General features: G+C 43.1%; 5 protein-coding genes and 1 pseudogene across 8 annotated transcripts in view; 3 read left to right on the top strand and 3 right to left on the bottom strand.

The window, feature by feature from the left end:
* Nucleotides 1-10,790: 10,790 nt before the first annotated feature.
* Nucleotides 10,791-11,726, bottom strand: LOC139168901 (olfactory receptor 5V1-like). Its single transcript, XM_070754669.1, has one exon. It carries the CDS (start codon nucleotides 11,724-11,726, stop codon nucleotides 10,791-10,793), a length of 936 nt encoding a protein of 311 aa, XP_070610770.1.
* A 7,080-nt stretch (nucleotides 11,727-18,806) lies between these two features.
* LOC139168902 (olfactory receptor 5V1-like) lies at nucleotides 18,807-19,742 on the top strand. Its single transcript, XM_070754670.1, has one exon. It carries the CDS (start codon nucleotides 18,807-18,809, stop codon nucleotides 19,740-19,742), a length of 936 nt encoding a protein of 311 aa, XP_070610771.1.
* Nucleotides 19,743-25,072: 5,330 nt separating this feature from the next.
* Nucleotides 25,073-29,265, bottom strand: LOC139169103 (tigger transposable element-derived protein 1-like). The gene is made up of 2 exons (XM_070754920.1): nucleotides 27,781-29,265; nucleotides 25,073-27,319 (listed from the first exon to the last, which is right to left on the bottom strand). Exons 1-2 carry the CDS (start codon nucleotides 27,983-27,985, stop codon nucleotides 26,649-26,651), a joined length of 876 nt encoding a protein of 291 aa, XP_070611021.1. The 5' UTR covers nucleotides 27,986-29,265; the 3' UTR covers nucleotides 25,073-26,648.
* LOC139168903 (olfactory receptor 5V1-like) lies at nucleotides 25,868-26,635 on the top strand (annotated as a pseudogene).
* Nucleotides 29,266-32,336: 3,071 nt separating the features above from the next.
* Nucleotides 32,337-44,268, bottom strand: LOC139168832 (C-type lectin galactose-binding isoform-like). Of its 3 annotated transcripts, none has more exons than XM_070754563.1 (8): nucleotides 44,210-44,268; nucleotides 41,965-42,050; nucleotides 41,518-41,591; nucleotides 40,302-40,416; nucleotides 39,197-39,306; nucleotides 35,305-35,451; nucleotides 34,105-34,216; nucleotides 32,337-32,612 (listed from the first exon to the last, which is right to left on the bottom strand). In XM_070754563.1, exons 2-8 carry the CDS (start codon nucleotides 42,020-42,022, stop codon nucleotides 32,542-32,544), a joined length of 687 nt encoding a protein of 228 aa, XP_070610664.1. In that variant the 5' UTR covers nucleotides 42,023-42,050; nucleotides 44,210-44,268; the 3' UTR covers nucleotides 32,337-32,541. The 3 variants fall into 3 exon arrangements, with proteins under 3 accessions (XP_070610664.1, XP_070610662.1, XP_070610663.1); XM_070754561.1 differs by having other exon boundaries at nucleotides 39,197-39,309; XM_070754562.1 differs by lacking the exon at nucleotides 44,210-44,268 and adding an exon at nucleotides 44,174-44,208 and having other exon boundaries at nucleotides 39,197-39,309.
* A 17,258-nt stretch (nucleotides 44,269-61,526) lies between these two features.
* The window catches only part of LOC139168835 (C-type lectin lectoxin-Thr1-like), a 12,248-nt gene continuing 2,788 nt past the window's right edge, over nucleotides 61,527-70,986 (top strand). The window contains exons 1-5 of one of the 2 annotated variants that reach the window (XM_070754573.1): nucleotides 61,527-61,614; nucleotides 63,572-63,657; nucleotides 64,080-64,174; nucleotides 66,102-66,216; nucleotides 69,697-69,803. In XM_070754573.1, the coding sequence (XP_070610674.1) occupies nucleotides 63,600-63,657; nucleotides 64,080-64,174; nucleotides 66,102-66,216; nucleotides 69,697-69,803 (375 nt within the window). In that variant the 5' untranslated portion in view covers nucleotides 61,527-61,614; nucleotides 63,572-63,599. The remainder of the gene's footprint in view (nucleotides 61,615-63,571; nucleotides 63,658-64,079; nucleotides 64,175-66,101; nucleotides 66,217-69,696; nucleotides 69,804-70,986) is intronic. The other variant, XM_070754574.1, reaches the window with a different exon arrangement.

Here is a 70,986-nt window from a genome sequence, read left to right on the forward strand (position 1 = left end):
AAAGGGAACAACCAATGTAATTCCTGTATAGACCATCATGTATCTTTTCTTTTTTTGTTATCTGACTGTATTATGTCATATTGTGATATATATGTTGTGCTTTTTAAAAAATGTTTTATAAATAAAATACTTTTTTTAAAAAAAAGCCCTACATGGGCTAAGTGGTCACACAATGACCTTTTCCTAAGGACATCAACCTGTCCGACAAATGAGGGTGAGCATGGTCCTAGTCCCTTCTCCCAAATATTGTCATCTAATGGAAACTAGGAAGTGTGCCTTCTTCACGGCAGCCCCTGCCCCATGGAATGCTCTTCCCCCTGACTTTCAACAGATTTCACCCTCTTAGCCCTCTGAAGACCTTTCCCCCCAAGGGCTGAGTTACGTTTGTCAAGGAGATAAAATTATTCAATTCTACAGATAATTCCGTTGTTTTGCAAAAGTGATCTCGATTATGTGTCTGAATACTCATCCATTTGGCAACTTCAAATTTCGATCAATAAATGCTCTGCCTTGTAGAAATAATGGATGCGAAGACTTGATTTCTTGGACAAAGCTTGACCGAGCCAGGAATCTCTCTGAGTGAACATCCTCATAGTTTGAAGGTCTGTGTCTAGACTTGCAAATTTATTATTTATTTATTTTTATTTATTTTATTTTATTTATTTATTTATTTATTTTGTCCAATACACAATAATACACAATGAAGGTTATAGAGGATATAGTAGAGAAGAAATACGAGGTATAGAAGAGACTATAGGACAGGGGACGGAAGGCACTCTAGTGCGCTTATGTATGCCCCTTACTGACCTCTTAGGAATCTGGAGAGGTCAACCGTGGATAGACTAAGGGTAAAGTGTTGGGGGGTAGGGGATGATACTATGGAGTGTATATATTCCTTGTGTATACAAATATAAAGTAGTAATTATCTACTTAACCTAGTTACAATGTGAATGGTTAATATGTGACACATAGTATACAAACAAAATCCTTTCAAGATATGTTTGATAAATAAACAGAACAGTATCTAGTTAATTTTTACCTTAGACAAACGTAAGAGTTTTAATTACATTAGGTAAACAGAAGCTTAAATGGATATTTACTTCCTTAAGCAAATCAAAGGGGTGGGTTTCCTTAACCAGCCACATAGGTTTGATCCTATCATATCCACAGAGGGCATCCCATACTTTTATAGACATGGATAGTAAACCTGCATTTTACTCTTTTCCCTAGACACACAAAGAGTAGAACAAATAAACTTTAGACTTAAATAAGTCAGAAGGACGAGGTGCTTTATTGACAAGATAGGTTTGCCATATCTTTGCAATAGTCGACATATTGGTAAGCGTAATCAGAATGTCAAGTACAAGCTAGGTGGCATTGATCTAGCAGATGACCCTCACTTTGTTAAGGACCTAGGTGTACTTATCTTTGACGATTTATGCTCCAAAGCTCACTGTAACAGCATTGCTAAACAAACATTAAAGAGTTGTAAACTTGATTTTGTAAAGCCTTTTTCTGGAAACATTATATTGGTAATTAGAACAGTTTTGCCCTCTTCCGTACAAAAAGGAATTCCTTCTGCTTCGAGGCTCAAAATTCTCAGTTAGCATTTATTAGAACGGTGTCATTTGTGGTCAGACCTAGATATTGCATACAGAATTATATGTAGTAATGTTTTACCTGTAAATGACCCTTTCTGTTTTAATCACAATAGTATGCATGTTTTAATCTCAATGTAAATTGTTCTAACCTTGACTATAAAAATACGATTTCTGTAATAAAGTGACCAAAGTCTGGAATGCCCTACCCAATTCAGTTGTCTCAGCTACAAATTTTCAATTTCAGTCACAAATTGATTTCTGTGGACATTACTTCATATTTAAGTTGTCTGTAGGGAGGCATGACCTTCTATCATCTCTTTCATTGTATGTTTATTCTCTTATTTTAAAAATTGTTTTTATTAAACAGTTTTAAAAAACATTAAATACAAACCACACATTCAAAAACAACATAAAATAATGTAATGTACAGTAATGTAATGTAACGTAACACTACACAACACAACATAACATAACATAATTCTGGTTTTAGTTTTACTTTTTATGCTATAATTTCTTATCCACCTTTGAATCTTTCTCCATCCCCCCCCCCTCTGGAACTTCCACCACATGTGGAAGTACGTCCCTTGATCATGTTTATTCTCTTATTCTTGTTCTCATTAGATATTTGACAAATTCCAATAAGTGCTTTGTGAACAGCATGTTGTCTGAGTTAATTTGCTTACATAATACTCTTTTTCCAGACATACATTACAGCTTACAAATACATTAAACTACCATCGAACACACAGAGCTTACAACATCGGTCACAGTGAATCAGCAGAAAGAACAGAGAGAGAGCAGAGAGAGAGAATCATGCTTTCTGGCTCCCTCTTATGGCAATTTTGCAACACTACCTCTTAAAGCTATAGTACTTTAATACAAAGAATCATTCATTGTTAGCTTGTTTATATGTTGCAAACCCAACTGTCTTGTACAGAATACGAACATTATCCCCTGAATGTAATACAAGAAAACTTTCCTGGGCCTGCTAAGAAGTCCCAGAGGAGCCAGCTTTTCCCCCAAGGATCTCTGCTGTCTTCCCTCCCAGCTCTGCTCCCTGAAGGATCCCAGGCAGGAATACTGCCAGGCCCTCATGCCAAGGCACAATCTCCCCCATGAGTACCACCTGCTGTGGATAATTCAGGCAGCTACCAGACTTGCTCTGTTCTAAGGATGGATGTCCACCCACCTCCCTTCTTTCTCTCTTGGCAGAGCGTTGGCTCTACGTTCATTGCATTGGAGGCCAACCCTGGGAGAACTTGGGGAGAAGATGATTCTGCTTCATCCACAACTGATCTTCTACAGGTGGGATAACCAGCAAAGGTGAGATGCTTTGTGATACATCAAGGATTCTCCTTCCATTTGGGATGGGGTGGTTTTGTAAGATTTGGATCCTGAGAGGGGAGATATCAGGGATGGAAGATTCAACCCAGGAAACTACATTTAGGGAATCTCAGAGGTGGCCAAGTCCTTCTCTTTGAAACTCATAAGATACTACAATTTGTAACAAACACCAATGTAGCATCTGCCCTCCTTGTTAGCTGTACCTGCTGCTTGGACCAGTGAGCTCTGTGGTTGAAAGTTAGGAGCCAGAAATGTACAGGTAGACATTCCCGCTTCTTTTGTTATGGGCAGAGAAGGAAACTACTGAGGAGATTCCAGGTTCAAGATAGTCAACAGACAGTATCTGCACGCAATATAAGTCAACTAACTAATAAAGGAGAATATTTGTAGGTCAGGATTAAAATGAAGAGTTTTCGACGATCTCGGAGTGTTGTTTTTTGCAGATGTTTCATGATTCAAATGAAATTAGTTGTTTAAGTTCAAACAAGCAGTTAAAGACCAGAAGATGTGGAGAGACCTGGACCATAGAATGCCCAAAAGTCAGACACGACTGACTGACTGAATATCATCATCAGCAGTTTGGGTAATGAAACATCTCCAAGAAAACAAGCAAGGTCAGTTGGCCTCAAAGGACTCTTCGTGTTGATATTTTTATTTATTTATTTGGGATGGTGGGCCTTGTAAGATTTGAAGCACTCACTGCTTCTGAAGGCAAGCTGTTCCACTGGTTGGTTGTCCTCACTGTTAGGAAATGTCTCCTTAATCCCAGATTGCCTCTTGATTAATTTCTATATTCTATTATGTAGTGAAGAAAACTGAATGCACTATTCCAAGTGTGGTCTTACCAAGGCACTATAAAGTGATATGAATCATCGAATCATAGAGTTGGAAGGGACCTCCAGGGTCATCGGGTCCAACCCCCTGCTCAATGCAGGATTCATTAAACCATCCCAGAAAGATGACTGTCCAGTCTCTGTTTGAAGACCTCCAGTGAAAGCGAGCCCACCACCCCCTGTGGCAAACTGTTCCACTGGTTTATCACCCTTACTGTCAGAAAGATTTTCTGATATCTCATCTAAATCTACTCCCTTGCAGTTTCATTCTATTGTTTCTAGTCCTTCCATGTGCTAATGAGAACAATGCTGATCCCTTCACATGATCTTGATTCTATCCCTCTGTTAATACAGCCTAAGATTTCATTGCCTTTTCTTGCTGGTGCAGCACAGGGTTGGTTCATCTTCAAGGGATTGTCCACTAGATACCTCTCACAGTTAATGTTATTGAGCCAGGTAATATATCTGGACTCTCTCAATTGTATTAATGTCTGATTATGCAGCGAGGGTTCCAGACAGGTGAGCTGTGTTCCAGAATTGTTCTAACAACTGTTTTGTATGCTCTGGTTAGCAGTGCAATATTGCCAGAGAAGAAGCTACATAAGATTAGATTAAAAACTCTTAGTGGGGTCTTTTGGCAATGTTGTTACAGTGGTCTCTAGCACTTAGGACATTGGCTATGAGTACTCCAAGGTTTTTGATAGTTTGAGGGTAATCTATAAGTTTGTTTCCTCCAAGTTTGTATTTTGTATTCTGATTCTTTTTGCCAATGTGTAAGTCAGCATTGGTTGGTTGAGATTTGATGTTGCCAGTGGTTTAACCATTCTGCTATACAGTCAAGGTCTTTTTGAAGGATAGTAGCATTGTTGGTGGTATTAAATATAACATCATCACAAAGATTGTTTATGCAGAATATAAAGAGTGTTGGTCCCAGAACACTACCTTGAGGGACACCACTGTTGACAGGAACAGGATTTGAAATGGCACTTCCTATGCTGACCATTTGTTGTCTGTTAGACAGGAACGCAGTTATCCAATCATGTAGTGGTCCAGAGATGCCATAGGATTTTAGTTTCAGAAGTAGTTTGTCATGTATTACTGAATCAAAGGCTTTACAAAAGTCAATGTAAATTGTTTCTATTGTTTTACCCTGATCAAGTTGAATGGTCGATATGTTTTTGCAGTGTAAGAGTTGCAGATTACAGGATAATTTTTTCCTGAAACCAAATTGCTTGTTGGAGAGTAGGTTATTAGTTTCTAAGTGGAGTTCCTACACCTCTGCATTCGTTTTTTCTTGCCTAAATCTAGAATCTGACTTTTCTCACCACTGAATTTCATTTTGTTAGATAGGGATCCTCATGGATTCCAACAACCAAACACAGAGGACAGAATTTATCTTCCTGCCATTCTCCAGACTTCGGAGCCACCAGGTCCAACTTTTCTTGGCGTTCCTGGCTGCCTATTTGGTCACCCTGCTGGGCAACTTCATGATCATCACCCTGGTTCTCCTGGATTCCCGTCTCCATACTCCCATGTACTTCTTCCTCAGCCAGCTCTCCTGCTTGGATATCTGCCTTTCTTCTGTGGTGGTGACAAAGATTCTGGTGAACTTCCTTCTGCAACATCACACCATCTCCTACGACCAATGCCTGGCACAAGCCTTTTTCCTGATTGGCTTTGCGGGCTGTGAGCCAGCATTACTGGCGGTCATGGCCTATGACCGCTATGCTGCCATCTGCCAACCTTTGCACTATGCCCACCTGATGAGGAACAAGTTGTGCGTCCAGCTGTCTGTGGCCATCTGGCTCTGGGGCTTCCTGGATTCAGCTATCCACATTGCTCTGGTCTCCAAGTTGGAATTTTGTGGGAACAGCAATGTTCTTCACATCTTTTGTGATGTTCCTCCATTACTGAAAATTGCCTGCAGTGATACCTGGGTCAACGAATTGACCAATCACATCACCAGCGTCTTTGTTGGCCTCGGTCCCTTCCTCTTCATCATCTTGTCTTATATTTTTATTTTGATCTCTATTTTGAAGATTCGTTCTAACACTGGCAGGCACAAAGCCTTCTCTACTTGTGCATCACACATTGCTGTGGTAACCCTCTGCGTTGGAAATGGATACTTGAACTACAACCAGCCCAGTACTGGCTACTCCATAGAAACTGAGACTCTAATCTCCACCTCGTTTTGCATCGTCACCCCCATGCTGAACCCTTTGATCTACAGCCTCCGCAACAAGGAGGTGAAGGGGGCCCTGAGGAAGGTTTTTCTCAGGTGTTGGAAGAGAGCATAATACTTTCTCAATGTTGATGTTGCTTCCATGAGGAAAACAAAACTTTTGCTGTTGTTGTAAGGACATGAGAAGTTGGACTTTGAATCCTAATGAAAAATCAGTGGTTCCAGCATTTTTTGTTCCACCTGGCCAATTTAGTTGGCTAAGGAACCTGTAAGCCTCTTTTCTTTTAAGGACAATAATACGTGTGCTTTAAACTCAATGTAAATTGTTCTAAACTTGACTGCAAAAATACAATTTCTGTAATAAAGTGGTCAAAGTCTGCAATGCCCACCTGAATCAGTTGAAACAGTTTTAAAAAATACAAACCACACATTCAAAAACAACATAAGGTAAGGTACCATAAAATCATACATCACAATGTACTACCCTGTTGGCGACTACTTCACCTTTAACAACAACAAAACAAGAGCATGCAATAGATACAAGCTAAATGTAAATCGCTCCAAACTAGACTGCAGAAAATACGATTTCAGCAATAGAGGGGTCAATGCCTGGAATTCACTACCGGACTCTGTTGTTTCTTCCCCCAACCCCAAAATCTTCAACCTTACATTATCTACAATCGACCTCTCCCCTTTTGTAAGAGGTCTGTAAGGAGCGTGCATAAGTGCACCATTGTGCCTTCCGTTCCTGTCCTAATATCTTTTTATCTTTTCTATCTCTACTTTATACTTATATTATGTTAAACATACTACAATACAATACTATATTTGTATGACTAAGTAAGTAAGTAAGTAAGTAAGTAAGTAAGTAAGTAAGTAAGTAAGTAAGTAAGTAAGTAAATAAAATGACATGACATGACATAACATAACATAATTCCGGTTTTAGTTCTACTTTTTGTTCTATAATTTCCTCTATCCACTTTTGAATCTTTCTCCAATATTTTCCCCCCTCTGGGCATGTCCACCATATGTGATTGTACATCCCTGATCATGTTTATTCTCTTATTCTTTTTTTTTAAAAAAATATTCTTATTTTTGTTTGACAAATTCCAATAAGTGCTTTGTGAACAGTAGGTTGTCTGGGTTAATTTGCTTACATAATACTATTTTTCGCTGCCTGAAAGCGATCCCTTGTTCCGGCCCCTCGAGGTCAACCCGTGGTAGTGGTGCTAGGCGAACTCCGGACCCTGGGCTCAGGCTGCTGCTGCTTAACGCCAGGTTGATCATGAATAAAACTGCCCTCTTCCAGGACTTACTCCTGGATGAGGAGGCCAACCTGTCATTTGTGACCAAGACCTGGCTGGGTCCCGAGGGAGGTGTTCCTCTCTGAGATGTGCCCAGCCAGGTTTCAGGTATGGCACTAGCCGCAACCTCAGGAAACAGGGGAGGAGTGGCTATTACAACCTGCGCAGACTTGCTGCACCCGAGATAGTCAGCTGTGAGTCCCTCCTTGTGAAGTTGGACCTAGGGGTTCAGGTGAGCTTGTTGCTCCCAGCTGCATGTCAACAGCCCTGCCTGCACTACTCAAGGAGGTAGCCAGGTTGGTGGCCAAATTCCCCAGACTGATAGTCTTGAGGGATCTCAATGTACCGTCACTTGGTGAATCCTCTGGATTGGCACAGGAGTTCATGGCTTCCATGGCAACCATGGACCTGACTCAGGTAATACAGGGCCTGACTCATGAGGGGGGGGGCATACACCTGACATAATATTTCTCTTGGGGCAGTTGAGTAATGATCTGAATTTAAGGAGCTTAGATATTTTGCCTTTGTCATGGTCAGACCATTTTCTGCTGTGGCTTGGTTTTAGGGCTCCAATCCTTCCTTGCAGGGAGGTGAAACCAGTTAGATGGTCCCGACCCAGATGCCTAATGGACCCAGAGGGCTTTCAGAAGACGCTTGGGGATTTAATGAATTCACTTACACAGAATTCGGCAGAGTCTCTGGTAATGGTCTGGAATACATCTGCAACGGGAGCGCCTTAGCGACCTCTCTGTGGCAGTAGACCCAGTAGCTCTCCTTGGTTCTCCGAGAAACTCCGGGGGATGAAACACCAGAAGAGACATCTAGAGGAGCATTGGAGGGCCAGTAAATCTAGATCTGACCAAACACAGTTAAGTTCTTACATTAAGACTTATCAAATGACAATCAAGGCAGCAAAATCTTCACATATTGCCGCCTTGATTGCATCCAAAGAATCCTGCCCAATTGCCCTGTTTAAGGTGACTTTCTCCCTCCTTAACATGGGGGTGGGGGTGGAGGAACCCTTACAGGGCAGAGCTGAGGACTTTAATAAGTTTTTTGTGGATAAAGTCACTCAGATCCGGACGGACCTGGACTCTAACTGGGCAGTTTCAACAGAGGTCACAGGGACCCGTGTTATTCTGGTTGTGTGAGAAGAGTTTGAACTGGTGACACCCGATGAATTGGACAAAGCCATGGGAGCTCAACTAATCCCAATTATAGTCTCCTACTGTCAGCCAGAGCAGGATGGCAATGCTCAACAGCCCCAGGCCTACGGCAAAGATGTGTTTTCAAAGCCTTACGAAAGACCAGAAGAATATCTGGGGGGAGGGGGAGTTAATTCCAAAAGTCCAGAGCTGCCACAGAGAAGGCCCTTCCCCTGGACCCTGCCAGGGGAGAGAAAGAGGCTGATTCTGTAAACCACTTAGAGAGGGCTGCAAAGCCTTGTGAAGCAGTATATAAGTCTACATGCTAGTCCTAAGTGGAAAGGAAGGAAGGAAGGAAATGGATGGAAGGAAGGAGGAGGGAGGGAGTAGAAGGAAGGAAGGAAGGAAGAAGAAGGAGGGGGGAGGAGGGAGGGAGGGAGGGAGAGGAAGGAAGGAAGGAAGGTAGGAAAGGATGGAAGAAAGGATGAGGGAGGGAGTGAAAGGAAGGAAGGAAGGAAGAGGGAGGGAGGGAGTGGAAGGAAGGAAGGAAGGAAGGAAAGAAGGAAGGAAGGAAGGAAGGAAGGAAGGAAGGAAGGAAGGAAGGAAGGAAGGAAGCCAGCAAGCCAGCCAGCCAGCCAGCAAGCAAGCTGTGAGGGCACACTGGTTAGAATGCAGCATTGCAGGCTTACTCTGCTGACTGCCAGCAGTTCGATCCTGACCAGTTCAAGGGTGACTCAACCTTCCATCCTTCCGATGTTGCTCAAATGAGGAGCCAGATTACTGGGGGCAAGAGGTGGACCCTGTGAACTGCTTGGAGAGGGCTGCACAGCACTGTGTAGTAGCATATAAGACTAAGTGCAGTTGCTTTTCCGATGAGAGTTAACAAAAGATTGGACTGAACAAAGATTGTGAAAGGATCACAGGAAATCATCACACAAGGATTTCAGACATTACAGACATATCTATACACTATTTATGCCTTTTTATTTATTTATTTATTTATTTGAAATATTTACATAAGCCACCCCCCATCTTCTAACCAACTCTGGGAAGCAGCCGATCAGATGTTAAGAAAACTGTATTAAAACTATAAAACTAAACATATTCAATTTTTAAAAGCAATAAGACCTGGGCCCAGTCAAATATCTGATGTTCAATGATGCCATTTTTTTTCTCCGCTCTTGTGGAAAAAACATCTCCAAAGCTTTATGGAAGGAGAAGCAGCTGATGGACCTGGAGTTTGGGAGCAGGGGTGCGGGGGAGGGGGAGAGAAATCTTTATAAAATGAAATCCATTGTTCAGGAAAGTAAAATTTTCCACTTAGGCAAGAAAAACCAACTGTATAGATACATATCAGAGGAGACCTGGTTTAACATTAGTAAGTGCAAGAGGGGTCTTCTCGTCTTGGTGAACAAATGTGAGTCATCAGTGTAGAATATATACATGTATATATATGAAGAATGGTTGCAGGAACTGGTCCTGGCTAGTTTGATGAAAAGAAGGACCAGGGGAGACACAAGAACAGCCTTCCAATATCTCAGGGGCTGCCACAAAGAAGAAGGAGTCAAGCTATTCTCCAAAGCACCAGAGGGTAGAACAAGAAGCGATGGGTGGAAACTAATCACAGAGTGAAGCAACCAAGAACTCAGGAGAAATTTCATGACAGTTAGAACAATTAACCAGAGGATCAGCTTGCCTCCAGAAGTTGTGGATGCTGCAACACTGGAAGTGTTTAAGAAGATGCTGGATAACCATCTGCCTGATGTAGTGTAGGGTTTCCTGCCTAAGCAGGGGGTTGGACTAGAAGACCTCCAAGGTCCCCTCCAACTCTGTTATTCTGTTCTGTTCACATCTAAGTTGGGAATTCACATCTACGGAGAGGGCGGCATACAAATCTAATTAATAATAATAATAATAATAATAATAATAATAATAATAATAATTATTATTATTATTATTATTATGTCATTCTTGCCTTCTACCATGTCCATATTTCATTCCCACATTGGCCCTTTGACTGTCCAAATGCCTTATTCTTCATCTGAATACTATTTGAGAGCTTCTCTTGGCTCTGGGGCAGTGGAATATAGGCTAGGAGGTATTGCATTTAAGTGTGGTTTGCTTGACAAACTATATTGGCTGGGTAGGACACACAATGCTGGAGTCATGGAGTTTTCATTAAGTTGCAATGTCCAATGTAATTTTTAGATCTATTGGATTTATTTCTCATGTTCTTACAATAACTGCCAAAGGTTTTTTTACTTACCGAAGTGAATTACAGATGACTTTTGAGAAAGCACTTCTACTCCAGTTTATGCACAATATTTATAATTGGTAAACAGAAAAACACATGGCAATCCCCCCCCCCCCTCAAATGAATGCTATGCACCCTTCAGGCATATGAGGACTTTCTTTATGGCTCCTTTCACCTCCTTGTTGCGGAGGCTGTAGATCAAAGGGTTCAGCATGGGGGTGATGATGCAAAATGATGTGGAGATGAAGGTGTCCACCTCAAGAGAATAGCCAGCACTGGGCTGGTTGTAGTTCACAAAGGCATTTCCAAGACAGACCAATACAACAGCAATGTGTGATGCGCAAGTAGAGAAGGCTTTGCGCCTGCCAGTGTTGGAGTGAATCCGTAGAATGGAGGTCAAAATGTAGAAATAGGACAGGATGATGAAGAGGAAGGGACCGATGCCCACAAAGATACTGGTGATGTGAATGGTCAGTTCGTTGATCCAGGTATCACTGCAGGCAATTTTCAGTAATGGGGGAACATCACAAAAGATGTGAGGAACATTGTTGTTTCCACAAAACTCCAACCTGGAAGCCAGAGAGGTGTAGATGGTTGAGTTCAGGAAGCCCCAGAGCCAAATGGCTACAGACAACTGGACACACAACTTGCCCCTCATCAGGTGGGCATAGTGCAAAGGTTGGCAGATGGCTGCAAAACGGTCATAGGCCATGACAGCCAGCAGTATTGGCTCACAGCCCGCAAAGCCAACCAGGAAGAAGGCTTGTGCCAGGCATTGGTCGTAGGAGATGGTGTGATAATGCCGAAGGAAGTTCACCAGGATCCTGGGCACCACCACAGTACAAAGGCAGGCATCCAAGCAGGAGAGCTGGCTGAGGAAGAAGTACATGGGGGGGTGGAGACGGGAATCCAGGAGAATTAAGGTGATGATCATGAGGTTGCTCATCAGAGTGGCTATATAGGCAGCCAGGAACACCAGGAAAAGGTGGGTTTCGTAGCTCAGCAGGTTGGAGAAACCGAGGAAGATGAATTCTGTGACTCGTGTTTGGTTTTGTGCATTCATGAAGAAAAAAATATTGTGCAGCTGAGAAGAGAGAAAAAAGAAGGTGGAGACACAGAGTCAATGGTTCTAGGACAAAGCATGGAAGGACTAAGAGAAAGGTATATCCTTAGTTCTCTCTGACCGTGGTTGTTTCCTTGCAGGATGTTTTATGACCCAAAGTAAGCATGGTGACATCAACAGTGCTAGATATATCCCACCACCAGCTCTGATGAGGTTACCTAGTTTGGGTCATGAAACATCTACCAGGAAACAACCAAGGTCAGAAAGCACCAATGTCAACACTGGGATACATATATTCTCTCCTAGCTTTTACCCCAGGAGATGTTTTGTCCACTCAATGTCCACAACTGGAGCAGCAGTTCAACCTAAGAAAAATGGGAGAGGCTGGATTGGTAGCAATTGCAAACGGTGGTCAAATATGAGTCTTAAGCAGAAGGAGGACTCGGTCACCTCTATGACACCCCAGGTGGAGATTCCCGATCCCTCCTTCCTAGCACCCAGAATCTCCTTACATTGTCACCTCACCATCAGTGGAAGGAGAATCCTTGATGGTCCCCAAAGCATCTCACCTTGGCTGGTTATCCCACCTGCAGAAGACCACACAGAGCTGAAACAGGCTCATCTTCTCTCTGAGTTGGGCCCAGATGCAACGAAGGAAGAGCCAACAATCTGTGAAGAGAGCAGGAAGGGAGGCGTTTGGGAGTTCATCCTTAGAACAGAGCAAGCCTCGTAGTTCCTTGCATTATCCGTGGTCGGTGGTCCCTGTGGGGCCAATTATGACTTTGTCGTGTGGATCTTGGAATATTCCTGCCTGGGATCCTGCAAGGAATAGAGCAGAGAGAAGAGACTCTCAGGGGACAAACCGACTCCTCTGGGACTTGTTAGAAGACACAGCACCGTTTTCTTGCATTAGAGATGGAGGGAAATGGAGAGGAAAAAACAGAAGAATCATTTCCGGATCGGAACTTGTAATCAATGGTCTCATTTTTAGCTTTTAGCTGGCGCTCTAGAAACAATTCCAAAAGAGGGTTTTTTAAAAGAATAGAATGGAACGGAATGGAATGGAATAGAATAGGATAGGATAGGATAAGATAGAACAGAACAGAACAGAACAGAATAGAATAGAATAGAATAGAATAGAATAGAATAGAAAATATAATTCTTTACTGGCCAAGTGTGATTGGACACACAAGGAACTTGTCTTGCAGATGCTCTCAGTGTACATGAAAGAAAAGAGACATTTGTCAAGAGTCATGAGATACAGCACTTAATGATGGTCATAGGCAGGGGTGGGGCTGCTGCCCAGATAGGGCGGGGGGAACACAGCGGGGTAGCAAAAATGGAGCTCCTCCCTAGAGCCCCCCAATTTGCACTGAAAGATGAAAGAAAATGCAGGGCATCTTGTATAAGTCATGCCCACAGTGTGGTAGTAAAACCTTTGGTAGCCCTTCACTGGTCATAGGGGTCAAATAAGCAATGAGGAAACAATCAATATTTAAAAAAACTTAAGGATATAAGCAATAAGTTACAGTCATACAGTCATAAGTAGGAGGGAATAGGTGATAGGAATGATGGGAAAAAAACTACTAGTAGTAGTAGTGCAGACTTAGTAAATAGTTTGACAGTGTGGAGGGAATTTTTTGTTTAGCAGAGTGATGGCGTTTGGGAAAAAACTGTTCTTGTGTCTAGTTGTCTTGGTGTGCAGGGCTCTGTAGTGACATTCTTATTTCTTCAGTTTTGGAAGTTACAGTGGTGCTGATTGATTGATTGATGAATTGATTGAGTCTGTTTGAGAACTGCCCACCTCCCTCACAGAGGAAATGTCAACGATCCCATGAAAAAAACAACTCCTGAGATATTTTGTGGGTTTTTTTCCCCAAGAGTATAACTTTACTGACGATTCCATGTGGTTAGAGAAGTTTTTTAAAAAAAAGCCGATTCTAACATTTCCCCATGAAAACAGCAGAGATAAATTTCCCCTTTGTCCCCCTGGACCTCCCACTGTCCATCGTCCACCAATCATTTGCCTTCACTTTGTTTTGGAAACCATTTGACTTCACAGTCAAAGGACCTTGTAGTGCAGGGGTCCCCAAACTTGGCAACTTTAAGACTTGTGGACTTCAAACCCCAGAATTCTCAAGCCTGCAGAATTTGTAGAACTGAAATCCACAAGTCTTAAAGTTGCCAAATTTAAACACCTGTGTTGTTGTGTCTCAGGTTTTCAGCCAGTGGACATGTATTACTCATCCCCCCCCTATGTTCCAATGTCTTCTCTCCTCCTCCATGTAAAAATTTAAAAGGCTTCTAGAGTTGTTAACCTGATCCTACGTAGCTTCTGCTCTGGAAATCTCACACTACTCACCAGAGCCTACAAAACTTTTGCCAGACCCATCCTTGAATACAGTTCATCTGTCTGGAACCCATACCACATCTCGGACATTAACACCCTCGAAAACGTCCAACGATACTTCACCAGAAGAGCCCTGCACTCCTCCTCTTGAAACAGAAGACCCTACGAAATCAGACTAACAATCATTGGTCTTGAAAGCTTAGAACTACGACGCCTAAAACACTATTTAAGTATTGCCCACAAGATCATATGCTGCAAGGTCCTACCAATCAATGACTACTTCAGCTTCAAACACAACAACACAAGAGCATGCAACAGATTCAAACTTAATGTTAACCGCTCCAAACTTGACTGTAAAAAATATGACTTTAACAATCGAGTTGTCGAAGCGTGAAACTCATTACCGGACTCAATAGTTTCAACCCCTAACCCCCAACATTTCTCCCTTAGACTATCCACGATTGACCTCTCCAGGTTCCTAAGAGGCCAGTAAGGGGCGTACATAAGTGCACTAGAGTGCCTTTTGTCTCATGTCCAATGGTCTTTCCTTTATCTCATATATCATATATATTTTCTTCCTTTCATATATGTTCTCCTCTATTTTTACATATTATCTTTATATATATTACTTCATGTCTATTCTCCTCCATATGTATTGTGTATTGGACAAATGAATAAATAAAAAATAAAAATAAATAAATAAATGTAAACATTTTCAAAAGCAACAGATTTTTAAATCCATTGGCAGTAGGGCGCAATTTCAGGGTGTGCTTATCTGGGCCCCCCTAAGCAAGGCTGCAGAGCCACATTTTAAGCCTTTCTGCAATTCCAGGACAATGGGGCCCAACCACATATCTAGGGGCAGAATATACCACAAGGTGGGGGCAACCACAGAGAAGCCTGTCTTGCTGGGCCCCACCATCAGTATTGCTTTGCACATCACATACGATATACATTCCTCAAAAAAATTAAGGGAACACTTAAACAACAGAATATAACTCCAAGTAAATCAAACTTCTATGAAATCAAACTGTCCACTTAGGAAGCAACACCCACTGGATGTTTTTGAAGTCAGTTCTAGAGCACCAGCTGAAAGCAAATGAGACCACTGATTTCAAGTTCAAATCTGGAAATTATTCTTCTACTTTTTCCTCCCCGTCTCTCTCTATCTGTTAAGGAGTGGGCAGAATGACCCTTGAGTTATCAAGGACATTTACAGAGGAAATGTGGGATTCCAGCAGATATCCGTGTGCCGCCCCGAGTCTTCGGAGAGGGGCGGCATACAAATCTAATAAATTATTATTATTAATAATTATTATTATCCAGGAGGTATGAGTAATTTATTTAGAGCCTGAGTGGCGCAGCAGGTAGAGTGCTGTACTGCAGGCCACTGAAGCTGACTGTAGATCTGTAGGTCAGCAGTTCAAATCTCTTCCCCGGCTCAAGGTTGACTCAGCCTTCTATCCTTCTAAGGTGGGTCAAATGAGGACCTGGATAGTGGGGGCCATAGGCTGGCTCTGTTAAAAAGTGCTATTGCTAACATGTTGTAAGCCGCCCTGAGTCTAAGGAGAAGGACGGCATAAAAATTGAATAAATAAATAAATAAAATAAATATGATACATTAAAGTGTATAGAATATTGTTTAATTTAGAAATAGCACAGTCAAGTTAAACAGTCCGGTCATTCACATTCAAATTAGTCAATATCTCTCAATACAATAATAATATTACAAGCCTGTCTTTGTGTTATGTATCAGACATACATTACAGCTTACAAATACATTAAACTACCATTGAACACAGAGAACTTACTACATCAGTCACAGTGAATCAGCAGAAAGAACAGACAGAGCAGAGACAATCGGGCTTTCTGGCTCCCTCTTATGGCAGTTTTGTAACACTACCTTTTAAAGCTATTGTACTTCAATACAAACAAGCATTCATTTTTAGCTTGTTTATATATTGCAAACCCAACTATCTTGTACAGAGTACTAACATTATCCCTGAATGTGATACAAGAAAACTTTCCTGGACCTGCTAAGAAGTCCCAGAGAAGTCAGCTCTTTCCCCAAGGATCTCTGTTGTCTGCCCCCCCCAACACTACTCCCTAGAGGATCCCACGCAGGAATACTGCCAGGCCCTCATGCCAAGGCACAATCTGCCCCATGAGTACCACCTGCTGTGGATAATTCAAGCAATTACCAGACTTGCTCTGCTCTAAGGATGGACGTCCACACACCTCCCTTCCTTCTCTCTTGGCAGAGTGTTGACTCTACGTTCATTGCATTGGAGGCCAACCCTGGGAGAACTTGGGGAGAGGATAATTCTGCTTCATCCACAACTGATCTTCTTCAGGTGGGAAAACCAGCAAAGGTGAGCTGCTTTGTGGTCCATCAAGGATTCTCCTTCCATTTGGGATGGGATGGCTTTGTAAGATTTGGATCCTGAGAGGGGAGATATCAGGGATGGAAGATTTTACCCAGGAATCTACATTTAGGGAATCTCAGAGGTGGCCAAGTCCTTCTCTTTGAAACTCATAATAGACCACAATTTGTAACAAGCAGCCATCCAGCATCTGCCCTCCTTGTTAGCTGTACCTGCTGTTCCAAACATGGACTTTGATTTGACCAGACAGCTCCTTGGTTGAAAATTAGGAGCCAGAAATGTATCTTTTGTTATGGGTAGACAAAGAAACTACAGAGGATATTCCAGAATCAGCCTAGTCATCTGATAGTATTTGCATGCCTTACATGATCCATTGTGTAGATATTTGGGTGGTTCAGGGTAGGGGATTTGTAATGGATAGGGCATGTTTTTGGGATTGCTAAGTGTGTTGGGACTGGTCTTTGGGTGTCATGTGAATTTCATTGTATGGGTATACTGTGTATCTACATACAATGTTGATAAAGTATTTATTTATTTACAATCTAAGTCAACTAATTTTTATATATTGATATTGCTGATAAAGGAGAATATTTCTAGCTCAGGATTGAAATGAAGAGTTCTCGATGATCTCTGAGCTTTTCTTTTCTTTTTTCAGATGTTTTATGACTGGTTTAAGTTCAAACAAGCAGTTAAAGACCAAAAGATGTGGAGAGATCTGGACCACAGAATGCTCAAAAGTCAGACATATCCAAGGAAACAAGCAAACTCAGAGGGCACAAAGGACTCTTTCATATTGATATTATTTATTTATTTTATTTTATTAATTTAATTTATTTTGTTAAGCACATATTAGATAACAGATATAGGTATAAACATGGTTATTAATACATGAACTTGACACATAGAAACATAGAAGATTGGCAGCAGAAAAAGACCTCATGGTCCATCTAGTCTGCCCTTATACTAGCTCCTGTTTTTTATCTTAGGATGGATATATGTTTATCCCAGACATGTTTAATATTCAGTGACTGTGGATTTATCCACCACGTCTGCTGGAAGTTTGTTCCAAGGATCCACTACTCTTTCAGTAAAATAATATTTTCTCACGTTGCTTTTGATCTTTCCCCCAACTAACTTTAGATTGTGCCCCCTTGTTCTTGTGTTCACTTTCCTATTAAAAACACTTCCCTCCTGGACCTTATTTAACCCTTTAACATATTTAAATGTTTCGATCATGTCCCCCCTTTTCCTTCTGTCCTCCAGACTATACAGATTGAGTCCATGAAGTCTTTCCTGATACGTTTTATGCTTAAGACCTTCCACCATTCTTGTAGCCCGTCTTTGGACCCATTCAATTTTGTCAATATCTTTTGTCAAATGAAAGGGGACATTAGAACAGGGACGGTAGGCACACTGGTGCTCTTATGCACACTCCTTACAGACCTTTTAGGAATGGGGTGAGGTCGACTGTAGATAGTCTCTAAGGTTAAAGGTTTTGTGGTTTGGGGAAGAAACCACAGGATCAGGCATTAACCACTCTGTTGCTGAAATCGACTCTCTCAATTGCAATCAAGTTTGGTGCAGTTTACCTTACATTTGTGTCTATTGTGTGTTCATGCATTGCTGTGGTTGCAGTTGAAGTACAGGTAGGACATTGTAGCAGATGATTTTATGAACAAGTCTTAGGTCAAAAGCGAAGGCAGCATAGTTCTAAGTTGTCTAAACCCAAAATTTCAAGTCTGATGGCATAAGGTATTCTGTTGGGAGCAGAGGAGTGCAGAGCTCTGCTTGTGAAATATTTCTGGATTCTCTCAATTGTATTAATGCCTGATAGGCAGTTTGAGTTCCAGACAGGGGAGTGTATTCAAGAATTGGTCTAGCAAATGTTTTGTATGTTCTAGTTCAGGGGTCACCAACCTTTTGGACTTCATAAATTTAAATAGATTCCATGTATCAATCAAGGAGAGAATCTGCTTCTGCTCTGCTAGCTCCCCACCTCAAATCTATTTAGTTATTTTTATTTTTATTTTTGTTAAATGTATACTGCCTCCCAACTGACAAACTCTGGACAGCATGCAAGATTTAAAAACCAATGTTAAATTCAGAATTTAAATGACCACCCGAATGACCAGAGAATCAAGAGCTCCACTTGATGGACTCTGAGTGGGAACACCGCCAAGGCCCAGTGGCAAAACCAAAATCAATATTTTGTAACAAAGTGGAGGTGAATCTGACCTCTGAGGAAATGAATTTCTAAAGGGTCACTTAGCTCATCTTACTCTGCTGTTAATTCCAATTTCTCCCCTTCTCAATTTTCTCTTCGCAGTTAACACGGCTTCTCCTGTTATGGATTCCCACAACCAAACCCAGAGGACAGAATTTATCTTCTTGGCATTCTCCAGACTCCGGGGCCACCAGGTCCAACTTTTCCTGGTGTTCCTGGCTGCCTATTTAGCCACGCTGATGAGCAACTTCATGTTCATCACCCTGGTTCTTCTGGATTCCCATCTCCAGACTCCCATGTACTTCTTCCTCAGCCAGCTCTCCTGCTTGGACATCTGTCTTTCTTCTGTGGTGGTGCCCAAGATCCTGGTGAACTTCCTTCGGCAACATCACACCATCTCCTACGACCAATGCCTGGCACAAGCCTTCTTCCTAGTTGGCTTTACAGGCTGTGAGCCAACACTACTGGCCATCATGGCTTATGACCGCTATGCTGCCATCTGCCAACCTTTGCACTATGCCCACCTGATGAGGGGCAAGTTGTGCGTCCAGCTGTCTGTGGCCATCTGGCTCTGGGGCTTCCTGGACTCAGCTATCCACGTTGCTCTGGCCTCCAGGTTGGAGTTTTGTGGAAACAACAATGTTCCTCACATCTTTTGTGATGTTCCCCCATTACTGAAAATTGCCTGCAGTGATACCTGGGTCAACGAATTGACCAATCACATCACTAGCATCTTTGTTGGCCTCGGTCCCTTCCTCTTCATCATCCTGTCTTATGTCTACATTTTGACCTCCATTCTCCAGATTCACTCCAAAACTGGCAGGCGCAAAGCCTTCTCTACTTGTGCATCACACATTGCTGTTGTGTTGGTCTCTCTTGGAAACGCCTTTGTGAACTACAACCAGCCCAGTGCTGGTTACTCGCTGGAGGTGGACACCTTGATCTCCACATCATTTTGCATCATCACTCCCATGCTGAACCCTTTGATCTACAGCCTCCGCAACAAGGAGGTGAAAGGAGCCATGAAGAAGGTTCTCAGTTGCAGGAAGAGTGCATAGCATTCATTTGAGGGGAGGGATTGCCATGTGTTTTTGTATTTAACTATTATAAATGTTGTGCATGAACTGGGGTAGAAGTGCTTTCTCAAAAGGCACCTGCAATGCACTTTCATAAGTAAAAACTTTGGCAGTTGTTGTAAGAACATGAGAAATAAATCTAATAAACAAATTTGTCTCTGTAACTTAATGAAAACTCACTGACTTCAGCATTTTCAATCTTCAACCTTAAATTATCTACTTTTCTAAGAGGTCTGTAAGGGGCGTGCATAAGTGCACCATTGTTCCTACCATTCCTGCCCTTCTGTCCTGTTATGCTTTTTATCACTACTTTATACTTTGTTATGTTGATGCAAACTATAATTCTATATTTGTTTGACAAATATAATAAAATTAAATAATAAATTAAATTAAATTAAATTAAAATGTTGTGTCCTACCCAGCTAATAAAGTTTGTCAAGCAAACCGTAACGAAATGCAACACCTCCTAACCTATATTCCTCTGCCCCAGAGCCAAGAGCAGCTATCAAATAGTATTCAGATGAAGAATAAGACATTTGGACAGTCAAAGGGCCAATGTTGGAAATGAAATATGGACATGGTAGAAGGAAAGAGTAACAGAACCCCCACCTTAGATGTGAACAGAATAAGAGTTGGGTGGGACCTTGGAGGTCTTTAAGTCCAACCCCCTGCTTAGGCAGGAAACCCTACACTACTTCAGACAGATAGTTATCCAACATCATCTTAAAAACTTCCAGTCTTGGAGCATTCATAACCTCTGGAGGGAAGTTGTTCCACTGATTATAATAATTATTTGTTCTCACTATCAGGCAATTTCTCCTTAGTTTTAAGTTGCTTCTCTCCTTGTTTAATTTCCTCCCATTGCTTCTTGTTCTACCCTCGGGTGCTTTGGAGAACAGCCTGACTCCCTCTTCTTTGTGGCAACCCCTGAGATATTGTAAGACTGATATCATGTCTCTCCTAGTCCTTCTTTTCATTAAACTATCTCTGCTCAGTTCCTGCAACTTTTTCTTCATATGTTTTAGAATGTGTATATATTCCACACTGTTGGCTCATATCTAGAAGACCCCTCTTGCAGTTACTAATGTTAAGCCAGGTTTCCTCTGATATGTATCTGTACATTTGGGGATTTTTGCCTAAGTGGAAAACTTTGCTCAACAACGGATTTCATTTTGCAAAGCTTTGGAAGATCTAGATCCACCCCACCCCAAGCTGCAGGTCCATTAGATGTTTCTCCTTCCATAAAGCTCTGAAGACATTTTACCACAAGAGCTGAGAAAAAAAAATGGACCATTGACCGGCCACTGGATCTTGTTGCTTAAAAAAAATGAATATGTTTAGTTTTATTGCTTTAATCCAGTTCAATATATTTTCTTAACTTCTAATTGGCATCTGCCCAGAGTTGGTCAGAAGATTGTGTGTGTGTGTGTGATATAAATGTTTCAAACAAACAAACAAACAAACAAACAAACAAACAAACAAACAAACAAACAAACAAACAAATGGAAATTCAGTGATGAGAAAAGTCAGGTCTTTTCATGTAAAAATAATATATATATATTTTTACAAAAAAGGACGCCGCCGTGGCGCCGCAAGCAAAGGGAGGTCCTTTCACATAAAAATATGTTTTTTTATTTTTACATGAAAAGTCCTCCCTTTGAAGGAGCTGGGGAATCCATCCCACGAAGAGATTCCGGGGGTGGAGCTTTGACGTCACGTATACCAGCAGGTTGCTAAGGATGCCAAGGTGATCACTTCCTGGATTCCATGCCAGATGGCTGAAAGACACGACAACAGAGCTGTTCAAACTTGGCAACTTTAAAACTTGTGGACTTCAATTCCCAGAATTCTGCAGGTTGCATAGCCTGCCATCCAGTGATGGGCTACCAAACGTTTTATTACCACACCGTGGGCGTGGCTTATGCATTTTGTTTCAACATCTTTCAGTGCAAATTGGGTGCTCTGGGGTGGAGCCCCAAATTTTGCTACCGGAACTGCGTTCCTGACCGTTCCCGTAGGCGCCCATCACTGCTACCATCCCTGACCTAATGTTTCCCTCTTATTAGTGCCAATATAATATAATTAGTACCAATATAATATAATATAATATAATATAATATAATATAATATAATATAATATAATATAATATAATATAATATAATATAATATACTATACTATACTATACTATACTATACTATACTATACTATACTATAATATAATATAATATAATATAATATAATATAATATAATTAGTATTAGTACCAATATAATATAATATAATAAACAGTGTTTTATCTTTGTATACTACCAATATGTACTTGACAAAAATAAATAAAAACCAATCATTAATTGACTGACGATAAGGAAATAACTACAGTATATCTATGTGCATATAAAGAACACTACTGAAACTGGTTATGTTTTATATGTTGTTCAAGTTTATATGTTCATTTGTCTGTTTTCTTGTTTTTTCTTTCTTTTTTCTTTGTTTATTTAATTTTTTTCTTTTCTTTCTATTTTATATGTAGAAATTTAATAAAGACTATGTTTTTTTAAAATCAATCACTCACTCAATCAATCAATCAATCAATCAATCAGCACTTCTGCAGCTTCAAAGACTGAGCATATCATTGTCATACTTTAAAATGCCTCATCTTTTTAAAATATATACATATATATTCTGGAGTCATTTCTAGAGCACCAGCCAAAAGCTGAATAGAATAGAATAGACTAGAATAGAATAGAAAATAGAATTCTTTCTTGGCCAAGTGTGATTGGACACACAAGGAATTTGTCTTGGTGCAGATGCTCTCAGCGTACATAAAACAAAAAGATAAAATGAGACAATTGATTACAAGTTCAGATCAGGAAATGATTCTCCATCTTTTTCCTCTCTGTTTCGTGCTATCTCCTGAACCTGACGCAAGAAAACTGCTGCATCTTCTAGCAACTCCCAGAGAAGTCAGTATTGCCCCAGAGGGTCCCTGCTGTCTGATCTCCTGGCTCTTCTCCCTGCAGGATCCCAGGCAGGAATATTCCGAGATCCATAATTGCCCCCCAGAGCACCACCTACCATGGATAATGCAAGGAACTACGAGACTTGCTCTGTTCTAAGGATGAACTCCCAAACGCCTCCCTTCCTGCTCTCTTTGCAGAGCGTTGGCTCTTCCTTCATTGCATCCGGGCCCAACTCTGAGAGGACTCGGGGACAGGATGAGCCTCTTTCAGCTCCGTGTGGTCTTCTGCAGCTGGGATAACCAGCCAAGGTGAGCTGCTTTGGAGTCCATCAAGGATTCTCCTTCCACTGATGGTGAGGTGCCAATGTAAGGAGATTCTGGGTGTTAGGAAGGAGGGATCAGGAATCTTCACCTAGGGCAAGGGTAGGCAAAGTGGGTTCTTCTATGACATGTGGCCTTCAACTCCCAGAATTCCTGAGCTAGGATGATTGACTCAGGAATTCTGGGAGTCCACAAGTCATAGAAGAGCCAACTTTCCCTACCCCTGACCCAGGGTATCATAAGGATTGATGAGTCCTTCTTCTGCTTAAGACTCAAATTTGACCACCGTTTGCAATTGCTACCAATCCAGCCTCTCCCCTTTTTCTTAGGTTGACCTGCTGTTCCGAATGTGGACCTTGAGTGCACAAAACATCTCCCTGGGTACAAGCTAGGAGCTGGAAATTTGCAGATCTATACACCATCTTCTTTTGTTATAGGAGAGTCAAGAGAGCTTGAAGGGATCCAGATCCAAGACACGCCTGGGGCTGACTCCTCAGGGTAAGTTCGGATTTCAAAATGGGATGTTTTTTCTGCTTCCCAGACCCCGGGGAACCTGACGGTGTGTCTCTTTTCCAAATTTGAGCTCTGTGTCCAAAGTGAAGTTTTCTGGCTGAATTGAGTTCTGAGATAATTAAACCAACATTTTCATGAATATAAGTCAACTATGAATCGTATATAGATATTAGTCATGGCAGCAAGAGGGAAACAGACCCACCCACCCACCCACCACCCTTCCTTCCTTCCTTCCTTCCTTCCTTCCTTCCTTCCTTCCATTCATTCATTCAGTGCATATTGGTATATACAAAAAATAACAACATTTATATAAATGATATTGGTACTAATGAGAGAGAAACGTAGGACAGGGATGGTAAGCATGCTGGTGTACTTATGCACACCCCTTACATGATGCATACCAACATAATTTTGATGATAAACATAAAGAGGAAGGTGTTGCTTTGGGTTTGCAAGAAGTGTCTCCAAGGGGCACCTCTTTACTCTAGCATCTCCATCTACTTGGAAAGGGAGCACCTCGAGAAATCAAAGGCACATTGTTGTCTTCCTGAACCCACAATCTTTGTGTCAACTTTTAATGTATCAATCACTTTCTGGGTTCCAGCAGAAATGTGTTGCAGTATTACCATATTTTTGAGAGGAAAAAAAACACACTGGAATATAAAACGCACCCTGGTTTTTTTTAAAGGAGATTAGGGGAAAAAAATAACCTGCCTACCAAGTATTTATCTGGCTGGTCTTTAATCTGATCAGCTTCAGCACATCAATTTATCAATTTATGTATCTATTGGATTTATATTCCCCCCTCTCTGAGGACTATTGCTCTTGCTATTGTCTTTGAGTCCGATGCTCTTTGTTCACGGTGTCTTCAGCTTCAGCAACATGGTTTAGCAACAAGGAACGGTGCAGTGTAGGAAAAGGCTAGTCAGATCTTTAATATGGTGGACCTTCACAGCTTTCCCAATAAGTATTTTTCTCTGGTGCCCTTTGGAGGTGGATAATTTACCGGGAATTGAGTAGGTCCCTTTGAGAAACCAAAGTTTGATTAACAGGCCCTTCTTCCCCCAGTAAGTCATTTCTCTAGAATATGGTTCTGGTTCTGATATCAAACTCGCAAGAGACGTTCCTCGGAGTTTGCATACCAAATTTTCCCGAAATGAAAGGGAGGGAATTAGGTTCTGCTCTTCTGGGTCTGACACTCAAAATTTTCTTAGCATCTAATTCTAATCCAATAACTTGAGAAATCCAGGCTCCCCTGAGTGGAAGATATCCCTAAAATTTCATCCTCCACTGTCCATGGAGAACAATAATGACTTTGTCATTTGACTTCTGAAGGAGAATATAGTGTTGACGTGGGGAGCTCCTTGATGTACCCTAAGCTTGGCTGTTTCCTTGCAGATGCTTCATGACCCCAAACTAGTAATGTCATCAATGCTGGTGGTGTGATATGTCTAGCACTGATGATGTTACCTGTTCTGTCTGGGGCCGGTACCGATCAGAAATAAAGAGACACACTGATTCAAGGTTTGATCATAAGCAAAATCTGTTGGTAATCATGCAATCCACCGGTTTATGCCAAGGAATTCAATCAGGCAGCGTCTCTCTAATGAGCTGTAGATAAGAATACCCTGGACTGTGAGCCAGAGGGTTATAAATTTTAATCCTTGAATTTTTTCTGACAGCTTGTGCAAAATGGTGCAGAACTGAACACAGGCATGAAGGAAAAGGTTTGCAACTCAGAAAATCCTCTCAGCTTTGGTTCTCCAGCAGCCATGATGAGGAGCGTTGTCTGCCATGCCCACCTTCCCTTACAAAGTCCCTTGTATACTGGCAAAGCGTGGCCCATAGACCTATTCATGCCAAGAACCCCTTCTTTTCAGGATATTCCTGCCTAGACCACATTCTCCTGATTCTTCCATCTAACAGGAGGGCCTCCTCCTCTGATTCCCCATCATCCTCTGACTCACTAAGTCCCATACTAGGGGTGCTACAGTCTCTGGTGGTTCCTCAGTCTCCAATTCCCTTTCACCCTCACTCTCAGACTCAGACGGCAAGAACACTGTCCTGCGATGCCAGTACTCATCTGTCTCCTGGTCCTCAAAAATCTGTGACCATCAGAGCCAGACCTGGACCACTCACAACATTACCATACTTAGTTTGGGTAACGAAACATCTTGCAAGGAAACAACCAAGCTCAGAGAGAACCAAGGGCCCCTACCCTTATTCCTTCCATGCATTTTCTGAGGACCATTGACTCTCTTTGTGTCTCCACCTTTTTCTCTCTCACTTCTCAGCTGCACAGTTTTTTTCTTCATGAATGCCCAAAACCAAACACGAGTCACAGAATTCATCTTCCTCGTTTCTCCAACCTGCTGAGCTACGAAACCCACCTTTTCCTGGGGTTCCTGGCTGCCTATATAGCCACTCTGATGAGCAACCTCATGATCATCATCTTAATTCTCCTGGATTCCCATCTCCACACCCCCATGTACTTCTTCCTCAGCCAGCTCTCCTGCTTGGATATCTGCCTTTGTACTGTGGTGGTGCCCAAGATCCTGGTGAACTTCCTTCGGCAACATCACACCATCTCCTACGACCAATGCCTGCACAAGCCTTCTTCTTGGTTGGCTTTGCGGGCTGTGAGCTGGCCCTGTTGGCCATCATGGCCTATGACCGCTATGCTGCCATCTGCCAACCTTTGCACTATGCCCACCTGATGAGGGGCAAGGTTTGCATCCAGCTGTCTGGGGCTTCCTACACTCAGCCATCCATGTTTCCTTGGCCTCTCGGTTGGACTTTTGTGGAAACAACAATGTTCCTCACATCTTTTGTGATGTCCCCCCCTTAATTGCCTGCAGTGACACCCGGGTCAACGAATTGACCAATCACATCACCAGCATCTTTGTTGGCCTCAGCCCCTTCCTCTTCATCATCGTGTCCTATGTCCATATTCTGGCCTCCATTCTGCAAATTCGTTCCAACACTGGCAGGCGCAAAGCCTTCTCTACTTGTGCATCACACATAAGTGTGGTAACTTTGTTTGTTGGTAATGGAAGTATGAATTATAACCAGCCCAGTGCGCGTGTACAGTGCCTTAAATGCACGGATAATACCTTGATCCATCGGCTGGATAAGCGATGTGGTGTTTGGGTGGCAAGAATTCAACTTGCACCCCATCATGTTCATGGTCCAGGTGATCATGGCCGCCAGCATTGTCCATTAGGAGAAGCACTTTGAAATCCAGTCCTTTGCGAGCCAAATACACCTCCACCTGTGGGATGAAGCAGTGATGAAACCAGTCCCGCGTGAGGGGTTTTGTAATCCATGCTTTAGCATTATGCATCCAGTACACTGGCAATGCATTCTTATTTCTGTTCTTGAGGGCTCTTGGATTTTGTGACTTATAAATTAGCCCTGGCTTCAGCAAAAAGCCTGCTGCATTCCCACACATGATCAAAGTCACTCGATCTTTCATGGCCTTAAAGCCAGGGGCTTTGGCTTCATCTTGCATCAAGAAAGTCCTTGAAGGCATCCTCTTCCAGAACAGGCCTGTTTCGTCCATGTTGAACACCTGTTCTGGAAGGTAGCCCCCTTCTGCAATTAGCTCTTTAAACGTGCGCTGGACAAAGTTTTCTGCTGCACCTGTATCTGCTGAGGCAGCTTCTCCGTGCAATGACACACTCTTCAGGCCATAGCGCCGTTGAAATTTCTCAAACCACCCTTTGCTTGCTGTGAATGTGGCTGGGGCTGAGGCTGAGGCTGAAGCTGCAGAATGACAGGAAAGGGAGAGAGAAGTGACTTGAATGAAAGCATAAAGAGTAAATGCCCACCTCCTTCCCTCCTTCCTTCCTTCCCTCCTTCCCTCTCTTCTCTCCCTCCCTCCCTCTCTTCTCTCCCTCCCTCCTTCCCTCCTTCCTTCTCTTCTCTCCCTCCCTCCCTCTCTTCTCTCCCTCCCTCCTTCCCTCCTTCCTTCTCTTCTCTCCCTCCCCTCCCCTCTCTTCTCTCCCTCCTTCCTTCTCTTCTCTCCCTCCCTCCCTCCCTCTCTTCTCTCCCTCCCTGCCTCTCTTCTCTCCCTCCCTCCTCTCTTCTCTCCTCCCTCCTTCCCTCCTTCCCTCCCTCCTTCCCTCCTTCCCTCTCTCCCTCCCTCCTTCCCTCCTTCCTGCTCCTTCCTTAAAAAACACTTAAATACAGTATCTAATGACAGAATAAAAAACCCCAGCCCTTACCTGCGTTTCCCTCATCTGCATCGCCTTCTTCTGTGTCTTCAAGACGGTTGTACAATTGTTGTGCCTTGGTTCTGATAGTGTTGGTATCCAAAGCAATGCTCTTTTTGCGGCAGTCTTGTACCCACAGGGACAAAGCAGCTTCCATCTTCATGAGCCGTTTGTTTCTAGGTGTCACCATTCTTTTTGCAGCCTTGTTGAAGGCCATCAGAGAACTTTGCCTTATCTTTTCTCGTCGTCACGAATGGTTCGCACACTCGATTCGTTGATCCCATACTGCCGACCAACATCTGCATAAGAGCGTCCCCCTTTCAGCATGTCCAAAATGTCAATTTTCTCTTTAATTGTGAGTATCCTCCTGGTCTTTTTAGCGTCGCCGCCAGCACTCCGAGCACAACGTTTAGGAGGCATCTTGCAACAAGTCTGAACAAGTTCCAAAAGTTCAGTTGCAAAGCTTTTTTTTGCGTTTGCAACGATTGGTCGAGATTTTGGCCAATCAGCAATCAGCATGACGTCATCGGGCGGGAAAAACCGTGGTATAGCAAAAAAACCGCGAACTTATTTTTTAATTAATATTTTTTGAAAAACCGCGTTGCAGCGTTTCGCGCTAATCGAGAACGCGTAAATCGAGGGACCACTGTAAAGGGAGATATTGTGGTTATGGGTGATTTCAACATGCCTGATGTTGACTGGAATATCCCCAGTGCCCTTACATGCAAAAGTAAGAATATAGTAGAGGCCTTTACAGGAGCAGCTCTGGCACAGCTGGTTAAGACACCAACTAGAGGGGAGAATATTCTAGATTTAGTTTTTACGAATGGGAATTGGGTTTCAGATGTCAAGGTGGGAGAAAATTTAGGTTGCAGTCACCATCTATGTTTGTGGTTTGATGTAAAAACTCATTGTGAGCAATCCTATAATGCAACCAAAGTATTGGATTTCAGAAAAACAAATTTTAATGCAATGGGGGAATATTTAGATAATGAATTAAAGGGGAGGGATAAAATGGCAGGAGCGAGCACCCAGTGGACTGTATTTAAAAAGGCCATCTTAAAAGCCACTGGACTGTATGTAAGACAAATAACTAAAGGTAAAAGGAAGAAGAAACCTCTATGGTTTAGCAATGATGTAAGGACTATAGTCAATGAAAAAAAGGCTGCCTATAGGAGGTATAAAGAGTCTGGAAGTATAGCTGATAGGGAGGTGTATAAAATGAGACAGAAGGAGGCGAAACAGATAATATATGCTGCTAAAGCCTCAAAAGAGGAAGAAATTGCCAAATCTCTAAAGAAGGGGGATAAAACCTTCTTCAGATATATTAGTGATAAGAAGAAGAAAAACTGCGGCATCACGAAGCTTAGTACCGGGAAAGATACATGCATTAATGGGAATAAGGAGATCGCTGACCATTTCAATAGCTACTTCTGTTCAGTTTTCTCAAAAGACACCTTACAAAATAATACTATAGAGGGATATAGCATTGCCTCCAACTGTACAGATTCAGCTCCAGTGATCTTGGAAGCCGATGTCTTAGAAGAACTTGAACGACTAAAGATAAATAAGGCAATGGGTCCAGATGGCATCCACCCCAGAGTTCTTAAAGAACTCAGATCTGTCATTGCTACCCCCCTGACTGATTTGTTTAACCAATCCTTGTTAACAGGAGATGTTCCTGAGGATTGGAGAATGGCAAGTGTTGTGCCTATCCACAAGAAGGGCAGTAGAGAAGAAGCTGGTAACTACAGGCCAGTTAGCTTGACATCAGTTGTCGTTAAAATGATGGAGACTCTACTGAAAAAGAGGATAAATCAGCACCTAAAAAACAATAAATTATTGGACCCAAATCAGCATGGCTTTACTGAAGGCAAATCATGTCAGACTAATCTCATTGATTTCTTTGACTATGTCACAAAGGTGTTGGATGAAGGTGGTGCCGTGGATATTGCCTACCTGGACTTCAGCAAAGCCTTTGATACGGTTCCACATAAAGAGCTGATAGATAAATTAGTGAAGATTGGACTTAATCCCTGGATAGTTCAATGGATTTGCAGCTGGCTGAAGCATAGACACCAGAGGGTTGTTGTGAATGGCGAGTATTCTGAGCAGAGTCAGGTTACAAGCGGTGTGCCACAAGGGTCTGTTCTGGGTCCTATTCTTTTTAATATGTTTGTGAGTGACATAGGGGAAGGTCTGGTAGGGAAGGTTTGCCTATTTGCCGATGACTCTAAAGTGTGCAATAGGGTTGATATTCCTGGAGGCGTTGGCAATATGGTAAATGATTTAGCTTTACTAGATAAATGGTCAAAGCAATGGAAACTGCAGTTTAATGTTTCCAAATGTAAAATAATGCACTTGGGGAAAAGGAATCCTCAATCTGACTATTGTATTGGCAGTTCTGTGTTAGCAAATACTTCAAAAGAAAAGGATTTAGGCGTAGTGATTTCTGACAGTCTCAAAATGGGTGAACAGTGCAGTCAGGCAGTAGGGAAAGCAAGTAGGATGCTTGGCTGCATAGCTAGAGGTATAACAAGCAGGAAGAGGGAGATTATGATCCCGCTATATAGAATGCTGGTGAGACCACATTTGGAATACTGTGTTCAGTTCTGGAGACCTCACCTACAAAAAGATATTGACAAAATTGAACGGGTCCAAAGACGGGCTACAAGAATGGTGGAAGGTCTTAAGTATAAAACGTATCAGGAAAGACTTAATGAACTCAATCTGTATAGTCTGGAGGACAGAAGGAAAAGGGGGGACATGATCGAAACATTTAAATATATTAAAGGGTTAAATAAGGTCCAGGAAGGAAGTGTTTTTAATAGGAAAGTGAACACAAGAACAAGGGGACACAATCTGAGGTTAGTTGGGGGAAAGATCAAAAGCAACATGAGAAAATATTATTTTACTGAAAGAGTAGTAGATCCTTGGAACAAACTTCCAGCAGACGTGGTAGATAAATCCACAGTAACTGAATTTAAACATGCCTGGGATAAACATATATCCATCCTAAGATAAAATACAGAAAATAGTATAAGGGCAGACTAGATGGACCATGGGGTCTTTTTCTGCCGTCAGACTTCTATGTTTCTATGTTTCTATGACAGGGAGGTCAATCAGCAGATGGATTCGCTACTGCATCATGGAGGCTTATAAGGCCAGTTCTACTCCTCTACCAACCGGAGTGACCGCTCATTCCACCAGGAGTGCAGCCACTAGCGCAGCTTGGAACATGCAGGCTCCAATTGAAGACATTTGCCGGGTGGCAACTTGGTCTGCCCCCTACAACGTTCATAAGACATTACCGATTAGATGCCTATGCTTCCGCAGAAGCAGCCTTCGGCCAAAGAGTGCTGCAGAGGGTATGCAATCCAGCGCCCCTGGTCCAGCCTATCCCGCCCTAATTGTTCTGCTTGGGTATATCCCACATTGGACTCTCCGTAGCAGTGCAGTGGAGAAGGACCGTTGGACTTACCTGAACGGCCTTCTCGATGCACTGCAAGGAGAGTCCAAACCCTCCTGGCTTCTTTGGCCCAGAGTCACATTTCCAGTTTCTTTTCTTGTTACTATTTACTTATTGTTAATAAAGTTGAAGTTTTTTTCACACTATTCCTTTGTTTTTATTGACTGATCTAATGGGGCAGCTAAGGGGCGGGACATAATAAATATGTTAATTTTTAACTGAGTCCCTGCCAATGAGGCTGAAGAATAACCCACATTGGACTCTCCTCGCAGTGCATTGAGAAGGCCATTCAGGTAAGTCCAACGGTCCTTCTAAAAAGGAAAAAAATGCACTGAGTATCAATAATCCCTTATTTCAACTCTGAGCTCCTGTCCTTAGCTTTCTCCTGGATTGAGAACTCAGCCCTCAGCCAATGTGTTTGGAGCTCACAGGGAATCATTCAATGGCCACGTTGGGTGACAATCACCTCTCAGGTTCTGCACAAAAGGCGTAAAACCCATTGGATGTTAACCTGAGCCATAGACTTAATGAGTCTCTGTTTTCTCATGCTAGGCTGCTCCTTGCACGGTGAAGAGGAAAACTTGGGGATTTCTTTTGGATTTTGGCCATTGATCTAAGAGACCTTGGAGATGATCTGTCCCCAGTGGGAAGAGGGAACCTTTTCACGAGAGTAGCATCCTTGCTTTGCAGCTCAAACATCCCAGAAGGGACATGACTTCTGGCTCCCCAGACCCTACAGGAGATGCCAATGAACCAGTAGATGGGCATCACAAATGCATTTCTTTCTTTCTGCTTTTGCTGGTTAATATTTTTGGCCTTCTTTGGTTCAGGGATTCTCCAGCTACCCACCCTGCATGGATCTTTTTCTCTCCAGGGGGACATTATTTCCACCCATCCATATTTCTCCTCTCATTAATCTCATATTTCCCTCTGAGAGAAAAGGTGGGAGAGAAGGACCCAGGAAAGGAGCCGACAAGGTTGCATTGAGTGTTTTGGGACCAGAATGTCAACTGCAGACACAACACTCTATTCCCCCTGAGACTTCTTCAGGGAGGGGCCCTGAACCCCCTGCGAGAGAAAAGCCAAACTCGAGACAAGGGCAGAGCAATAGACTTTATTATCAAGGGGAGGGACAAGTTCTTCAGAAAAAGAGGAAGAGAAACAAGATTACAGGAACCAACTGCTTGACATTCAGCTGGTCTTTCTGGCAAAGGAAGATTTACACATGAAGAAGGTGAATCAAATATTTCAGCTCAGATTTCTGATCAATGGGGAGCCCTCTAAGCTCCATCTCCACACTTGGCTTAAGCGGGAGTCCATTTGCAGAGAAAAGGATGTTCACGGTCACAGGCGAGGACAGTCCAACTCACGTACCCTGAAAGGAAAGAACAAGGGTGTTTCATCATAGATGGAATAGCTGAAAGTGATTTCCTTTGGGCTTTAGGCTGTTGAAAGATTTTGCAGATAGCTGGATTATTTAAAAAAAGCCATTTCTGAAGATTCAGACAAGATAGAGATCCAAGATTTAATGTACCTGTACAATGATCTTCATAGAAGTTTTAAGGAATGTTTTAATGATTGATTTCAATGCAACTGGGATTTAGATTAACTAGTTTTAAAATTAATTGGATTAGAATGTTTGCATTGTTTTTTATATGTTGTAAGTCTCCTCGAGTCTTCAGAGAGGGGTAGCATATAAATAAATAAATAAATAAATAAATAAATAAATAAATAAATAAATAAATAAATGTAAAGAGGAAATAAGAAATTGCACTGAATCTACAATTGGAATTAGAAGAAAACCACAAAATGCTTTGGATTATAAGGAGTCTCTTAGTAATAATTATAATAAATCTTCCAAAGAGAGAACTGGAGAAGAACATGTGGCAGAACAAGATCAAAAAGAGGAACAGATGGAGGAGATCACAGGAGGTTATGGAGATAAAGGCAATGATGAGATGGAAAATGGACAATTAAAGGACATATTACTTATTATTCTGATTGTGGAGTATTAATTACTGAAGTGGAAGAAGAGGAATATGAAGGCAAAATAATAGAGGTTTTTGAAAGTGATCTGGCTAATGAAAGGTCATATTTTTCATGATGATTATATTAAGATTAGCAGTAATAAAAATGGAGAAGATGTGAGCAGAGGCACGGAATTTGGCAGACTAAAAGAAATTAAATTTCAAATTTTAAAAAAAGGAATATAAATCAATGAGGCTTAAGATTGGATATTTTAAGAGGAGAAGGAAAAGAAGGAAAAGGAAATAAAAAGGGGTACGAAAGGATAAGAAAGAAAACTGTTGAGTTTAGACAAGAGTGCTGGAGAAATAGGGTGTACCCTGGAAGGCCCTGAACCACTCGCCTGACTACGTTTTGGACGATTTGAAGTTTCTGAACACTCTTCAAAGGTAGCCCCATGTAGAGAGCATTGCAGTAGTCAAACCGCGAGGTGATGAGGGCATGAGTGACTGTGAACAAAGACTCCCTGTCCAAATAGGGCCGCAACTGGTGCACTAAGCAAACCTGGGCGAACGCCCCCCTCACCACAGCTGAAAGATGGTGTTCTAAAGTCAGTTGTGGATTGAGGAGGATCCCCAAGTTGTGAATCCTCTCTGATGGGGTAGAAGTAACATAATTCATTCTTGTGTGTAAACTTCATTGTGCTCAATAAATAATTGTTGAAGAAAAAAATGTGGTGCATTACTTTCTGGGCAACCTTCGTATATCTCCCCTTGACATCCCTTCCCTTTTTCCTTTTCTTTCCTCATTTTCTCTTCCCTGTCTTTCCTTCCCATCCCTTCCCTCCCCTGCTTTCCAGCAAACCCCAACCCTACTAAGGAATGAAGACTTTTCATACTCACCATATCGATGATCAAGGCCAACACAGAGATTATTGTCCCAATAATCGCTGGGTTGTCCATAGCTCCAATTTCTGTACTTGGATAGTGATCCATCAACCCAGTGCCATACAGTCTGCAGTGCAATGCGGAATAAAGCAGGTTGAGGTGGGTCAGTGGGGGCCATGGGGAGGGGGAGAGAGTGTGAGAGAGATTTTCCAATTCTGCATAAAGCTTAAATTAATTCAAAGGGGGGAGTTGTGCTAAATAGGCTTTTCTGCAAGCACGCAGTACACGTTGATTACAGTCTATGAAACCAAAATCAAAGTTTGAGACCCTGTAAAAAATTTTCCCTGCATATCTGAAACTTGAAATTTCACGACTTTGCATCATTTCAGGGGTTCTCTCTGTGAGAATTTTTGGGGGGAGTGTGGGGCTTCTTTCTTGCTGAAAAAAAAGTCCCTAAAATTCTGTTCCCGGGTCACCCTGACCCAGACCGAAAATCCTTCATTTGAGGTGCTTATGTTTGGTCAATTTGAAAACTTTTTTCACTGGAAGGTAGTCTGAACATTTCTGCACACAATGATATGAAAATTGAACTGGAAAAAATGATTTTTTAAAATTAGAAATAAGGCCTCCCCCCCCCCCCCGGCTGCTTGCAAAAATTTTCACTTTAATTTTTTTTGCGTATAAGCCTATTTGAGTACAAGTATGGGGGCCCTTTATGAGCAAAATAAACCAATAAGCATGAATTTTTTTTCAGTTCAATTTTTATTTCATTATGTGCAGAAATGTTCAAACCAGTTTCCAAGTGAAAAAAGCTTTCAAAAAACCAAATATAAGTACCTGAAATGAACAATTTTTGGTCCAGGTCAAATAGACCCAGAACAGAAGATTAGTGAGGGTTTTTTAAACAGAACAGCACGGATAAATCCAAGTGCTATTGCTATGCTATCGCTCTTGCTATGCCCAGGTCTTTCATTCCAACCATTGTCTGCTGGCATTGGGATCCTATGTCCTTGTGTCCCCTTGTGTAGGAGCAGCAATGGGGTGATGTTTACATTCGACAACACCATGCTGTCTTCGAACTATTTAACATGGGACAAAACCAGCATCAGGGAATGGAAACAGAAAAAGGTTGCTGGGCTTTTCAAGGATGAGGCAAGAAACTTCCATAAGGAAAGAGCTGCTAATTGCTCAGAAACAAGAGGGCAAAATACTCACAATATCGGTCACTGGTTTTCGTTGGAGTCCAATCAAGACATCAGTACTGCCCATACTTTCTTCAGTGACATAGGCAGCAATGGCTTTTGCCTCCCTGTTGGAGTTGATTGATGCTAAATGACCACCCCATTTGTCCTGACACTCATCCTGCCAAGAGAAAGGAAACAAAAATATCTTAGCACCAAGAAACCATGTTGTCCATTGCAGGTCTGCTACTATCCAGATCTACCAATCCAGGAGTCTTGCAGTTTTACCCTGTTTTACCCTGATCAAGTTGATCAGGGTAAAACAATAGATGCAATCTACGTAGACTTTTTTAAAGCCTTTGATTCAGGAGTACATGACAAACTACTTCTGAAAGTAAAATCCTAGGGCATCTCCAGACCATTACAGGATTGGATAACATTGTTTCTGTCTAACAGACAACAACTCACTCACTCTCCAAAAAGACCTGGACTTTGTCTCAGACTGGTCTAACACCTGGCAACTTCAATTATCAACCAACAAATGCTCTACCCTCCACATTGGCAAAAAGAATCCAAACCGCATAAACAAACTGAATAAACAATCTCTCACGATCTACCCACACTCAGTAAAATACCTTGGAATACTAATATCGAATGACCTAAGTGCCAAAGCCCACTGCAACAATATCGCCAAAAAAGCTTCTAGAGTTGTCAACCTGATCCTACGCAGCTTCTGCTCAGGCAATCTCACACTACTCACAAGAGCCTACAAAACTTTTGCCAGACCCATCCTGGACTACTGCTCATCTGTCTGGAACCCATATCACATCTCAGACATCAACACCCTTGAAAATGTCCACAGATATTTCACCAGAAGAGCCCTTCGCTCCTCCACTTGAAACACAATATCCTACGAAAATAGACTAACAATCCTGGGCCTAGATAGCCTAGAACTGCAGCGCCTAAAACCCGACTTGAGTATTGCCCACAAGATCATACGCTGCAACGTCCTACCGATCAATGTCTACTTCAGCTTCAACAGCAACAACACAAGAGCACGCAACAGATTCAAACTTAATATGAACCGCTCCAAACTTGACTGTAAAAAATATGATTTCAACAATCGAGTTATTGAAGCATGGAACTCATTACCGGACTCAATCATCTCAACCCCTAACCCCCAACATTTCTCGCTTAGACTCTCCACGATTGACCTCTCCAGGTTCCTAAGAGGCCAGTAAGGGGCGTACATAAGTGCACTGGTGTGCCTTTCGTCCCCTGTCCAATTGTCTTTCCTTTCTTTCACCTATCTTATATATTCTCTTCCTTTCATATATCCTCTCCTCTAAGTTCACTCTACCCCTATATATATTACTACATGTCTATCTTTCTTCCTATGTATTTATGTATTGGACAAATGAATAAAATAAAAAAAATTAAAAAGTGGTCAAAATAGGAAGTGCCATATCTAATCCTGCTCCTGTCAACAGTGGTGTCCTTCAAGGCAGTGTTTTAGGACCAACACTCTTCATACTCTACTTAAATGATCTTTATGATCATAATATAAGCAACTGTGCTCTCTTTGCTGGTGATGTTAAACTATTTAATGCCATCGACAATGCTGCTACCCTTCAAAGAGACCTTGATCATGTAGCAGAATGGTCAAACAACTGGCAATTTTCAACCAACAAATGCTCTGCCTTACACATTGGCAAAAAGAGTCAGAATACAAAATAACTTGAAGGAAACGAACTTGTAGATGACCCTCACTCTGTCAAAGTCCTTGCGGTACCCATATCCAATGACCTAAGTGATAGAGCCCACTGTAACAACATTGCCAAACAATCACTAACAGTTGTTAATCTAATCTTACGTAGCTTCTTCTCTGGCAATATTAAACTGCTAATCAGAGCATACAAAGCATTTGTTAGACCAATTCTTGAATACAGCTCACCTGTCTGGATCAGATATCAGACATTAATACAAATGAGAGAAATATTTCAAAAGAAGAGTTCTTCACTCGTCTGCTTGCAACAAAATAAAGTAAAATCCTTTGGCCTCTTTTTCCACCAGACTTGAAACACTGGGATTAGACAATTTACAACTACATTGCCTCCGATCTGATCTAAATGTAGTTCATAAAATAATGTACCAAAATGTTTTTCGTGTTAATGACCACTTCACCTTCAACCGCAGCAATACACAAGCACATAATAGATTCAAAGTAAATATAAACTGCTCTAAACTCGACTGCAGAAAACACGACTTCAGCAACAGAGTGATCAACGCCTGGAATGCGGTCCCTGACTCTGGTTTCTTCCTCAAACCCCCAAAATCTTCAACCTCAGACTGTCTACAGTCGACCTCTCCCTGTTTCCAACAGGTCTGTAAGGGGCGTGCATAAGCTTACCAATGTGCCCACCATCCCTGTCCTACTGTCCTCTTGTCCTCTTCTATCATGACTTTTTACTTATGTTATTTTTATACAAGCTACTACTATCCTATACATGTTTGACAAATAAATAAATAAATTTAAAAAGAAAAGTGTAGTCAGGCCAGGTCCTCCCAGCTACGTCCCTGTAGTAGAGGTTCTCCTAAGAGCAGCTTCAAATGCGAGGAAAGCATTTGGGGAAGATAACTACGAGTGAGGTATAAAGGTGGTCTCAGCAGTGGGATAACTACAAAAAAGTAGGCATGCCAACAAGTTGTGGGAGAGAGAGAAGAGAGAAGGGTGTGTGTGTTTATATGTGGAGATAAAGAGGCACTCTTAGAAACAAGAGGTCACTTTGAAACACAATAGTTTTAATTTTTGAGCTCTTCATTTAACAACTACAACTGGGACTAGTATTTCAGTCATTTAGTGAACAATTGCTAAGCAACTTGCAACTGTCATAACTCTGAGGATTGGCCATAATCACTTTCATCACTGTCATAACTACAAGTAAAATTAAGCGAAGACTCCTGTGAACCCTATGGTTGTTGGCCTTGGTCTCACAACATGGATAAGACAATAGCCGAGTTGCACAATTTGTTAAACCATACAATATCCAATCCCATTGAAATGTAGCAGTTAGAGGTCTCATTCGAACTTTACTTCCTTTAGCAAATTTCACTAATATTGAGCTATGACATTAATCCCGTTAAATTTAAGGGAATTCAACAGAATTATTAAAATATTTCCTTTTACTCTTTCCTGTAGACTTTTGTCTTTTTTATTAAGGAGAATCATACAGCAGGTGCCCTTCATTTAAAAAACTCTGGGTGGAAGAATGAAGAGCTACCCCCAAATGAAGCAATAATTAGAAAAATAATGTACTGCGCAGAAATGTCGAAACTGACTCTACTAGTTAGGAATGAACCATTAGATACGTTTAATAATTGTTGGGACCCTCTTTATAAATGGCTAGGAAGCAAAAGCGAGACCAATAGGCTTTAAGAATGTAAAACTATAAATAAGCTTGAACTGCTACAAATCTGGTATAAAGTATTCTATTATCTAATACTATTACATGAGACTTTATATGTATTTAACTATGTAAATTTACTATTACTATTTGTTAACCTCTCAACACTATGTCAATTGCAATTCTGGCATCTAACACTTTTGACAAACTATTCGAAATATGGTAATGAGCAAAAATATCTTGATCTAATTTTCGTTTTCAACACAACTCCCCTGCTTATTCGCTGATACTGTTATTAGTTTTGTTTTTGTTTGTTTGTTTGTTTTTTGTTTCTGTTTTTTTTTCTCTTTTATGCGATATGCTCTGCAATGTACCATACGCTGTATATATGATGTATATGTCTATATTTTAATAATAATTTTTTTTAAAAAAAAACAAAAAACAAAAAAACTCTGGGCCAGATTAAGGGATTTCTTCCCACTCAAGTGAGTTAGTTCAGGTGAAATATTTCAGGTGAGTTACCTCAGCATCGTGAAAGTTGGAGGGACCTTCATAGAACTTGTAGCAATTCCACTCATCTTCACCTATATAAGCAAAGGTGCCAGGAGGACAGATCCTCCAACCAAATTCACCTGCTTCAAAAACAGAATAAAATTGACTTTTTCTTCATTGACACGAACAAGGTTGAGCAAAAGAGATGCTTATAACTATGGATTTTATCATAAATTTTAATTCCTATTTATTATTTTATTTTATTTATTTATTTTATATATTAATTGGATTTATATGCTGCCCCTTTCTGAAGACTCGGGGCAGCTCACAACATATCAAAACAAAATACAGTATACATATCTAAAAATCCAATTAATATAGCTAAAATGTCTTTTAAAATATATCAGGAAATGAAATAGTTGCAAAAGTGGTTAGTATTTACTCTATCTGTTTATATTTCATGTATTTTTGTATATCTTATTTACATGTGATTTGTTTATATCTAAAAATAAAGATTAAAACTATAAAAACCCTAGTAACATTTAAAATCACTCATTCCCATTTGCACAGCAAGACACATGTACACTCGTTGGCCAGGGGCTAGGTTCTAATGGCCCAAGTTTGGCAGCACGCTTAAGTCTTTAAACTCTTGCAGAAGGCAGGGATGGTGGGGGCAGTGCAAATCTCTGTAGGGAGCTGATTCCAGAGGGCTGGGCCCCCACAGAGAAGGCTCTTCCCCTAGGTTCCACCAAACAGCATTGTCTAGAAGACAGGGGAATGCCGACTCTGTGGGATCAAACTGGTCGCTGGGACTCATGCGGCAGAAGGCAGACCCAGGGGTAATCTAGTCCGATGCCATTTATACTAGAATTTCTAATTGTATAATTTAAGACATTTTAGATAGATAGATAGATAGATAGATAGATAGATAGATAGATAGATAGATAGATAGATAGATAGATAGATAGATAGACAGACTGTATATTGTTTTGATATGTTGTCAGCTGGCCTGAGTCCTCAGAGAGGGGTGGTGAATGAATGAATGAATAAATCAATAAATCAATAAGACTTCCATGAAATGGTCCCTCACTCTTGGAAGAGCATCCTCATCTCCCTTCCCTCCACTTTGCCTTACCTGGTTCACTCTGCAGTTCAACGCGATATTTATTGGTCCCATCCTTGTTGGCCTCTCTTGGCATCTGCGCCTTGAGGCTGCTCCTGGGTTTGTCTGTCTGACGTGAAACGTGTTCCTGTAATGACACGGAAGGCCCCTTAGTCAACCGAGGAAGGGACTCTGGCGCTGCAGGGCCCAGGTAGAACGAGGAAGGGTTAGCAAGGATCAGACCAACTCCCATCTCTCCCTCTCTCTCCATCTCTATCTTTCTCTCCCTCCCTCCCTCTCGCTCTTTCTCCCTCCCTCCCTCTCACCATCTATTTTATTCCAAAAGCCACTGACACTTCCTCCTGCTGTCTCCTCACTTACTTTTACCTTCTTTTCGCTCTTCCTGTCGCAAAATCACTGTTTGTCTGATTGATCCTGATTTCTCTTAATTTTTTGTCCTTTTCCAGTCCGCTTCCCACTGGTAAAGAGGTTTCACAATGTCAGTTTTTAAGTTTGAATTAGCAATACGCTTTGCTGCTCTATATTCTTCTTCCTCCTTGTTGTATGCCGCCCCGAGTTTTCGGAGAGGGGCGGCATACAAATCCAAATAATAAGTAAATAATAAATAAATTAACTGCTCCAAACTTGATTGAAAAAAATACAACTTTAGTAATTGGGTTGTCGAAGCGTGGAACTCGTTACTGGACTCTGTAGTATCATCCCCTAACCCCCAACACTTCACCCTTAGACTGTCCATGGTTGACCTCTCCTGATTCCTAAGAGGTCAGTAAGGGGCGTACATGAGCACACTCGAGTGCCTTCCGTCCCCTGTCCTATAGTCTCTCCTATATCTCCTATATCTTCTCTACTATATCCTCTATAACCTTCATTGTGTATTATTGTGTATTGGACAAAAAAATGAATAAATAATAAATAAAATGATTCCCATCACTTCAGAGGGAAGAAGATCTGAAGATGCCACCAGAGTTGCCAATGAAACATCAGGAAATTGAGTTGATGCTCTGCACTGCCCAACAGATACCAGCCATGAAAGCCCACAGCAGTATCTCACCCAGAGAACACTTGCGTTTCAGAGTCCCCTGAGATAAGGGTCCTTTTCATGCACACAGCCTAGTGGCTCTCCACTTCAGCCCACCCAGAGGGGACTTAGAGAGCAGTGCAAGGTTCTGCCTAGATGTCTCCTCTGCCTGAACTAGGAGATTCACAGGGACACACAAGCACTTCTCACCTTGTCATCAAAAGTTTTGTCGCAAAACCCATTCCTGGGGCAGCAATCACAGGGACAACAGCAGCCTTTGGCTCCTGTGTGGGAAGAGAAGAAGCTCAGTGAGAAGGTGGCCAAGAGAAAAGGAGAAGGAAGGGAAAGAGGAGGAGAAGGAGGAGGAGGAGAAGGAAAGGAAGAGAAGAAAGAGGAGGAAGAGGAAGGGGAGGAGGAGGGAGGAGGGGACAGCAGGATCTGAAGAACATTCTGAACCCAATGAGTCACAAAGATCTTTGATGATAATAAATTGAAACTGATTTCCAGCTGAACTTGGAGACTATCCAAAGCTTTGTTAGGGTTGGGCTTGGTTAATTTTCCGGAGGTTTCCTATCTTCCAAAAATCAACCAATTTGAGTTGGTTTATTATTCAGCAACCCATGCAAAACCAGGCAATGGGTTCCTTCAATAACTTACCATTGAGGCAGAAAGCCACGACCAGCAAGCCGAGGGCCAGAAAGAGGAATCGCCCCATGGTCTCCCTTCCTTCCTTCCTTAATTCCCTGCAGAGAGAACGGGGAATGGGGGAAGAAAGAGAAGAAAGGAGAGTGAGATGGGTGGGAAGTCCAGCCTGTGACCAAGCTGGTGGGGGTCCCACACTTTGGTTTCCACTTTTTCTCTTGCCCGAATGGATTCATTTCTCCCTTCATGGTCACCCAGCAGCCTTGGGGGGTCAGTGTCAGAGGTTGCTTCGGACTGGTTTGCCCGAATGACAGTGACGTCACAGAACCAGTTCGGCTGGTCCCTGTCCCTGGGTGTTGTCATTTTTTAAATTTTAAAATAAATGGAGGGGGGGGGGTCTTCTGAGCATGCACAGAAACCGAGTTTCTGGCACTGTCACGCAGTCTCCATCTTTGTTTTTTTCTGGATTTTTCATCACTCTGCCTGTTCACAAAGGATATTGAGACTCTAGAAAAAGTGCAGAGAAGAGCAGCAAAGATGATGAAGGGACTGGAGGCTAAAACACATGAAGAAGGACCAGGGGAGATCAGTATCTCAGGGGCTGCCACAAAGAGGAAGGAGTCAACCTATTCTCCACAGCACCTGAGTGTAGAACAGGTAGCAACGGGTGGAAACTAAACAAGGAGAGAAGCAACTTAGAAGTAAGGAGAAATTTCCTGACAATCAGAACGGTTGACCAGTGGAACAGCCTGCCTCCAGAAGTTGTGAATGCCCCAACACTGGAAGTTTTTAAGCAGAGGTTGGATACCATCTGGCTGAAGAAGTGTAGGGTTTCCTGCCTAAGCAGGGGGTTGGACTAGAAGACCTCCAAGGTCCCTTCCAACTCTGTTCTTGTTGTTGTTCTTACTCTTATTCTTATCTTGGAAGGTTTTACATCAAAGATAAACTCTAATCTTAGATTGAAAATAATAACATCATCATCATAATAAAATTTTTGGCAGAAAGAAACTGTAAAGAAAGAAGGAGAGGAAGTAGGAAGGTAGGAGGAGATAGAAGGGGGAGAGAAAGTCAAAGAAAGCAGATAGAAAAGGAGAAGAGGAAGGGAAAGGAAGGCTGAGCGAAAAGATAATGGAAGATCAGAGTGACAGATATGGATAGTAATGACCTAGATTGAAGCCAGGTTGGTGATGCTTTATTATACTTTGCTTGTGGTGACATAACTATCTGATGTATGGAGGAGGAAAAATGAAAATCTTTTGGGGAAAAAAATAGAACCCACACTCGGTTGGCATGGACTCTGCATTGCTATGTAATAATGATAATATTAACAATAACAGAGATGGAAGGGACCTTGGAGGTCTTCTAGTCCAACCCCCTGCTTAGGCAGGAAACCCTCCACTACTTCAGACAGATGGTTATCCAACATTTGCTTTAAAAACATCCAGTGTTGGGGCATTCACACCTTCTGGAGGCAACTTCTGGTCCACTGATCAACCATTCTGTCAGGAAATTTCTCCTTAGTTCTAAGTTAATAATAATAATAATAATAATAATAATAATAATAATAATAATAATAATAATAATAATTTATTAGACTTGTATGCCGCCCCTCTCCAAAGACTCGGAGCGGCTCACAACAAAATACAAAGCACAAATCTAATATTAAAAACAATTATAAAAACCCATTATAAGTTGCGTCTCTCCTTGTTTAGTTTCCACCCATTGCTTCTTGTTCCACCCTCAGGTGCTTCGGAGAATAGGTTGACTCCCTCTTCTTTGGGGCAGCACCTGAGATATTGGAATAGTGCTATCATGTCTCTCCTGGTCTTTCTTTTCCTATAAACTAGTCATGCCCAGTTCCTGCTACCTCTCTTCATATGTTTTAGCCTCCATTTATCCCCTAATAATCTTTGTCGTTCTTCTCTGCACTTTTCCCAGAGTCTCCACCTCCTTTTTGCATTGCGGCGAACAAAACTGGATGCAGGATTCCAGGTGTGGCCTTATCGAGGCCTTAGAAAGTGGTATTAACACTTCACGTGATCTTGATTCTCTCCCTCTATAAAGAGCAGAAGGACCCCATCCCCCAGCAAGACTCTCCTGTGTCCCTCTCTCCCCCAGAGATCCCCCTGGTAGATCCCTTGGGTCTTCTCTCCTACAGGTCCCCTTCAGGCCCCTTCAGGTGGAGACAGACAGGTATGGGAGCAATCTGTGGCAGAGGCTTCACCTGTCAGGTGTGCACAGGAGGAAGAGTCCCACTCACCTGTCCCTTTGGCTCCTTGAGTAGCAGGTCCACTCAGTGGCAACTCAGGGTTTTAGTCCTGCAGGAGAAATGGATGCATTTATAGGGAAAGAAGAGGGTGGATGATTTCCGTGGAAGGAGGAAGGAAGGAAGGGAGAGAGGAGAAAGGGCAATTGATTTGTTTGTTTTTTGTCTAAGGAGCAGGAAGTAACCTGGCACCAAAATTGATGGATGTCTACTCTGCCCCCTGGTTCAGAACCTGGTGACTGGCACATGCCTCATGTGAGAACCAACACACTAGAAATTAGTTTGGAGAAGATGACCGCTGAATAAAAGACAAAAAAGCCTCTCAGTTTTTGGAGCAGATGGATGGATGAATGAATGAATGAATGAATGACCTGGAAGGGACCTTGGAGGTCTTCTAGCCAAGCCCACTGCTCAAGCATCAGACTCCTGACAATCAGAATGGTTGATCAGTGGAACAGAAGTTGCTCCAACACTGGAAGTTTTTAAGCAGATATTGGATACCATCTGTCTGAAGTAATGTAGGTTTTCCTGCCTAAGCAGGGGGTTGGACTACAAGGCTTCCATCTCTGTTGTTGTTATTGTTATTTTTGTTGTTGTTGTTGTTGTTGTTGTTGTTATTCTTATTGACATCCAGTTATACATCTCCAACCCGTGTCCATTCAGTGAAGCAGTGGAAGTGATGTGCTGGTGTCTGGAGGCTGTTAAGGTCTGGATGGGTTCCAACATGCTCAAACTTAACCCCGACAAGATGGAGTGGATGTGGGTATTGCCTCCCAAGGACAATTCCATCTGTCCATCCATCACCCGGCGGGGGTACTTTTGGCCCCCTCAGAGAGGGTCCACAACTTGGGCATCCTCCTTGCTCCACAGCTGACTTTAGAACATCATCTTTCGGCTATGGGGAGGGGGGCGTTTGCCCAAATTCGCCTGGTGCACCAGTTGCCGCCCTACCTAGAGAGGGAGTCTCTGCTCACAGTCACTCACGCCCTTATCACCTCCAGGTTTGACTACTGCAATGCTCTCTCCATGGGGCTACCTTTGAAAAGCGTTCAAAAACTATGAATTGTGCTAAATGCAGCCGCACGAGCCGTCATGGGTTTGTTCAGGCATGTGCCTATCTCTCCGACACTCTGCGGTCTGCATTGGCTACCAATTGGTTTCCGCATTCAATTCAACGTGTTGGTTATGACCTATAAAGCCCTACCTGGCATGGGACCAGAATACCTCCCAGACCACCTTCTGCCACATGAATCCCAGCGACCGGTCAGGTCCCACAGAATTGGCCTTCTCCAATGTCACTTGGCAGGACCACTTGGCTTAATAACGATCCCTTATTCTGGCTCTGTGAGCCCAACCTTGGAAACTGGTGATGAGTGTAATTCTGGCCCTGGGCTCAGGTTGCTGCTGCTCAATGCCAGGTCGGTGGTAAATAAAGCTCTCCTCATCCGGGATTTGATCCTGGATGAGGAGGCCGACCTGGCATGTATTACTGAAACCTGGCTGGGCCCGGAGGGAGGAGTTCCTCTCTCTGAAATCTGCAAAGCCAGGTTTCAGATATGGCATCAACCTCGACCCCAGGGAAGGGGGGGAGGAATGGCTATTATAGCCAGGGAGAGCCTTTGCCTACGTGGACTCATTGCTCCAGAGATTGCGGGTTCTGAGTCTCTCTTGATGAAGTTGGACTTAGGGGTTCAGGTGGGCTTATTTCTCATGTACCTGCCTCCAAGCTGCATGTCAAAAGCCCTGCCTGTGCTACTCGAGGAGGTAGCCGGGTTGGCGGTGGAGTTCCCCAGACTTATTGTCTTGGGGGACTTCAACCTGCCATCACTCGGCAAAACCTCTGGGTTGGCACAGGAGTTCATGGCCACCATGACAGCCATGAACCTGACTCAAGTAGTTCAGGGTCCGACTCACGAGGGAGGACACGCAGCTGACATGGTATTCCTCTCCGAGCAACTGAGTAATGGTCTGAGACTAAGGGGCTTAGAAGCATTGCCTTTGTCATGGTCAGACCATTTTCTACTACGGCTTGACTTCCTGGCTCCAATCCTCCCCCGCAGGGAGGCAGAACCAATGAAGATGTTCCGCCCCAGACGCCTGATGGACCCAGAGGGCTTTCAGACGGCGCTTGGGGTTATTCCAGATGCACTCGTCCACAGTTCGGCGGAGTCTCTTGCGGTGGCCTGGAACAAGGCTGCAGCTGAGGCTCTTGACCGGATTGCACCTTTGCGACCTCTCCGCGGCGCTAGACCCCGTAGACCTCCATGATTCAACGAGGAGGTCCGGGAGTTGAAACGCCAGAAGAGACGTCTAGAGAAGCGATGGTGGAAGAGTAAGTCTGAATCTGATTGAACACTTTTAAGAGCTTTTATTAAGACTTACAAAGTGGCGCTCAAGGCAGCAAGATGTGCGTATCATGCTGCCCTGATTGCATCAGCGGAATCCCGCCCGGCCGCTCTGTTTAGGGTGACCTGCTCCCTTCTTAACCAGGGGGGAGTTGGGGAGCCCTTACAGAGTAGTGCCGAGGACTTTAACACATTTTTCACTGATAAAATCGCTCAGATCTGGGCGGACCTCGACTCCAATTGGAAAACAGAGTTGGCTGACAACGAGTCAGTCGAAGTGACTGGGGCCCATACTTGTCCACCTGTCTGGGAAGAGTTTGATCTGGTGACACCTGATGAAGTGGACAAGGCCATTGGAGCTGTGAGTTCCGCCACCTGTTTACTGGATCCGTGTCCCTCCTGGTTGGTTTTGGCCAGCAGGGAGGTGACACGGAGCTGGGTCCAGGAGATTGTCAACACTTCCGTGGGGAGGGGATTCTTTCCATCATCCTTTAAAGAGGCGCTCGTGCACCCCCTCCTCAAGAAGCCTTCCCCGGACTCAGCCGTACTTAATAACTACCGTCCAGTCTACAACATTCTTTTTATGGGGAAGGTTGTCGAGAAGGTGGTGGCAATCCAGCTCCAGCGATCCTTGGAAGAAGCCGATTATCTAGGTCCCCAGCAGTCGGGTTTCAGGCCCGGTTACAGCACGGAAACTGCTTTGGTCGTGTTGATGGATGATCTCTGGCGGGCCCGGGACAGGGTTTATCCTCTGTCCTGGTGCTTCTTGACCTCTCAGCGGCTTTCGATACCATCGACCATGGTATCCTTCTGCACCGGCTGGAGGGGTTGGGGGTGGGAGGCACTGTTCTTCAGTGGTTCTCCTCCTACCTCTCCGGTCGGTCGCAGTCGGTGTTAGTGGGGGGTCAGAGGTCGACTCTGAGGTCTCTCCCTTGTGGGGTGCCTCAGGGGTCGGTCCTCTCCCCCCTGCTATTTAATATCTACATGAAACCGCTGGGTGAGATCATCCAAGGGCATGGGGTGAGGTATCATCAGTACGCTGATGATACCCAGCTTTACATCTCCACCCCATGTCCAGTCAACGAAGCAGTGGAAGTGATGTGCCGGTGTCTGGAGGCTGTTGGGGCCTGGATAGGTGTCAACAGACTCAAACTCAACCCGGATAAGACGGAGTGGCCGTGGGTTTTGCCTCCCAAGGACAATTCCATCTGTCCTTCCATTACCCTGGGGGGGAACTATTGACCCGCTCGGAGAGGGTCCGCAACTTGGGCGTCCTCCTTGATCCACAGCTCACATTAGAGAACCATCTTTCAGCTGTGGCGAGGGGGCGTTTGCCCAGGTTCGCCTGGTGCACCAGTTGCGGCCCTATCTGGACTGGGACTCACTACTCACAGTCACTCATTTATTTATTTATTTATTTATTTATTTATTTATTTATTTATTTATTTATTATTTGGATTTGTATGCCGCCCCTCTCCGAAAACTCGGGGCGGCTCACAACAAGTGAAAAGACAATCCAATACATGATCCAATTAATTAAAATATTATAAATTTAAGAAAAACCCCTATACTAACATGCACACACACAAGCATACCATATATAAATTCAACGTGCCCAGGGGAAGATGTTTAGTTTCCCCATGCCTGACGGCAAAGGTGGGTTTTGAGGAGTTTACGGAAGGCAGGAAGAGTAGGGGCAGTTCTGATCTCCGGGGGGAGTTGGTTCCAGAGAGCCGGTGCTGCCACAGAGAAGGCTCTCCCCCTGGGGCCCGCCAACCGACATTGTTTAGTTGACGGGACCCGGAGGAGGCCCACTCTGTGGGACCTAATCGGTCGCTGGGATTCGTGCGGCAGAAGGCGGTCTCGGAGATATTCTGGTCCAGTGCCATGAAGGGCTTTAAAGGTCATAACCAACACTTTGAATTGTGACCGGAAACTGATCGGCAGCCAATGCAGACTGCGGAGTGATGGTGAAACATGGGCATACCTGGGTAAGCCCATGACTGCTCTCGCAGCTGCATTCTGCACGATCTGAAGTTTCCGAACACTTTTCAAAGGTAGCCCCATGTAGAGAGCATTACAGTAGTCGAACCTCGAGGTGATGAGGGCATGAGTGACTGTGAGCAATGAGTCCCGGTCCAGGTAGGGCTGCAACTGGTGCACCAGGCGAACCTGGGCAAACGCCCCCCTCGCCACAGCTGAAAGATGGTTCTCTAATGTGAGCTGTGGATCGAGGAGGACGCCCAAGTTGCGGACCCTCTCTGAGGGGGTCAGTAATTCCCCCCCCAGGGTAATGGACGGACAGATGGGATTGTCCTTGGGAGGCAAAACCCACAGCCACTCCGTCTTATCCGGGTTGAGCTTGAGTCTGTTGACACCCATCCAGGCCCCAACAGCCTCCAGGCACCGGCACATCACTTCCACCGCTTCGTTGACTGGGCATGGCCTCATCACCTCGAGGTTTGACTACTGTAATGCTCTCTACATGGGGCTACCTTTGAAAAGTGTTCGGAAACTTCAGATCGTGCAGAATTCAGCTGCGAGAGCAGTCATGGGCGTACCTAGGTATGCCCATGTTTCACCAACACTCCGCAGTCTGCATTGGTTGCCGATCAACTTCCGGTCACAATTCAAAGTGTTGGTTATGACCTTTAAAGCCCTTCATGGCATCGGACCAGAATATCTCCGAGACCGCCTGCTGCCGCACGAATCCCAGTGACCGATTAGGTCCCACAGAGTGGGCCTTCTCCGGGTCCCGTCAACTAAACAATGTCGGTTGGCGGGCCCCAGGGGAAGAGCCTTCTCTGTGGCGGCCCCCGGCCCTCTGGAACCAACTCCCCCCGGAGATTAGAACTGCCCCTACTCTCCTTGCCTTTCGTAAGCTCCTTAAGACCCACCTGTGTCGTCAGGCATGGGGGAACTGAGACATCTCCCCCGGGCATATACAATTTATGAATGGTATGTGTGTATGTATGTGTGTTTAGAAAATGGGGTCTTTTAAATGTTTTTAGTAGAAATTTAGATTTGTTGTAAACTGTTTTTTCACTTTGTTGTGAGCCGCCCCGAGTCTGCGGAGAGGGGCGGCATACAAATCTAAATAAGCATACAAGCAAGGAAGCATACCTAGTGGAAGAGGCTTCTCTGTGGGGGGGCCCCTCTGGAATCAGCTCCCTCCAGAGATTTGTATTGCCCCCCCCTCCTCACCTTCCATAAGAGTCCGAAGACTCATCTATGTTGCCAGGCCAGAGACCACTAGAGTAGAGTAGAATAGAATAGAATTTCTTTATTGGCCAAGTGTGATTGGACACTCAAGGAATTTGTCTTGGTGCAGATGCTCTCAGTGTACATAAAAGAAAAAACGCATTTGCCCCCATAAGTCTGAGCTGGATAAGGGCTCATTTGAGGCTCTTTACTGTGTGGAATCTGATGGATCAGAAACCTGGAGAGTGGCCGTAGACTCACCAGGGGCAGTCGGAGTGGGGGAAGCCCTTTCACATTTTTTTAGTGGCGCCTAGTCTCATCTTTTTTGGTTGCTTTAGTTGCTTTATTATCTTTGGCTTTCAGTGCCCTCTTTCATGAGTTCTCTTGCAGTTCTCCTTAGTTTGCAGATAAAGCAAATATCATGAGAAGACACATGGGCACATGAGATTTCAGTGATTTTCTGGGTTCCGTGCATGAAATCGCCAAAATCTCACGTGTCTTCTGGCCAGATTTTGCTTCCTGCACCTGCGCATAAGTCAAACCTCACTCTGATGCATACGTGCATGCGCCGACTGGTCACCCGGAGAGTAAACCCTCTGACCGCAATGTATTAAAAGAGAAGCTTCGTTTCACAGGAAAGAAACCTGATTGCTTAGTTCCTGGCACAGATTTATGTTTTAATGGCCAGGGGAGGTGAGGCAAATATTGCTCAATGACTTCTAAGGAACGCCATTGTGGATTTGATGACCATTGCCTGGAAGTGGGGAGTGACTGTTTAATAGGGACAAGGAAGAGTGACTTTTCTTTGGAAGCCACAAATGATGAATGACTCATCAGCTCATCTGCCAAATTGGATTTATATTGGTTGTGTAATTGATAGTATGGCCACCAATCAATATCTACACCCTCTACTGCTAGATCCTCTCTCATCCTCTCTCACGTCTAGAGAAGTGATGGAGGAAGAGTAAATCTGAATCCGACCGAACGCTCATATTAAGACTTACAAAGTGGCGCTCAAGGTGGCAAGATGTGCGTATCATGCTGCTTTGTTTGCATCAGCGGAATCTCGCCCGGCCGCTCTGTTTAGGGTGACCCGCTCCCTTCTGAACCAGGGGGAGTTGGGGAGCCCTTACAGAGCAGTGCTGAGGAGTTTAACTCGTTTTTCGCTGATAAAGTCGCTCAGATCTGGGCGGACCTCGACTCAGATTGGATAGCAGTGTCGGCTGACCGCGAGTCAGTCGAAGTGACTGGGGCCTGTCCTTGTCCATCTGTCTGGGAGTCATTTGACTTGGTGACACCTGATAAAGTGGACAAGTCCATTGGAGCTGTGAGTTCCACCACCTGCTTACTGGATCCGTGTCCCTCTTGGCTGGTTTCGGCCAGTTGAGAGGTGACATGGAGCTGGGTGCAAGAGATTGTCAATGCTTCTTTGGGGAGGGGGTACTTCCCGGCTCCCTACAAGGAGCTACTTGTGCGCCCCCTCCTCAAGAAGCATTCCCTGGACCTAGCAATGCTTAATAACTACCGGCTAGTCTCCAACCTCCCCTTTATGGGGAAGGTTGTTGAAAAGGTGGTGGTGCTCCAACTCCAGAGGTCCTTGGAAGAAGCCGATTATCTAGGCCCTCAGCAGTCAAAATTCAGGCCCGGCTACAGTGCGGAAACTGCTTTGGTCGCTCTGATGGATGATCTCTGGTGGGCCCAGGACAGGGGCATGTCCTCTGTCCTGGTGCTTCTTGACCTCTCAGTGGCTTTCGATACCATTGATCATGGTATCCTTCTGTGCCGGCTGGAGGGGTTCTCCTCCTACCTTTCCGGTCAGTCACAGTCGGTGTTAGTGGGTGGTCAGAGGGCGACCTCTACATCTATCTCTTGTGGGGTGCCTCAGGGGTCGATCCTCTCCTCCCTGCTATTCACTATCTACATGAAACTGCTGAGTGAGATCATCCAAGGGCATGAGGTGAGGTATCATCAGTACACTGATGATATCCAGTTATACATCTCCACCCCATGCCCAGTCATATGTCTGAGCTGGATAAGGGCTCATTTGAGGGTGTTTACTGGGTAGAATCTGCTTGATCAGAGACCTGGAGAGTGGCAGTAGACTCACCAGGGGCAGTCGGAGAGGGGGAAGCCCTTTCACATTTTTTAGTGGTGCCGAGTCTCATCTTTTTTGGATGCTTTAGTTGCTTTATTATCTTTGGCTTTCAGTGCCCTCTTTCATGAGTTCTCTTGCAGTTCTCCTTAGTTTGCAGATAAAGCAAATATCACGAGAAGACACATGGGCACATGAGATTTCGGTGATTTCTTGGGTTCCACGCATGAAAATCGCCAAAATCTCACGTGTCTTCTGGCCAGATTTTGTTTCCTCCACCTGCGCATAAGTCAAACCTCACTCTGATGCATACGTGCATGCACCCACTGGTCACCCGGAGAGATTAAACCCTCTGACCGCAACGTATTAAAAGAGAAGCTTCTTTTCACAGGAAAGAAACCTGATAGCTTAGTTCCTGGCACAGATTTATGTTTCAATGGAAATAATGAAATCTTGCACCTAGGTGAGGTGAGGAAAATATTGCTCAATGACTTCTAAGGAACGCCATTGTGGATTTGATGATGATTGACTGGGAGTGGGGAGTGACAGTTTAATAGGTAGAAGGAAAAGTGACACATAAAAGTTTGACTTTTCTTCGGAAGCCACAAATGACGAATGACTCATCAGCTCATCTGCCAAATCGGATTTATATTTGTTGTGTAATTGATAGTATGGCCATCAATCAATATCTACACCCTCTACTGCTAGATCCTCTCTTGTTTTTATTTGTATTATGTTCATCCAGTAATGTTTTGTAAGTAATACTATTAGTTGGGTTTGCTAAATTGGGACGGGTCACGACTTCCAATGGTGAATTTGAATAGAGAATTTTTTCCTGATATCCAGCCAATTTTTTAATTAAAATCCTCCCAACATAATGATTACTAAAGTATTTGTGGATTTTGTTTTCATCATTCTATAAATACTTGTGCCACCCATAATGCAAATTGTGTCCTTCGATAATTAAGACTCTTTTGTTTTAACAGGACCCAGGACATGGTTGCTGCTTGTTGGTATGCCTTCCAGTTGGGTAGGCCCATTCCTCCCTGACACCTTTTATCTTGAATTAATTTATATTCAATTCTGGCCTTTTTCTCTTTCCATAATGAAATCTTGCACCTAGGTGAGGTGAGGAAAATATTGCTCAATGACTTCTAAGGAACGCCATTATGGATTTGATGATGATTGACTGGGAGTGGGGGGTGACAGTTTAATAGGTAGAAGGAAAAGTGACACATAAAACTTTGACTTTTCTTTGGAAGCCACAAATGACAAATGACTCACCAGCTCATCTGCCAAATCGGATTTATATTTGTTGTGTAATAGATAGTATGGCCACCAATCAATATCTACACCTTCTAGTGCTAGATCCTCTCTCATCCTCCCTCACGTCTAGAGAAGTGATGGAGGAAAAGTAAATCCAAATCCGACCGAACACTTGTAAGAGCTCACAATAAGACTTACAAAGTGGCGCTCAGGGCGGCAAGATGTGCATATCATGCCGCCTTGTTTGCATCAGCGGAAACTCACCCTGCCATTCTGTTTAGGGTGACCTGCTCCCTTCTGAACCAGGGGGAGTTGGGGAGCCCTTACAGAGCAGTGCTGAGGCGTTTAACTCGTTTTTCACTGATAAAGTCGCTCGGTTCCAGGCGGATCTTGACTCCAATTGTATAACAGTGTCGGCTGACCATGAATCAGTCGAGGTGACTGGGGCCTGTTCTTGTCCATCTGTCTGGGAGGGTTTTGACTTGGTGACACCTGATGAAGTGGACAAGGCCATTGGAGCTGTGAGTTTTGCTTCCTGCATCTGCGCATAAGTCAAATCTCACGATGCATACGTGCATGCGCCCACTGGTCACCCGGAGAGATTAAACACTCTGACCGCAACGTATTAAAAGAGAAGCTTCTTTTCACAAGAAAGAAACCTGATAAAAAAATTGACAGCTTAGTTCCTGGCACAGATTTATGATTCAATGGAAATAATGAAATCTTGCACCTAGGAGAGGTGAGGAAAATATTGCTCAATGACTTCTAAGGAACGCCATTGTGGATTTGATGATCATTGATTGGGAGTGGGGAGTGACAGTTTAATAGGTAGAAGGAAAAGTGACACATAAAACTTTGACTTTTCTTCGGAAGCCACAAATGACGAATGACTCATCTGTTTTGGGTGTTTAGGGTGACCCTATCCCTTCTGAACCAGGGGGAGTTGGGGAGCCCTTACAGAGCAGTGCTGAGGACTTTAACTCGTTTTTCGCTGATAAAGTCACTCGGATCCGGGCGGATCTCAACTCCAATTGTATAGCAGTGTCGGCTGACCATGAGTCAGTCGAGGTGACTGGGGCCTGTTCTTGTCCATCTGTCTGGGAGGAGTTTTTCTTGGTGACACCTGATGAAGTGGACAAGGCCATTGGAGCTGTGAGTTTTGCTTCCTGCACCTGCGCATAAGTCAAATCTCACTATGATGCATACGTGCATGTGCCCACTGGTCACTTGGAGAGATTAAACACTCTGACCGCAACGTATTAAAAGAGAAGCTTCTTTTCACAAGAAGGAAACCTGATAAAAAAAATTGACAGCTTAGATTTATGTTTCAATGGAAATGAGGAAAATATTGCTCAATGACCTCTAAGGAACGGCATTGTGGATTTGATGACAAGGCCATTGGAGCTGAGAATTCTGCTACCTGCTTACTGGATCCGGGTCCCTCTTGGCTGGTTTCAGTCAGTTGAGATGTGACACGGAGCTTGGTCCAAGAGCTTGTCAACGCTTCTTTGGGGAGGGGGTAATTCCTGGCTCCCTACAAGGAGGTACTTTTGCGCCCCCTCCTCAAGAAGCATTCTCTGGACCCATCCATGCTTAATAACTACCGGCCAGTCTCCAACCTCCCTTTTATGGGGAAGGTTGTTGAGAAGGTGGTGGTGCTCCAACTCCAGAGGTACTTGGAAGAAGCCAATTATCTAGGCCCTCAACACTCAGGATTCAGGCCCAGCTACAGCATGGAAACTGCTTTGGTCGCACTGATGGATGATCTCTGGTGGGCCCAGGACAGGGCCTTGTCCTCTGTCCTTGTGTTTCTTGACCTCTCAGTGGCTTTCGATACCATCGATCATGGTATCCTTCTGTTCCGGCTGGAGGGGTTGGGAGTGGTTCTCCTCCTACTTCTCCAGTCAGTCACAGTCGGTGTTAGTGGGTGGTCAGTGGTCGACCACTCCCTTGTGGAGTGCCTCAGGGGTCGGTCCTCTCCTCCCTGCTATTCAATATCTACATGAAACCGCTGAGTGAGATCATCCAAGGGCATGGGGTGAGGTATCATCAATACACTGATGATATCCAGTTATACATCTCCACCCCATGCCCAGTCATATGTCTGAGCTGGATAAGGGCTCATTTGAGGCTCTTAACTGTGTGGAATCTGCTGGATCAGAAACCTGGAGAGGGGCCATACACTCACCAGGGGCAGTCTGAGAGGGGGAAGCCTTTTCACATTTTTTTGTGGTGCCTAGTCTCATCTTTTTTGGTTGCTTTAGTTGCTTTATTATCTTTGGCTTTAAAACAGTTCTTCATGTTGTGCTGATCCCCAACCATAAGTCTAGAACCAATTCTCCCAACAGAACTTTAAGCTGATTGGCAGGGAGGTCAGAAGGACGCCCCACTGGAAACCCCTCATTGGTCAGATTGTAAGAATATGTTCCAAGGCGCCAGAATAGAAGACCAGATGAGATTTCTCTTTCCCCTTTCTGTCTTAGGCAACCTCTATGAAATTGTCATTTGACCCCAAAAGGGGTCCCGACCCCCAGGTTGAGAACCACTGCTCTAAAGGATACCAGGAGAATCTTTTTCCCCACAGGCCTTGTTCTATACTAGGTCTCTCTTTTGCTATGAACAATCATGGAAGAAAGAAACAATTCCCACCAACCTACAAGTGGTCAATAAAATATTTGAAGTGGCAAAAATGAGTAGATTAACTATTAGATTAAAAGAAAAAGAAGACACGGATTATTACCAAATTTGGGACAAATGGTATAAATGTTTATATAAAGGAAGAAAACTTAATAATAGTATAAAGATATTAAATTCTGAGAACTCTGAGATAGTAGAGTATATATAGACAATAATGAGTGAGAAAAGAGTGACTTGGTATAGAAGAAGATTCTAACAGAGAAGGGTGCAATGAACTAATATTAAAACAAAGTTTTTAATGACAATAAACTGAAGAGGAACTATAAAAGAACTATATAAGACCAATTATGAAATGTAAATGTGTTAAATGATATGAATAACTGCACAAAATATGATAAGAAACATTCAAGATTGGGATAGCCGAGAGAAATTAGATTTTTCTCTCTGCTCTAATGGTGTTGTTTCTGTCTTTGTTTGTTTTATTTTTTGACTCTTTTTTGTCCTTTCTTGTTGACTTGTTTGCCTGTTATTGCTACTATTATTATGATTATATATATTGTGTTCTGCTGGGCTCTCTGGTAGGAGCCTCCCGAAAATTCAAGGGTACACATTTCACACACACACACATGTTTGAAAATTCAAAACAATGTTCTTTATCACAAAATTCAACATAAACTAAGCATTCTTTTTGTATTGCAAAGAGCACACTCATCCCAAAACAACCGGGTAGTCTGTACAATTTCCCTTAATCAGTCCTTAAGTACTTAGCTAGCAGCTGTGAAGAAACTTCACACCCCTTCTTCTTCCACCAAGTGAAACACCCACACACTTTGCTCTGCGTTGGTTTCAAAGATGTGAAAAATCAACAAAGTCAAGGCACGATTCCTGAAGAACTGCGATCAGATAATCTTCCACAATGGCCAAACCCCCATGCTGCTATTTATAGCAGCAGCCCTAATTACTGGAGCCCCATCCAAAGACAGGTGGCCTCACTTATCTCCTGTAATATGTCCTCAATTGGTCTCTTCTCTGCATAATTCTGTGCCTGTGTGGGTCCAAGACTTCCACATCCTAATCGACCGAAGATAAGGGAGATTGACAGCTTGGGCTGTGTGTCAAACCCCCGTCTTCCAAGTCATCCCCACCTTCTTCTTCGTCCGAGGAAACTGAACTCCCTGATTCTGTTGGCAATAAAAGAGGCCTATGACATGTTCAAGTTTCTCCTACATCCACCTCCACATTCCCTGGGGCAGGAGCTGGGCCAGAGCCAACCACAACAATATTGTAAGTTATTCTTGTAAATACATTACGTACAAATATTTTTTTTGAAAATTAAAAAACAAAATCTGTGCCAGGAACTAACCTATCAATTGTTTTTATGAAGTTTCTTCTATGTGCAAAGAAGCTTCTGTTTTAATACATTGCTGTCAGAGTGTTTAATCTTTCTAGGTAATGTTTTGGAAAGTGTTTCACCCATATGGTTGTAGTTTTCCTCTTAACTTATTCCTCCCATCATTCTAGGCATCTTCCCCTCTTCTTTCCCCCATGGGGAAAAAAGATTCTCCTGGTCTCCTGTAGGGCAGTGGTTCTTAACTTGGGGGTCGGGACCCCTTTGGGGGGGGGGTCAAATGACCATTTCACGGGGGTCGCCTAGGACAGAAAGGTAAAAGAGAAATTTCCCCTGGTGTTAGGAACTAAAGCTTCTATTCTGGCGCCCTGGAACATACTCTTACAATCTGACCAATGAGGGGTTTCCAGTGGGGCATCCCTCTGACCTCCCTGCCAATCAGCTCTGTTGGGAGAATTGGCACTAGAATTATGGTTGGGGTTCACCACAACATGAAGAACTGTATTAAGGGGTCACAGCATTAGAAAAGTCGAGAACCACTGCTTTAGAATATAGCACCTGATTATTTGAGGGACCATCTGTCTCTGGTTATTTCTGTCCATCCTGAGAGATTAAGTTCCTTCAGTTGATGAAGAAGCAACTTGGAGGAAAAATAAAACATCTTTTTAAAAAAAATCTTCACAATTTACACACACGCGCGCACGTATGTGCATACACACACACATATATATCAATACATATACTTCAAAATTCATCAGTAATATAAACAATTATACATTTTATCCAATCAGCCATAAATCAATATCTCATTTTGCACCTGCCCATCAGACTGTTTTTCTTCATTTTTGTACACTCCCCTCCCTCTGTCTTCATCGCTTCCTCCTACCTTCTTGCTCCTTCTCTCTCCTTTCCTCCCTCCCTCGACTCCTTCTCTCCCCCCTTCACCTTACTACTTCTTCTTTCTCCCTCTTAACCTTTCCTCCAGGGATTCTTATCCTAGGTCATCTCGTATTGAACAAGCTGATATTCCCATACATTTTTAGACTCTCAGCCTCTCTTCTAAAATTATTATTTTTATATCATTTCTGTACCCAAAACTCTTAATTCTGGGTATTTGCTTTTAATCTAATGCTTCCCCTCTAAGCCTAGTTTTGTCTCCTGGGCCTACCACTATTTAATTTCCAATTTCCCCCCTCCAAATTAGCTGCTATGGCTTGACTTTACAAGTCCCTGATGCCTCTTAATTTTTAACCTGTATTGCTAATTATTCCTTATTATTACTATGTTCTTTCATTTCTAAATACAGTGGTACGTCATGATACGAACCCCTCGTATTACGAACAACCCGAGATACGAACCTGGGGTTCAGAAATTTTTGCCTCTTCTGACAAACTTTTTTCTTCTTACGAACCCGCCGCTGCCGCTGCCACCGAGAAGCCCCGCCGCCCGGCTGTCGCTTTTTGAAACAGCCAGGGGGGCTTCTCAGCGTCCTCCTGAACCCGAACGCCAAACCCGAACTTCTGTGTTCGGCGTTCGGGAGGCCGCCAAGAAGCCCCCAGGCTGTTTTAAAAGATGACAACTGGGCGGTGGGGCTTCTCAGCGTCCTCCCGAACCCCGAACCTGGACGTTCGGCAAAAGTTTGGGTTCGGGAGGTTGCTGAGACGCCCCGCCGCCCAGCTGTCGTCTTTTAAAACAGCCGGGGGGGCTTCTCGGCGGCCTCGCAAACGCCGAACCCAGAAGTTTGGGTTTAGCGTTCGGGTTCAGGATGACGCTGGGAAGCCCCCCGGCTGTTTCAAAAGGTGACAGCCGGGCGGCAGCGGGGTTTTTTTTCGTTGCACGGATTAATTGATTTTACATTGTTTCCTATGGGAAACAATGTTTCGTCTTACGAACTTTTCATCTTATAAACCTTCCCCTGGAACCAATTAGATTCGTAAGACGAGGTATTACTGTACCCTAAATTCCTAATTTGTTTTTCTCTTTCATATCTCCCTTCCAGCTTCCTTACTCAAATTCTTTCTATTTTTATTCATTCTCTATATTTAAACTATACAATCTTTATCATTATTCTTCCATTCGTTGATTAATAACTAAATTCCCCACAATGAAAAACCCAAACTATTCCCCAAACAGAACTCTGGTTTTGGTCACCACTCCGACATTTTATAAAGCTGATGAGTCATTCGTCATTTAAGGCTTCTGAAGAAAAGTAAAAGTTTTATGTGTCACTCTTCCTTCTACCTATTAAACAGTCACTCCCCACTTCCAGGCAATGGTCATCAAATCCACAATGGCATTCCTTAGAGGTCATTGAGCAATATTTTCCTCATTTCCATTGAAACATAAATCTCTGCCAGGAACTGGGCTGTCAATTTTTTTATCAGGTTTCTTTCTTGTGAAAAGAAGCTTCTCTTTTAATACGTTGCGGTCAGAGTGTTTAATCTCTCTGAGTGACCAGTGGGTGCATGCACGTATGCATCAGAGTGAGATTTGACTTATGCGCAGGTGCAGGAAGCAAAATCTGGCCAGAAGACATGTGAGATTTACGCGATTTTCATGCGCGGAACCCAGAAAATCACCGAAAACTCATATGCCAATGTGTCATCTCTTGAGATTTGAATTATCTGCAAACTAAGGAGAACTGCGAGAGAACTCACAAAAGAGGGCACTGAAAGTCAAAGATGATAAAGCAACTAAAGCAACCAAAAAAGATGAGACTAGGGACCACAAAAAAATGTGAAAGGCTTCCCCCTCTCAGACTGCCCCTGGTGAGTCTATGGCCACTCTCCAGGTTTCTGATCCAGTAGATTCCACACAGTTAAGAGCCTCAAATGAGCCATTATCCAGCTCAGACATATGGGGGCAAATGTATATTTTTCTTTTATGTACAATGAGAGCATATGCACCAAGACAAATTCCTTGAGTGTCCAATCACACTTGGCCAATACAATTCTATTCTATTCTATTCTACTCTACTCTAATGGTCTCTGGCCTGGCAACATAGATGAGTCTTCGGACTCTTATGGAAGGTGAGGAGGGGGGGCAGTACAAATCTCTGGAGGGAGCTGATTCCAGAGGGCCGGGCCACCCACAGAGAAGCCTCTTCCCCTAGGCCCAGCCAAGTGACTTTGGAGAAGGCCAATTCTATGGGACCTGACCGGTCACTGGGATTCATGTGGCAGAAGGTGGTCTGGGAGGTATTCTGGTTCCATGCTCAGCTTTATAGGTCATAAACAAAATGTTGAATTGAATGCGGAAACCAATTGGTAGCCAATGCAGACCGCAGAGTGCTGGAGAGATAGGCACATGCCTGAGCAAACCCATGACGGCTTGTGTGGCTGCATTTAGCACAATTCATAGTTTTTTAACACTTTTCAAAGGTAGCCCCATGGAGAGAGCATTGCAGTAGTCGAACCTCGAGGTGATAAGAGCGTGAGTGACTGTGAGCAGAGACTCCCTCTCTAGGTAGGGCGGCAACTGGTGCACCAGGCGAATTTGGGCAAACGCCCCCCTCCCCACCTGAAAGATGATGTTCTAAAGTCAGCTGTGGATTGAGGAGGATGCCCAAGTTGCGGACCCTCTCTGAGGGGTTCAAAAGTACTCCCGCCGCGTGATGGATGGACAGATGTAATTGTCCTTGAGAGGCAATACCCACATCCACTCCATCTTGTTGGGTTTCAGTTTGAGCATGTTGGAACCCATCCAGACCCTAACAGCCTCAAGACACCGGCACATCACTTCCACTGCTTCACTAAATGGACACGGGTTGGAGATGTATAACTGGATGTCATCAGCGTACTTATGACAACTCACCCTGTGTCATCAGATGATCTCACCTTAATAATAAGAATAACAACAATAAGAATAAAATATTAAGAACAACAACAACAGAGATGGAAGGGACCTTGGAGGTCTTCTAATCCAACCCCCTGCTTAGGAAGGAAACCCTACACTACTTCAGACCGATGGTATCCAACATCTGCTTAAAAACTTCCAGTGTTGGAGCATTCACAACTTCTGGAGGCAACTTCTGTTCCACTGATCAACCATTCTGATTGTCAGGAGTCTGATGCTTGAGCAGTGTGCTTGGCTAGAAGACCTCCAAGGTCCCTTCCAGGTCATTCATTCATTCATTCATTCATTCATTCATTCATTCATTCATTCATTCATTTGCTCCAAAAATTGAGAGGGTTTTTTGTCTTTTCTTCAGTGGTCATCTTCTCCAAACTAATTTCTAGTGCGTTGGTTCTCACATGAGGCATGTGCCAGTCACCAGGTTCTGAACCAGGGGGCAGAGTAGACATCCATCAATTTTGGTGCCCAATTACTTCCTGCTCCTTAGACAAAAAACAAACAAATCAATTGCCCTTTCTCCTCCCTCCCTCCCTTCCTCCTTCCACGGAAATCATCCACCCTCTTCTTTGCCTATAAATGCATCCATTTCTCCTGCAGGACTAAAGCCCTGAGTTGCCACTGAGCGGACTTGCTACTCAAGGAGCCAAAGGGACAGGTGAGTGGGACTCTTCCTCCTGTGCACACCTGACAGGTGAGGCCTCTGCCACAGATTGCTCCCATACCTGTCTGTCTCCACCTGAAGGGGCCTGAAGGGGACCTGTAGGAGAGAAGACCCAAGGGATCTACCAGGGGGATCTCTGGGGGAGAGAGAGAGGAACACAGGAGAGCCTTGCTGGGGGATGGGGTCCTTCTGCTCTTTATAGAGGGAGAGAATCAAGATCACGTGAAGTGTTAATACCACTTTCTAAGGCCTCAGTAAGGCCACACCTGGAATCCTGCATTCAGTTTTGGTCGCCACAATGCAAAAAGGATGTGGAGATTCTATAAAAAGTGCAGAGAAGAGCAACAAAGATGATTAGGGGACTGGAAGCTAAAACATATGAGGAACGGTTGGAGGAATCTGAGCCTGGCTAGCTTAATGAAAAGAAGGACCAGGGGAGATAGGATAGCAGTCTTCCAATATCTCAGGGGTTGCCACAAAGAAAAGGGAGTCAGGCTATTCTCCAAAGCACCTGAGGGTAGAACAAGAAGCTATGGGTGGAACCTAAACAAGGAGAGAAGCAACTTATAATGGGTTTTTATAATTTGTGCTTTGTATTTTGTTGTGAGCTGCTCCGAGTCTTCGGAGAGGGGCGGCATACAAGTCTAATAAATTATTATTAATATTATTAATATTATTAATATTATTAATATTATTAATATTATTAATATTATTAATATTATTAATATTATTAATATTATTAATATTATTAATATTATTAATATTATTAATATTATTAATATTATTAATATTATTAATATTATTAATATTATTAATATTATTAATATCATCATCATCATCATCATCATCATCATCATCATCATCATCATCATCTTAGGATAAATTTCCTGACAGTCAGAACGGCTGATCAGTGGAAGAAGGCAATGCAGAAGTTGCCTCCAGATGTTGTGAATGCCCGAACACTGGAGGTTTTTAAGCAGAGGTTGGATAACCATCTGTCTGAAGTAGTGTAGGGTCTCCTGCCTAAGCAGGGGGTTGGACTAGAGGATCTCCAAGGTCTCCTCCAACTCTGTTGTTGTTAATGTTATCATTATGACATAGCAATGCAGAGTCCATGCCAACCAAAGGTGGGTTCTAGAATAAGAACAACAACAACAACAACAACAGAGATGGAAGGGACCTTGGAGGTCTTCTAGTCCAACCCCCTGCTTAGGCAGGAAACCCTACACTTCTTCAGCCAGATGGTATCCAACCTCTGCTTAAAAACTTCCAGTGTTGGGGCATTCACAACTTCTGGAGGCAGGCTGTTCCACTGGTCAACCGTTCTGATTGTCAGGAAATTTCTCCTTACTTCTAAGTTGCTTCTCTCCTTGTTTAGTTTCCACCCGTTGCTACCTGTTCTACACTCAGGTGCTGTGGAGAATAGGTTGACTCCTTCCTCTTTGTGGCAGCCCCTGAGATACTGATCTCCCCTGGTCCTTCTTCATGTGTTTTAGCCTCCAGTCCCTTCATCATCTTTGCTGCTCTTCTCTGCACTTTTTCTAGAGTCTCAATATCCTTTGTGAACAGGCAGAGTGATGAAAAATCCAGAAAAAAACAAAGATGGAGACTGCGTGACAGTGCCAGAAACTCGGTTTCTGTGCATGCTCAGAAGACCCCCCCCCCTCCATTTATTTTAAAATTTAAAAAATGACAACACCCAGGGACAGGGACCAGCCGAACTGGTTCTGTGACGTCACTGTCATTCGGGCAAACCAGTCCGAAGCAACCTCTGACACTGACCCCCCAAGGCTGCTGGGTGACCATGAAGGGAGAAATGAATCCATTCGGGCAAGAGAAAAAGTGGAAACCAAAGTGTGGGACCCCCACCAGCTTGGTCACAGGCTGGACTTCCCACCCATCTCACTCTCCTTTCTTCTCTTTCTTCCCCCATTCCCCGTTCTCTCTGCAGGGAATTAAGGAAGGAAGGAAGGGAGACCATGGGGCGATTCCTCTTTCTGGCCCTCGGCTTGCTGGTCGTGGCTTTCTGCCTCAATGGTAAGTTATTGAAGGAACCCATTGCCTGGTTTTGCATGGGTTGCTGAATAATAAACCAACTCAAATTGAATGATTTTTGGAAGATAGGAAACCTTCATAAAATTAACCAAGCCCAACCCTAACAAAGCTTTGGATATTCTCCAAATTCAGCTGGAAATCAGTTTCAATTTATTATCATCAAAGATCTTTGTGACTCATTGGGTTCAGAATGTTCTTCAGATCCTGCTGTCCCCTCCTCCCTCCTCCTCCTCCTCCCCTTCCTCTTCCCCCTCCTCCTCCTCTTCCCCTTCCTCCTCTTCCTCCTCCTCCTCCTCTTCCCCTTCCTCCTCTTCCTCCTCCTCCTCCTCTTCCTCTTCCTCCTCCCCTTCTTCCTCCTTTTCTCTTGGCCACCTTCTCACTGAGCTTCTTCTCTTCCCACACAGGAGCCAAGGGCAGTTGTTGTTCCTGTGATTGCCCCTCCAGGAATGAGTTTTGCGACAAAACCTTTGATGAGCGCAAGAACCAGGATGATGCTGAGGTGAGAAGTGCTTGTGTGTCCCTGTGAATCTTCTAGTTCAGGCAGAGGAGAAATCACTAGGCTGCATGCATGAAAAGTATAATATGTTTGTGAGTGACATAGGGGAAGGTTTGGTAGGGAAGGTTTGCCTATTTGCCGATGACTCTAAAGTGTGCAATAGGGTTGATATTCCTGGAGGCGTCTGTAATATGGTAAATGATTTAGCTTTACTAGATAAATGGTCTAAGCAATGGAAACTGCAGTTTAATGTTTCCAAATGTAAAATAATGCACTTGGGGAAAAGGAATCCTCAATCTGAGTATTGTATTGGCAGTTCAGTGTTGGCAAATACTTCAAAAGAAAAGGATTTAGGGGTAGTGATTTCTGACAGTCTCAAAATGGGTGAACAGTGCAGTCAGGCGGTAGGGAAAGCAAGTAGGATGCTTGGCTGCATAGCTAGAGGTATAACAAGCAGGAAGAGGGAGATTATGATCCCACTATATAGAATGATGGTGAGACCACATTTGGAATACTGTGTTCAGTTCTGGAGACCTCACCTACAAAAAGATATAGACAAAATTGAACGGGTCCAAAGACGGGCTACAAGAATGGTGGAAGGTCTTAAGCATAAAACGTATCAGGAAAGACTTAATGAACTCAATCTGTATAGTCTGGAGGACAGAAGGAAAAGGGGGGACATGATCGAAACATTTAAATATATTAAAGGGTTAAATAAGGTCCAGGAGGGAAGTGTTTTTAATAGGAAAGTGAACACAAGAACAAGGGGACACAATCTGAAGTTAGTTGGGGGAAAGATCAAAAGCAACATGAGAAAATATTATTTTACTGAAAGAGTAGTAGATCCTTGGAACAAACTTCCAGCAGACGTGGTAGATAAATCCACAGTAACTGAATTTAAACATGCCTGGGATAAACATATATCCATCCTAAGATAAAATACAGAAAATAGTATAAGGGCAGACTAGATGGACCATGAGGTCTTTTTCTGCCGTCAGACTTCTATGTTTCTATGTTTCTAAAAGTAAGCAAGGACCCTTATCTCAGGGGAGTCTGAAATGCAAGTGTTATCTGGATGAAATACTTCTGTGGGTTTTCAAGGCTGGTATCTGTTGGGCAGTGCAGAGCATCAACTAGATTTCCTGATATTTCACTGGCAATTCTGGTGGCATCTTCAGACCTTCTTCCCTCTGAAGTGATGGGAATCATTTTATTTATTTATTTATTATTTATTTTGTCCAATAAACAATAATACACAATGAAGGTTATAGAGGATATGGTAGAGAAGATATAGGAGATATAGGAGATGCTATAAGACAGGGGACAGAAGGCACTCGAGTGCGCTTATGTACGTCCCTTACTGACCTCTTAGGAATCGGGAGAGGTCAACCATGGATAGTCTAACGGTAAAGTGTTGGGGGTTAGGGGATGACACTACGGAGTCCGGTAATGAGTTCCACGCTTCGACAATCTGATTACTAAAGTCGTATTTTTTCAGTCAAGTTTGGAGCAGTTAATATAATAACAACAAGGAGGAAGAAGAATATAGAGCAGCAAAGCGTATTGCTAATTCAAACTTAAAAACTGACATTGTGAAACCTCTTTACCAGTGGGAAGCGGACTGGAAAAGGACAAAAAATTAAGAGAAATCAGGATCAATCAGGATTAATCAGACAAACAGGAAGGGCGAAAAGAAGGTAAAAGTAAGTGAGGAGACAGCAGGAGGAAGTGTCAGTGGCTTTTGGAATAAAATAGATGGTGAGAGGGAGGGAGGGAGAAAGAGCGAGAGGGAGGGAGGGAGAGGGAGAGGGAGAGATAGGGATAGATGGGAGGTGGTCTGATCCTTGCTAACCCTTCCTCGTTCTACCTGGGCCCTGCAGCGCCAGAGTCCCTTCCTCGGTTGACTAAGGGGCCTTCCGTGTCATTACAGGAACACGTTTCACGTCAGACAGACAAACCCAGGAGCAGCCTCAAGGCGCAGATGCCAAGAGAGGCCAACAAGGATGGGACCAATAAATATCGCGTTGAACTTCAGAGTCCACAAGGTAACCCAAAGTGGAGGGAAGGGAGCTGAGGATGCGCTACCAAGAGTGAGGGACCATTTCTTGGAAGACTTATTTATTCATTCATTCATATGCATTCATTCATATGCATTCATTCATTCATTCATTCATTCATTTATATGCCACCTCTCTCTGAGGACTCAGGCTGGCTGACATAATATCAAAGCAATATACAGTATACATATCTAAAAATACAATCAATACAGCTAAAATGTCTTTAAAAACCCTAATAACATTTAAAACCACTCTTTCTCATTCACATAGTAAAACATACTTACACTCGTCAGCTGGGAGTGGGGTCTAGTGGCCCCAATCCTGGCAGCACAGATAGGTCTTTAAACTCTTACAGAAGGCAGGGAGTGTGGGGGCAGTGTGAATCTCTGGAGGGAAGCTTATTCCAGAGGGCCGGGGCCCACATAGAGAAGGCTCTTCCCCTAGACCCCACCAAATGACATTGTCTAGTTGATGGGATCTGGAGAAGGCTGACTCTGTGGGACCTAACCGGTCCCTGGGACTCATGTAGCAGAGTAATCTGATCTGATGCCATGTAGGGCTTTATAGGTAATAACTGACACTTTGAAATGTGTCCGGAAACCAATCAGCAGCCATTGAAGTCCGTGGTGTGCTGGAGAAATATGAGTATGAATTGGAAAGCCCATAACCGCTCATGCGGCTGCATTCTGGATGATTTGAAGATTCCAAACACTCTTCAAACATAGCCCCTTACTTACTTACCCTTTGGCAAGGGGAAAAACAGCACCTGCTTAGGTTAATTAAAAATCAATCACAACCAACTCCCCCTTACCTCAACTTCATGCAATTAGGGATCCTTGAGCACTTTGCGTCTCACTGAGCCCTTGTTGAAAGGATGCAAAACAACATCACAAACCACCCTATATATTTATCAACTCTTGAGGTCAGGAGGCAAGAAGAAAGACCGTCCTTTGCATCAAAAGTTCTTTCATTGGTTTAGTTGATCACAGTGGTTTATACCGGATGCCAGTGGACTCGATCCAACCTTTCACCAGCAGATGTTTTTAGAAACCATGGTGCAACATTGTGCCTCCTCTCACATAATGGCCATGATGGCTATTTATGAAATCTCTGTCACAGGAAGACATGGTTGAGAACAACCCCATCCATTTCCCAAATGGAAACGGAGTCCATTCCTTCCGTCCTTCTCTCCCAACTTCCCTTCTTCTCCCAGGCCAGGAGCCTCCTTCTCAGCCAGTTATTTCTTCTCCCTTTTGAAGAAGAGCCTCAAGAGACCTCAGATGGTTTAAAGGCAACCATTGTTCTACCCAATGGCCAGTATTTATTGCCTTATTAATGTGTGTGTGTGTGTGCATAACAGCGCATTCACAATGCACTTTCCTAGCTGTGGAGATCTCTGGGGTGTCCCCGGCATATGATCTGAAGGATTGTTGTTGATAGAATAGCCAAGTTTGATATTTCTAGAGAATTCAATTCAGTTTCTTACAATTATTGACCAGAGACCGGAACAAATAATAACATTTAGTAAATATACAATTAGAAATTCTAGTATAAATGGCATAGGACCAGATTACCTGTGAGACTGCATTCTGCCGCATGAGTCTCAGCGACCGGTTTGATCCCACAGAGTCGGCCTTCTCCTGTCTACTAGACAATGTTGTTTGGTGGGACCTAGGGGAAGAGCCTTCTCTGTGGGGGGGCCAGCCCTCTGGAATCAGCTCCCTACAGAGATTTGCACTGCCCCCACCATCCTCGCCTTCTGCAAGAGTTTAAAGACTTATGCGTGCTGCCAAACTTGGGCCATTAGAACCTAGCCCCTGGCCAACGAGTGTACATGTGTCTTGCTGTGCAAATGGGAATGAGTGATTTTAAATGTTATTAGGGTTTTTATAGTTTTAATCTTTATTAAAATTATTATTATTATTATTATTATTATTGTTGTTGTTGTTGTTGTTGTTGTTGTTGTTTTAGTTATAAATAAATCACATGTAAATAAGATATACAAAAATACATGAAATATAAACAGATAGAGTAAATACTAACCACTTTTGCAACTATTTCATTTCCTGAAATATTTTAAAAGACATTTTAGCTATATTAATTGGATTTTTAGATATGTATACTGTATTTTGTTTTGATATGTTGTGAGCTGCCCCGAGTCTTCAGAGAGAGGCGGCATATAAATCCAATTAATATATATATAATAAATAAATAAAATAAAATAAAATAATAAATAGCAATTAAAATTTATGATAAAATCCAGCCTGTCCATTGTACATTGTCTCACTATACTAAAAATACAATCCACAAATACAATCCACAAACTGTGGCCCATTTTCAGTTTAATATTAAAAGGGAAAGGAATAAGCAGAGCAAAGGGTTTGCCACAGTTCTTATATATAACTACAGTGAGAATGTAGTTACAAGATGTGCATTTGGCTTGGCTGAGAGTGTTGTGTTGAACACAGATGAAGAGTCAAGTAGAAAGCCCAACAAGATCCAACTGGTACCTCCAAAGTCCACCTTTCTGCCCCTTTTAAAGTGTTGATCTTGGATTTCATTCAAGGTTGCTTTCACTTTGCTATCAAGGGTTTGTTTCTCTTCATCATAATCATCAGGTGGAGTCCAAACAACTTTTCATAAATCTTCTTCCATTAACAAACTTTGCATCTTAATGCTCCAAGCTTCAAAATAGCTCCTTCCTACAGATAAACAGTTTAAACAGTTTTCTGTCATTCATGAAGCTCTTTCTTGCAAAGAAACTGGATCTTTGCTCTTTGTTTCCTGCTTGCTTTCAACTTCTACCAGCTCTGGCCACCAATCCTGGTTTCCGACAACCTGATCTTCTGACTTCTTCTCCAGCATAGGAACACAGGAACACTGGAACACTGGTCCTTCAGTCTGGCCACTCAGTCCTACTGGACTAGACTGGTACTAGCTCTGGTCCTAGTCTGATAACTGGTCTGGTAACTGGGCCCATAACCTGTTGGGGGAAGTGCGGAATGGACCCCACCAACTAGCCACAGTTCAACACCATACCTAATTGAAGTCTTTAATGAAAAACACTGCAGCAGGCTTTCTTGTAAAAATATATTTTACTTTTCTTCTTAGAAAAATGCTTCTCTAAATAAACTTATCATGATACTATCATACAGTACTATTACATCCACCACTGCAACCACCCACAAGTCATTAAGCACTAAACCACCAACCACTATAACAAACCACTCCCATACATGTGTGTTACTCCTTATATATAGGTTACAGCCAATCAGGTTTCAGCACAATTAGCAAACCCATGATTACATGCTGATTATGGCTTACATCAGCCTTTCCTATGGTTACAAACCATTTTCTTTCATTGTAATATTACCTCCAGATATAAACTTATTTCTGACAGTACCGTAGTTATAAGCGTCTCTTTTGCTCAACCTTGAAGAAAAAGTCAATTTTATTCTGTTTTTGAAGCAGGTGGTTGGATGGACTGTCCTCCTGGCAGCTATGCTTTTAAAGTTGAAGATGAGTGGAGTTGCTACAAGTTCTATAACGGTCCTGCCAACTTTGACGATGCTGAGGTAACTCACCTGAAATATTTCACCTTAGGTAACTCATTGAGTGGGAAGAAATCCCTTAATCTGGTCCAGAGTTTTCCCAAAATTCACAACCTCAAAAAGTTCATGTTGTTTTTTAAATGAAGGGTACCTGCTGTATGATTCTCCTTAATAAAAAGACAAAAGTCTACAGGAAAGAGTAAAATGAAATATTTTAATAATTCTATTGAATTCCCTTCAGTTTAACGGGATTAACGTCATAGCTCAGTATTAGTGAAATTTGCTAAAGGAAGTAAAAATGGAACGAGATCACTAACTGCTACATTTCAATGGAATTGGATATTGTGTGGTTTAACAAATTGTGCAACTTGGCTATTGTCTTAACCATGTTATGGGACCAAGGCCAACAACCAAAGGGTTAACAGGGGTCTTCACTTAATTTTAAATGCAGTTAGGACATTGATGAAAATGATGATGGCCAATCCTCACAGTTATGATAGCTGCAATTTGCTTAGCAATTGTTCACTAAATGACTGAGTTGCTAGTCCCAATTGTGGTTGTTAAAGGAGGGAGCTCAAAATTTTAAGCTATTTTGTTTCAAAGTGACCTCTTTTCTCTAAGAGTGTCTCATTATTTCCAGACACAAGCACACACCTTTCCCCCCCTTCTCTCTTGCACACAACTTGTTGGTATGTCCACTTTTTTTTATAGCTATCCCACTGCTGACACCACCTTTATACCTCCAATACAGGGACATAGCTGGGAGGACCTAGTCTGACCAAACTTTTTATTTATGTATTTATTTATTTATATTTATTTATTTGACAAACATGTATAGGATAGTAGTCGTTTGTATAAAAATAACATAAGTAAAAAGTCATAATAAAAGAGGACAACAGGACAGTAGGACAGGGACAGTAGGCACATTGATACAATTATGCAAGCCCCTTACAGACCTCTTAGAAAAGGGGAGAGGTCGACTGTAGACAATCCAAGGTTAAAGATTTTGGGGGTTGGGGGAAGAAACCAGAGTCAGGTAGTGCATTCCAGGAGTTGATCCCTCTATTGCTGAAGTTGTATTTTCTTCAGTCGAGTTTAGAGCACTTTACAATTACTTTGAATCTATGTATGAAGAGTGTTGGTCCTAAGAAAACTGTCTTGAAGGACGCCACTGTTGATAGGAGCAGGATTAGATATGGCACTTCCT

Source organism: Erythrolamprus reginae, chromosome 6 (assembly GCF_031021105.1).
Source record: "Erythrolamprus reginae isolate rEryReg1 chromosome 6, rEryReg1.hap1, whole genome shotgun sequence".
Taxonomy (NCBI): Eukaryota; Metazoa; Chordata; class Lepidosauria; order Squamata; family Dipsadidae; genus Erythrolamprus; species Erythrolamprus reginae.

Excerpts from the sequence above, each read along its gene's own strand:
- LOC139168901 (XM_070754669.1), bottom strand. The coding sequence starts at position 11,726 with ATGAATGCACAAAACCAAACACGAGTCACAGAATTCATCTTCCTCGGT.
- LOC139168902 (XM_070754670.1), top strand. The coding sequence starts at position 18,807 with ATGGATTCCCACAACCAAACCCAGAGGACAGAATTTATCTTCTTGGCA.
- LOC139169103 (XM_070754920.1), bottom strand. The coding sequence starts at position 27,985 with ATGGCCTTCAACAAGGCTGCAAAAAGAATGGTGACACCTAGAAACAAA. Across the intron at positions 27,320-27,780 it reads TGCAGATGAGGGAAACGCAG|CTTCAGCCTCAGCCTCAGCC; the intron begins GTAAGGGCTGGG and ends GTCATTCTGCAG.
- LOC139168832 (XM_070754561.1), bottom strand. The coding sequence starts at position 42,022 with ATGGGGCGATTCCTCTTTCTGGCCCTCGGCTTGCTGGTCGTGGCTTTC. Across the intron at positions 40,417-41,517 it reads ACAAAACTTTTGATGACAAG|GAACACGTTTCACGTCAGAC; the intron begins GTGAGAAGTGCT and ends GTGTCATTACAG. Across the intron at positions 39,310-40,301 it reads TGAACTGCAGAGTGAACCAG|CAGGTGAATTTGGTTGGAGG; the intron begins GTAAGGCAAAGT and ends CTGTTTTTGAAG.